The following is a 72,089-nucleotide window of genomic DNA, read 5'->3' as shown; positions in this document are numbered from 1 at the left end:
TCTTACTTGTACAAAAGTGAGCAAAATATTAAAAACTAAATAAATGAAATAATGGTAATTCCAATCAAAGACTATTAGGATATTTGGCTTCTTGGGGGATTTTTGAAAATCTCTATACATAATATTGATAATACTTTTTTTTTTTTTTATATGATGTTCATAATAACTGGCTCATTAAAAATTCTGTCAGAAAACCCGGTGAAACAAATCGTTAAGAAAAAAAGAGTGTAGTGTATATTAACTCTTTTTTTCTTTTGCGTTCCTAGAGATCTTTCAGTTGATGTATTTTAATTATATATATCGTCTTTTCAAATGTTTACGTTGTTAATAATTTTGTGAATAAGTCTTTAATTGAGTATTACAATGTATTGTCTTAATAGAAAACTCCATGTAATTTTGAATTGTGTAATAATCCCCATGTTTGTCAAATACGATATGTTAATGATCTTAGCTACAAATCTATGTTAGTGAATTTCAATGATCTCAACATGATTTAGAAATTATAGCATTAAAATATTGTCAGAAAAATTTATTAGGACAAAACCTGAGCTAACGAAAAAAAGATTCATCAATACATATATATCGCACGATCTATATACAAGTTGTCTCACTAAAAACCTTGTTAGAAAAATTTAGTGAGACAAAATCTAAACTCAAGAAAAAAGAGTGCAACACATATACATATCTTCCATTCATGCACATATCTATAATTATTTTTGCGATAATATCTCATAAGATTATTATCATGATATTGTAATAATTATTAAAATATCATCATATATTATTTATGTTTATATATTTATGATAACTCTTGTAATATATGTGTGGACTTCTAAATTAAGAATGAGACATGAGCTTACAGGTTCTTAGTACATCATGTATCCAACTTATTTGATAATTCATGTGTGTGTATAACATCATTCACAACCCAAATTTTGAAAATTTAAGTAGATATGAATATGATACATTGATGATAAAAATATAAATTTTTATTTGCAATAATAATAATACTCAAGACATATCTTTATTTCTTTTTTGTTATATATGATCTTAATTTTAACATCAAATTATCATATTTATATATATATAAATATATATCCATAATTGATTATGCATGTTTAGTACTTCATCACTTCTTACTCGTCATAATATAATTCATGAACACACACTATACGGTACCTAATATTCTTAATCTCCAAGTTGAAACAAGAGTTTGTTTTTCAATATATGTAGTCATAGTATATATTTTTCTCATTATTTTCTCAAGTTGTCTTATTTTTGTTTATAAATAAATTAATATGCAATCGTATGATGATTTAATATTATATATATATATATATATACTAGAAGAAAGTTACGTGCCAAGCACGTATATTTAGTTTTATTCTATGTGCACGTATAATTATATTTTGAAATCGAGATCTAATACTTTTCAGGTTATAGTTTTATTGTAGATCAAACTTATATGCAAGACACATCTAATTTGTTTTATTTTAGGTGTTATATAAGTCTATTATAAATGATATAACATATTATATATATAGATATATGTAATTTAATTTATTTTTATAGTTTAATTGAATTTGTTTTAATATAAAGTAATTAAGTCAATATAAATTAATATTAACTATTTTATAGAGTTATTTTTATTTTTATTTCTTGTAATACATTATATCAAATATATTGTGATTATTCAACAAAAATCATCACTACGCTTAATAATAACTTCTCCATCTATCCGCATAAAATATCCGGTATAATCAATTTATATGACAACACCAAAATAAATGTGTCAAATTATCTATATATTGTTTACATCTGAATTAATCAATAGAATTTGATGCAAACAAAAAAAAAAAAAGAAGAAGAAAAATGGATCAACAATATACCTTATGTCATTCTCTTTAAACTCAAAACTCAAATTTCAATTTCAAACTAAATCCAAACAAAATTCAAAACTCAATCAATATACATTCATTAGTAAAAAAAATAATTGATACCAGTAGACAAATTGTAGAAGTTTCTTTGACCTACTACATAAATTCTAGAAGTTAGTTTTATTTTTCTGTCCAATTTTCTCATCAACCAGAGAATAACTAAAAGACAATTTTCATAATAGTATTATAATAAAATAAAATAATATTTTGTTAGTAGTAAATAAAGAAATAAATTTGGGGTGGGCTACAAAAGTCTGATTATGGTATCTCATCTGGAACCTCTTATCATAAGTTTATACAAAGATATCAAAAGAGAGAAGAGAGAAGACCTTAAATAATTGTCTTTTGGTGAAAAAACATTGAGTTGAGTTTTTATTATTGCTAAGAGAGAGAGAGAGAGAGAGAGAGAGAGAGAGAGAGAGAGAGAGAGAGAGAGAGAGAGAGAGATCGTGTAAATTAATTAGATTAACTTTAGAGTTTATATTATATATAGTATAATTTGATTTTTGTTTAAATACACGATTTATATGATGATATTTTTGTATATTTTTTAAATTGATATTGGGTTAAAAAATTAGAAAATAATAATAGAGTATAGAGAGAAATTTTAGATAGATGTATGATTAAAAAAAAATTTAAAAGAAAAAATCACACAATAATATATATTTTTTTTAAAAAAAAAAATCACCCAATAATTTCTCATAAACCAAGAATTCAGTTATGTAGCCACATTTTATATAGAATAGATATATTCTTAATGGGCCGGTATTATTTATAAATGAGTATTATTAGAACATTTTAATTTTTTTATGGTTAATTTTGTTATCTAATTAAAAGAAATCATTTATTTTGACATTATATGGTTGTGGTTGTTCCATGGGACCAAGAAAGAAATAAAAACAAACATTGAGTTTTAGCTAGAGAGAGGGGGATAAAAGTAATGCTAAATATAAATATATTTTTTATATAATGTAAAAAGAGAGATTTTTTTTTTATTAAGTAGTAAAATTAAACACATAAACTAGGAATGTCAATCGGGTTGGGCCCGCCCCGATATCAATTTTGCCCGGCATGGCCCGACCCGACTACTTTCTTCATCTTAGCGGGTCAGGCCCGACCGTATATATTTTTAAATCAGTTTATTTGTTTATTTATTTTTAAAGAAAAATTGTTTAATTCATTACGTAAAAGAATTCCCAATAAAAATAGAAGACATGTATAAAAATTTATTAAATTTTCCATAAGTTGATTTTGCATTGTGGAGGATATTTTTTTAAGTAGCTTTTTTTTTAGATAAATGATTGGATTCATTTGATAGTAAAATTCATTAGGTAAAGGAATTTGTTATAAAAATAGAAGACATGTTTAACAATTTATTAAATTTTGCATTGTGGAGGATGTTGTTTTTAAGTATTTTTTGCTTAAAGATAAATAGTTTGATTCATTTGGTAATAAAATTTATTAGGTGAAAGAATTTCTAATAAAAATAGAAGACATATTTAACAATTTATTAAATTTTGCATAAGTTTGAGATTGGATTTTTGTTCCTAATAATATTTGGTACATCAATAATAGCTACTAACCATAAACTCAAACATAATAACTACACCAACCATAAACACTAAATGGACATTTTTTCATTCATTTCTATTTTGTTCTCATCCATGTCCTCACTCATATACTAAAAAAAAAAATAATGTATATTCTAATCATCAAGATGAACTACGTAAGGCTCCTGCAAAAAATTTAAAAACAAAGAAAAATATTAATAATAAAAACTAATAATTTATTTGATAAATTACAAAAACTTAATTAATTACTATTGTTGGATCAACATCATTATCTTCATCATTCACTGTTGTTGTAAAAAAAAACAAAACAAAAATTAATTCTAATAAAAAAAATAAAAATATATATAAATATATAATTGTTAAATGATATCTACTTTTTTTGTCAGTCATCAACCAATTTTGTATACATACTGATGCTTCTAGTGTATAAGGATGAAGCCTCGATCGATGTGGACTCACGTGTCTACCACCAGTGCTAAATGTAGATTCTGAAGCAACAGTGCTGACAGGCACAACAAATATATCCTTGGCAATCATACTCAACAAAGGGTATTTGAGGTCCGTCACCTTCCAATAATTGCATATATCAAATAACTCTTCAGTCATAGGTACCAAGTTTTCCTCTAAATATAAATCCAGTTCAGATTTCACATTCTCTACTCGATAGGAAGCTCTAACAAATCTATCAAAGTTAAAGGGCATCCAATCACCGTGTTGAAGAAAGATGTTGATATATTTTCACCTGTACCCTTCTTTCTCTCAAATGAGGAAAGTTAGACCCGTACTCCTCGAGTAGCTCGCAATAAAGCTCACGAACATTTGCCATTTCAGTTACATATTTCTCATCTCCATAGATTACATGGAAATAATATTCGAGAAACATAAATTTGTACCTCGGGCCTAAAACAACTGCCACACACATAAGCCCGTGAATCTTTCCCCAATATTTTTAGAACTTAGACATCATTTGAATTGTCATGTCCTTAATAAAAGGCACATCTGATGACATCCATGATTCAATATTTATCTTAATTTCACATATTTTTGGGAAAAAAATATTAGCGATAGGGTACTTTGTTCCAGAAAACAATTCTATCACTTCATGAAACAACTCTAATTTGTCACATAATTGTTGAGCATTCTGCCAATCAACTTCCGAAGGGGCACACCTCAAACGCAACTCACGTAGCCTTGCACGTTCAGATACTAACTTGTATGATAAAGTTGTGCTAAACATCAAAAAAGTTGAATTCCACCTTATTACACAATCAAGTGATATTTTTTGGTGTATGGTACTCCAAGTTGACGAGCAATGTCCTCAAATTTTTCATGTCTTTTTAGTGTGCCCGACCAATAAGCAACACTGTCTCGAATTTTGTCAACACTATCACCAATGACAGATAAGCCATCTTTGACAATTAGATTTAAAATATGTGTACAACAACACACATGTAGCAACTTTCCCTTCAAAATAAAACTGTCAGACTCAAATTGTCCATTCAAAAGCTCAATCATAGCATCATTTGAAGTACAATTATCGAGAGTCACTGTATTGATCTTGTCTTCTATTTTTCATTCATTAAGACAAGATCTTAGGGCCTCAAGTAGTGCCGGAGCATCGTGAGGACACAGAACATACTTAAAACTCAAAATATGAATGTGTAATTTCCAAGAATCATCAATAAAATGAGCTGTTAAAGCCATATATCCACTCTTCTGATGATTGCAGTCCACATGTCACTGGTTATGCCTATTGTAACACCCTAATGCTAAGGCACGCTACAGTGCTTTTTCAATTATTGTGCAATCTTTGCTAATCAAAGAAATTTCTTGAAAAACGTGTCAAATTAAAACTTTTGCATTAAATACTAAACTTTGTAATATAATAATATATTTACAAGTGCCGGGATCCCGTTTTAAACTTTGTAAAATTTACTTTTCAAACTATACATTCCAAAATACACAAATTTACAGGTCGCACAGCGACTTTCAAAATACAACTCCTAGATGTCCCGAGACCGAACACTCCAGGTCGCGCCGCTTGACATGTACAATCTGACCCGAGCTCAGGTTCACTCCTGTTCAGCCTTCGCCTTTCCTTTACCTACACATGGAAGCAGAAACTGTGAGTCAACAGACTCAGTAAGAAATGCATATAACATATCATATAATTTCCGACCTGTAAATAGGCGCCCATACACCTATTTACAGAGCTTAACAGATGAGTATGAACGTTCAACACTGGGGTACAACCACTATACCACATACACATCGTACCTAACTGTACGAGGGTTGGTAGGGTTTACCCCGAACACTGAGTAACACTGAGTGATGTACCACACACCTTAGCATTTTCCCGTGCCCGTGTTGGTATCACTGTATCGTACTCACAATGAAATTAATCACTATACCAATGCACTCTGTAACTTATTCATACAAGTGTTGGTAGTGCATAACATAATTTAAGCATGCATATACAAACACATATACACACATTCAGATAACCACATCATACATTATACACAGTTCTTACCTGTTTTCCGAATTCAAGTGTGCTGGCCGACCTGAACGGAATTCTCGTGCTAGATGGATGCCCTAATCACATATTGAAACCGGGTAAGTCACATGATTAAAACCCTAATCCCGGGAAACCCAAAACCAAAACCCTAGGTTCTGTTATACTCTTAATGGGTTATTCTAACTCTGGAAATGGGGAAACACCCAACCGAGGCATCGAAATGACAAAAATTGAGAAAATGATAGGCCCGGGGAACCCTGCCAAAACCGGCTAGCCGGTTTTTGTGGCACTGCCGGTTTGCACCAGTATTCCCCAAACTTTTCATTTGTTGCTCAATCTTCCACCAATTGCCATGAAACCTTCCAGACCACCTATTCAATGCATAAATAATAAAATCCAGGCAGTATTTCACAGAACAAACCAACAAATCACGACTTGCCATTAAAGCTCAAAGCTTTGAACTCTAAACTTAAAATTGCATAAAACCATCAACACCATTCAAAACCAGCTGTAAGGAGTTAAAATCAACTCAACAAGACCCTAAAATTCGAACCCTAGGCATATGAAAACCTAACAGTTCCTATTACTCCAAAACACCATTTCAACCTAACTTAAAAACTTGAAAACTAAGAAGGGTTTCTTTAGAACTTACCTTAGGATGATTTCCCCCCTTGGATTCCTTGCTGAAACTCAGAAAATTGAAAGAGAAGATTGATTCTTGCCCTTACTTTGTCCCAGCCGAAAGAAAGAGAGAGAGAATTCAAGAAAATGCCTTAATTTCTAATTTCCTCATTTTTTCTTAATTTCCTTAATGAAAAGAGTTTTTTCCCCAATTAACTCTTGCTGAAATAATATTTGGCTAAGTGTCAATCACCTAGGGCAGCCACCTATCCTCACCAAGGAAAAGACTAAAATGCCCTTTAAACTTAAAACTAGGGTATTTCCAAAGCTAGGGGTAAAATGGTCAAATTCCATAACCCCGCTCAATCCCGATAATTTATTTTCTCTAAAATATTTCCCACTATGAAATAAGGTTCTAAACTTACCCATGTGATCAATCTAGTCATCCATCGCATTTTCCGTTGTCGCCGAACAAAAATTACAAAAATAACATATTTCACATATAAGCTAAATAATACCCCTAGAGTTTAATAAAATCTCCGGAATTGAGAAATTATAACTCTAATATTTATTTCTAAATTTTGGGGTCCACAATTAAATTAATTCACAAATAATAATAAAATAATAAAAATTAGTGCTAATTGCCCTTACTAATCCAAATTACTAGAGCGGTCATTACAATTATCCCCCCGTTAATAGGATTTCGTCCTCGAAATCTAACCTGAATAGCTCTGGATGTTGATTCCTCATATCCGACTCCAATTCCCAGGTGGCTTCTTCCACCTTACTGTTCCTCCAGAGCACCTTAACTAGTGCAATAGTCTTGTTCCGAAGAACTTTCTCCTTTCTATCCAAAATCTGTACAGGTCGTTCTTCATAGGTTAAGTCTGACTGCAGTTCAAGGGCTTCATAACTCAAGACATGAGTCGGGTCTGACACGTATTTCCTTAACATGGAAATGTGAAATACGTCATGAACAGTCGATAATGCTGGTGGTAAGGCTAGCCGATACGCTACCTGCCCGACCTTCTCGAGTATCTGAAATGGCCCAATGAACCTAGGACTTAACTTACCCTTCTTCCCGAAGCGCCTAATACCCTTCATCGGTGAAACCCGCAGGAAAACATGTTCCCCTGCCTGAAATGTAACATCTCTGCGCTTCAGATCAACATAACTTTTCTGCCTGCTTTGAGCTGCAAGCATCCGAGCCTTGATCTTATCAATAGCCTCATTGGTCCTCTGCACTAATTCTGGACCCAAGTACTTCCTTTCTCCTGTCTCGTCCCAATGAATAGGAGAACGACATTTTCTACCATATAACATCTCATAGGGAGCCATCCCTATTGTATTTTGGTAGCTACTGTTGTAGGAGAATTCAATTAAAGGCAAGTACTTACTCCATGAACCCTCAAAGTCCATGACACAGGCTCGCAGTAAGTCTTCTAAAATCTGAATAGTTCTTTCTGACTGACCATCGGTCTGAGGGTGAAAGGCTGTGCTAAACTTTAACTTGGTACCCATAGCCTTCTGAAGACTCACCCAAAACTTCGATGTGAACTTTGGATCCCTATCTGACACAATAGATTTAGGAGCTCCATGGAGACGAACTATCTCCTTCACATACAATTCAACGTATTGATCCACTGAATATGTAACTTTCACTGGTAGAAAGTGAGCTGACTTTGTGAACCTGTCCACAATGACCCATACCGAATCATACATCCCCGTAGTTCTAGGCAAACCAGTTACGAAGTCCATTGCAATGTCCTCCCACTTCCATTCTGGAAGGACTAAAGGTTGCAGTAACCCTGCCGGCCTCTGATGTTCAGCTTTAATCTGCTGGCAGGTTAAACACTTGGACACATAGTCCACCACATCTCTTTTCATCCCATACCACCAGAAGTAGGGTTTCAAATCCTGATACATTTTGGTGGTTCCCGGATGCAACGAATAAGGCGTGGTGTGAGCTTCATCCAGTATTTCTTTCTTAAGCTCATCAACGCTAGGAACACAAACTCGAGCTTTATATAACAACATTCCACTGTTCGAGACTGAAAAGCCTCTAGGCCGACCAGCCACTACTTCGTCTCGAACCTTAACTAGCTCAGGATCTTCTAGCTGTGCCTTTCTGATTCTCTCTAACAGATCAGATTGAAGTGTTAAATTATGTAATTTCCCGACCACGAACTCAATTCCTGCACTAACCATTTCCGAGGCTAGTTGAGGAGCTATCATAACCGTAGTACAAACTTGCCCGGGACCTTTTCTGCTTAAAGCATCGGCCACAACATTGGCTTTCCCGGGGTGATACAGTATTTCACAATCGTAGTCTTTAACCAACTCCAACCACCTTCTCTGTCTCATATTCAGATCTTTCTGGGTGAAAAAGTATTTGAGACTCTTATGATCTGTATAAATTTCACACTTTTCACCGTAAAGATAATGTCGCCATATCTTTAAAGCAAAAACCACAGCAGCGAGCTCTAAATCATGAGTTGGATAACGCTGCTCATAATCTTTCAATTGACGAGAGGCATAGGCTATGACTCTGTCAGCTTGCATCAGAACACATCCCAGACCCTGTCTGGAGGCATCACAATAAACCACAAATTTCTCTTGATCTGATGGCAAAGCTAACACCGGAGCTGTTATCAAACGTTGCTTCAACTCCTGAAAACTTGTTTCACACTTATCTGACCACACAAATCTCTGATTTTTCTTGGTCAATTCGGTTAGGGGCATAGAAAGTTTAGAAAATCCTTCGACGAAACGTCGATAATACCCTGCTAACCCGAGAAAACTTCGAACTTCCGTCACAGACTTGGGCCTCGGCCAATTCTTCACTGATTCTACCTTGTTTGGATCGACCATAATTCCATTCTTTCCAACAATATGACCTAGAAAGGACACCTCAGATAACCAGAATTCGCACTTTTTGAACTTGGCATACAACTTGTGATCCCTAAGTCGCTGTAATACCATTCGAAGATGATGCTCGTGCTCCTCTTCTGACTGAGAGTATACAAGGATGTCATCGATAAACACTATAACGCAGTTATCGAGGAAATCCTTGAATACCCTATTCATAAGATCCATAAAGGCCGCAGGAGCATTAGTCTATCCGAATGACATTACCAGAAACTCATAGTGCCCATATCTGGTTCTAAAAGCAGTCTTCGGTATGTCCTCCTCCCGAATTCTGAGTTGATGATAACCAAACCGTAAATCAATCTTCGAAAACACTGTCTTTCCCTGAAGCTGATCGAACAAATCGTCGATTCTGGGCAACAGGTACTTGTTCTTAATCGTCAACTTATTAAGTTTCCGATAATCGATACACATTCTGAGGGAACCATCCTTCTTTTTCACAAAAAGAGCCGGAGCTCCCCAGGGCGATACACTGGGTCGAATAAACCCAATATCAAGCATCCCCTGAAGCTGCAACTTAAGCTCCTTGAGTTCTGCTGGAGCCATCCTATATGAAGCTTTAGAAACAGGCTCGACTCCAGGTGCCAGATCAATTACAAAGTCAATCTCTCGCTGTGGCAGCAATCCCGGCAACTTCTCGGGAAACACATCAAGAAAATCTTTTACCACCCTAACTACCTCAGGCCCAAATATTTCAGGTCTGCTGGAGTCAAATACCACCGCTAGAAATCCTACACAACCATTGCATAGTAAATCCCTAGCCTTTAATACCGAAATAACCGGGATCCGAGACCCCTGAACTGATCCAACATAAACAAATGGATCTTCACCTTCGGGCTGAAAAGTCACCATTTTCCGCCTACAATCTATACTGGCCGAATACTTGGATAGAAAATCTATTCCCAGTATAATATCAAACTCAGTTAATTTCAATTCTATGAGGTCAGTACTCAATTCCCTATCCTCGATCCTAATCGACATAGACCTAATGCGCCTATTAGAGATAACAAATTCCCCGCTAGGCATTAGGGTTCCAAACCCTTTTTCTAAAACATCACAAGGCCTACCCAAGAGATCAATTACTCTTGTAGCCACATATGAGCGTGTAGCTCCCGAGTCAAATAATACTGTAAACAATAAATTGTTGACGGGAAGCTGACCTGTCACAACAGAAGGACTGGCTGCAGCATCAGCTTGGGTGATGGCAAACACTCGAGCAGGAACCGGTTTCACCTCAGCTTTCGGCTCCTCTTTCTTTGCCTGGGGGCAATCTTTCTTGAAATGCCCCACCATGCCACACAGAAAGCATGTCTTCCGGTTGCATTCTCCCGGATGATGTTTCTTGCACCGTGGACACTCAGGGTAAGAGTAACCCTGGCGTCCTCCTCTGCCTTGGTTCCCACGGAACCGCTTACTTTGCCCCGAGCCACCAGAAGCTGGAACAACTTTTCTTTTCTGCTCGGTGGTGGACTCACCACCATCCCTACCATAAACAAGAGTAGGAACAGTGGGGGTTCCACCAACACTCGGAGTCACCCGGGGCTCCTGAAGAAATTTCACTGCACCCTCGGCTCTTAAAGCCTTTTCAACCATCTCTGCATATGTGGTTGCCTCAGTAGTAGTAATAACCAGATCATGCCGAATCTTTGCACTCAAACCCGCCAAATATTTTTCTTTCTTGCTAAAATCAGTTGGCACAATTCCCGCTGCCAACTTAGCCAACCGGTCAAACTTTGTCGTGTATTCAGTGACTGACATTCCCTCAGTTTGAACCAATTCGGTGAACTCTTTCCGCTTTGCACTGCGGACTTCTTCGTTATAATACTTGGAGTTGAACAACTCCTTGAATTCTTCCCAGGTCATCACTGTGACGTCCCGAGTGAGGGTTATCAACTCCCACCACACGAGAGCATCTTCCTGAAACTGGAAAGTGGCGTAGGTGACCCGGTCATTACCAACCACTCCCATAAAATTGAGGATGCGATCAATCACTGAAAGCCACTGCTCGACCTTCATCACATCAGGGCCTCCCAGAAACACTAGAGGTGCCTGTTTCCGGAATCTTTCATACAACGGCTCCATACGGTTGCCAACAACAGGTTGTTCTGCTGGCATCGCAGGAACTGCAACAGCCTGAACCACTTGAGGAGGCACGGCAGGAGGACGCTGCTGCCTCAATCTTTGGATCTCTTCATCTTGTTGGCAGATTCTATCTTGCATCTCCGCAAATCTTTGCTCCCAATCAGGAGGAGCTTGAGGTGGATTTACAGGGCGACCACCCTGACCTCTGCCACGGCCACGGCCGCGACCGCGAGGATTTTGGGGATTCCTTTGACCGCCTCCGGTCTCAACCATATCACCCTAACTTCTTGTATTTCGCGGGGCGTCCATTTAATAGGACTTAGCCTGCAAATCCATAAGCCAAGCAGGTTAGACAGCGATCAAAATTAACACCGCTCTTAAAGACTTAAAGGCAACACACTTTTTTTTTTTTTAAAGAAATATATTTAATTTAAATCTAATATGCTTCCTAACATGCTTTCACATTCACATTTATTTAAAGTACTAAACAAGTACAGGCTTATTGAACCGTGAACCGAGCTTTCTCTGATGAAGATTGTACATGTCATAGCAAGCTTCGGTAGACAAACCTGGCGGCTCTGATACCAAAATTGTAACGCCCTAATGCTAAGGCACGCTACAGTGCTTTTTCAATTATTGTGCAATCTTTGCTAATCAAAGAAATTTCTTGAAAAACGTGTCAAATTAAAACTTTTGCATTAAATACTAAACTTTGTAATATAATAATATATTTACAAGTGCCGGGATCCCGTTTTAAACTTTGTAAAATTTACTTTTCAAACTATACATTCCAAAATACACAAATTTACAGGTCGCACAGCGACTTTCAAAATACAACTCCTAGATGTCCCGAGACCGAACACTCCAGGTCGCGCCGCTTGACATGTACAATCTGACCCGAGCTCAGGTTCACTCCTGTTCAGCCTTCGCCTTTCCTTTACCTACACATGGAAGCAGAAACTGTGAGTCAACAGACTCAGTAAGAAATGCATATAACATATCATATAATTTCCGACCTGTAAATAGGCGCCCATACAACTATTTACAGAGCTTAACAGATGAGTATGAACGTTCAACACTGGGGTACAACCACTATACCACATACACATCGTACCTAACTGTACGAGGGTTGGTAGGGTTTACCCCGAACACTGAGTAACACTGAGTGATGTACCACACACCTTAGCATTTTCCCGTGCCCGTGTTGGTATCACTGTATCGTACTCACAATGAAATTAATCACTATACCAATGCACTCTGTAACTTATTCATACAAGTGTTGGTAGTGCATAACATAATTTAAGCATGCATATACAAACACATATACACACATTCAGATAACCACATCATACATTATACACAGTTCTTACCTTTTTTCCGAATTCAAGTGTGTTGGCCGACCTGAACGGAATTCTCGTGCTAGATGGATGCCCTTATCACATATTGAAACCGGGTAAGTCACATGATTAAAACCCTAATCCCGGGAAACCCAAAACAAAAACCCTAGGTTCTGTTATACTCTTAATGGGTTATTCTAACTCTGGAAATGGGGAAACACCTAACCGAGGCATCGAAATGACAAAAATTGAGAAAATTAAAGGCCCGGGGAACCCTGCCAAAACCGGCTAGCCGATTTTTGTGGCACTGCAAACCGGCTAGCCGGTTTGCACCAGTATTCCCCAAACTTTTCATTTGTTGCTCAATCTTCCACCAATTGCCATGAAACCTTCCAGAGCACCTATTCAATGCATAAACAATAAAATCCAGGCAGTATTTCACAGAACAAACCAACAAATCACAACTTGCCATTAAAGCTCAAAGCTTTGAACTCTAAACTTAAAATTGCATAAAACCATCAACACCAATCAAAACCAGCTGTAAGGAGTTAAAATCAACTCAACAAGACCCTAAAATTCGAACCCTAGGCATATGAAAACCTAACAGTTCCTATTACTCCAAAACACCACTTCAACCTAACTTAAAAACTTGAAAACTAAGAAGGGTTTCTTTAGAACTTACCTTAGGATGATTTCCCCCCTTGGATTCCTTGCTGAAACTCAGAAAATTGAAAGAGAAGATTGATTCTTGCCCTTACTTTGTCCCAGCCGAAAGAAAGAGAGAGAGAGAATTCAAGAAAATGCCTTAATTTCTAATTTCCTCCTTTTTTCTTAATTTCCTTAATGAAAAGAGTTTTTTCCCCAATTAACTCTTGCTGAAATAATATTTGGCTAGGTGTCAATCACCTAGGGCAGCCACCTATCCTCACCAAGGAAAAGACTAAAATGCCCTTTAAACTTAAAACTAGGGTATTTCCAAAGCTAGGGGTAAAATGGTCAAATTCCATAACCCCGCTCAATCCCGATAATTTATTTTCTCTAAAATATTTCCCACTATGAAATGAGGTTCTGAACTTACCCATGTGATCAATCTAGTCATCCATCGCATTTTCCGTTGTCGCCGAACAAAAATTACAAAAATAACATATTTCACATATAAGCTAAATAATACCCCTAGAGTTTAATAAAATCTCCGGAATTGAGAAATTATAACTCTAATATTTATTTCTAAATTTTGGGGTCCACAATTAAATTAATTCACAAATAATAATAAAATAATAAAAATTTGTGCTAATTGCCCTTACTAATCCAAATTACTAGAGCGGTCATTACACCTATTCTGCTCCTACTTTTTTTTTTCTAAATTTTGACTGTATTTTTCTTTCTCAGTTTTATACATTTTCATAATATCAGACCTAACCGTATTTCTTGACACCATTTGAAACATGGGACACAAAGTGCTTGAATATTCTATAAACCCGCTATGCTCAACCATAGACAAAGGATATTCATGCTTAACGATCAAGAATAAAGTGGGCTATTAGATTCTATTTGGATAGACAAATTTATGTATTACAGTGTACTCTTAACTCATGAGACACCATATTGAGATAGGGTTGATCACAATCTCACACCACACATTGATGGTGTGGGCGTGTGAGATGAGGAGAGAGAGAGAGAGAGAGAGAGAGAGAGAGAGAGAGAGAGAGAGAGAGAGAGAGAGTGTGTGTGTGTGTGTGTGGCGTGCAAGAGAGCGAGAATGAGGGAGTGAAATTCAATTCCTAATTTCTCTTAACTATTTAATGTATATCTCAGGTTAAGTTGTCTTATTTGTTTATTATAATTTATATCTTATATATCTAATTTGATTGAATTTAAAATTAAAATTCAAATATAAATATCTAATAACTGATTAATAAATATCAGTTACAACTTTTATTTTATTATTATCTTTTTAAATAAATATATTATCCAATAATACATTTAATTCAATAATTCAAAGATAATTATTAATTTAATTTGAATTAGTTTAACCAATGAAATAATCAAACAAAATTAACATGGACCTTTATATGTCACCCTACACGTGTGGGTTAGGCCTACACATGTAGGCCATATTTTAAGGTCCGAAATTGATTTCTCAATTTTGTCACAAATAAAATTTATTATTTATTCTGCCAATAAATAATAATTGATTAATTCTCATTAATTTCTTATTTCACAAGGATTAAAATAAATATTATTTTCTCTAATATTTAAAAATAATATTTATTTAGCTAATTAATATAGTTTTATCTTATAAAACTAAATAGTTAAACACTATTAATTACAATTCATAAGTGTCTATTTATTCAAAACAATAATTTCACAAATTTCTGTTAAAAAAAATAATAAATAATTTCACAAATTACTGTTTTGTCCTTAAGAATTTATTTCCCATAGAAATTAATTCTCACTCGAAACTTACTCATCAAATAAAACTTTCACATGTACAATGTTGTATAGAGGTGACTCGGAGACCATGGACCTATATTTGAAGTTCCAATAAATACTTGATTTTTCTATCATTTTGATGAAATGACTATTTCATTTTGAAATGGAAGGAATGAGCAATCCAATGCAAGAAAAATTTTAATAATTGTTTTGATCAATTTTTTATGCATTTTAAATTTGATTCTATTCTATTCTTATTCTTATTCTTATTCTCATTTTATTTTTGTGTTTTCATTTTTTTCAACCAAACCTATTTTAGAGAAAAGGAATTCAAACTTTACCTATAATTTATAATTTCTACCCAAATAAATAAATAAATAAAAATAATAATTAATCCTTACAAATAAATAAATAATATTTAGTATTAAATTTTTTAAAGGTTAAAACAACTGGGGTGCGTTATCAACGGTCCAAAATCATTGTTTGCTCCAGCCACCAGTCTCCATTAAATTTGTAACCTAATATTAAGGTCTGACAAATAAGAAAAAAAGAGATAATAAAAAAAATTACTATATTTTTGTAAAAATTTTACACTTTTACCTTTTAGGATTTTTTTAATTTAGGGTATTCTATAAAAAGAACATTAGCCCAATAAAAAAATGACATAAAAGTAACCGAATAGTAATATTTAAATAACATCAAAATAATAACAAAAAATAACATAAATAATAAAAAATGTCAATAAAAACTTAATAAGAGTACAACATAAAAATACATTAAAAGACCATATTAAAATTATAAAAATCGTAAAAATATTTAAAATTCCGTACAACCGTATTTTTGTAATTTTTATTGTTCTAGTGTATTTAATTGTGAAATAAACCAAAAAAAAAGTCTAAGCCTATTTCAATGGCAATTTTGATTTCCCTAAAAAAAATGGCAATTTTGAATACCCATCTAACATTGTAGAATAATTTTGGGATTAGTTGAAAACTACCCCTTTTTATTATAAATTAACTAAATACAACTCTAAAATAATTTTATTTAATAAATATCATCTTTTATAATTAAAGTACTAAATATAACCTTACATAACTTATTAATTATAATTCCTAATGCACATAATGAGAATATGATCTAAAAAATTGGGTATAAATTAAAAAGTAATAAAATAGAAATAAAAAATAAAAAGTAAATATATAGTGTAATTTCTTCACCAATTTAGTGTTTTAATTACTTTTACGCGGGCACAATTATTATTGTTATGAACTCCAAAAGCTAAATTAATCATTGTTAAATTATACACAATGTTTTGATTTTTGTTCATTTCAAGACCCATCACCCATGAAAGTAGTACCCTAGGTAGCAGGCTAGCAGCACAACAAATATTATACCGTGAAGTAATCTTTACCTCATAATAGGTTGGTTACATTTAATTTTTGAGTAATGCTATCTCTGTATTTTAAGGTGCTTAGTACCGCACTATAACACGATTATAGTGTTAATAATAGAGAAATTCAAGTAAATGATTTTATTTTTAACTTAATAGATAGTTAATGTTCATTTTTAAAATAATAAAGCAAATTCCTTTTTTACTTTTTAATACCTAAAATACTCTTCATTATATAAAATGTATTATATGTTTTATTCCTTTAATAGAAATTATGAAAAACAATAGATCAAAACCTCTTTACTGAATTTTTGTCAACTATTTTTTTTATCATATAAAAGGTATTATATGTTTTATTCTTTTAGATTTTGTTATTGTTGTTGCTGTCTAATATGTTATTTAAGCATATAATTAGTATTTTTTATTAATATATCGTATGATATACAATCAATATACCTTAAACCAATATACATATATCACAAACTTAAACAAATATACTATTAAATGAATTGTTTTCCACAATATACAGTAGCATACAAAAACTTATACCACAATCATAAGCAGATATACCATAATCAAAAATTAATATACCACCAGCATAGTGAAAAAAAAATTATACAAAAAACTTAATTTAATATTCTACAAGTTTTTTTCTCTTGTTCTTTCCTTCATGAAATACCAATGAACATAAAATCAATATACCTCAGTCAAATATAACTATACCTCATACTTAAATTAATATTTAATAGTTTTTTTTTCCTTTCTATCCATCACGATATACATATCACATACAAACGATATACCTTAGATCAATATAAATATACCATAAACTTAAACTAATATACTATTAAATAATTTTTATACAATAGCTTATAAAAACTATATTCTGCAATCATAACCATAAATACTATAGTGAAAAATTAATATACCACCAGTATAGTGGAATATATATATATATATATACCAAAAACTTAATTTGATATTCCACATGTTTTTTTTCTTTTTCTTTCCTTCATGATATACTAACGAATATAAAGATAATATTTCTTAGTGAAATATAACTATACCTTAAACTTAAACTAATATTCCACATTTTTTAATTTTCGTCTTTTGTTCATTATATACCATAACACATTAAAATGATATAATACAATCTTAAACTAATATACTACCTTTCAGTTATTTCAAAAAAAAAATGTATATATATACTACCTTTCAGTTTTTTTAATATATTATTGCACATAAAAACGATATACTATTGTGCAAAATAACTATATCAAACACTTAATTATTCAAGGTTATAATTGTAATTTCATTATCAAACTTTTAACAGAATGGACATTTTGTTAATTTTTTTTAAAAAGGGACATTTATTAACTTAATTGTTAGATTTAGGACCATTTTGCATCTTGACCCTTAATAATATGTAACTTTGTATTTAAGGTGCCCCTTACCATTTCTATTAAGTCTTAACTTTTGCATTTGTATTATATATGCATAAATATATTTATGGGGTGCTTCTAGCACAAAAAGGAACCTAAAAAAGGTACATCTATGTATCTCGTACTATTTTGGCATTTAAGAAAATTTTTTAGTCCAAATTTTTTTACACGTGTTCATTATAGTTATTTGTAACATTCTACAAAATTTTGAAAAATTTATAATAATTTACAATATACAAAACAGTGTTAAAACAACATTAATTTTCACACGGGATAAGTTAAAAACTACAATTTTTTATTACACATTAACTAAACATAACTGCAAAATAATTTTAATTGATAAATACCTTCTTTTTTAATCAAAGTATCAAATATAATACCTCATGTAACTTATTAAAATGAGAGTCTTTGACACACGTAATAAGGATATGACTTATAAATTTAGGTATAAATTATGGATTATTTCACAAATACACATAAACAACAAAAAAATTACAAAAATACCGTTTCACAGAATTTTAAACATTTTTACGATTTTTTTTAATTTTATTTACAAAAAATATAGTATTTTTATGTTGTACTCTTGTTAATTTGTTGTTGATTTTTTGTTATTTGTATGTTATTTTTTGTTGTTGTTTTGATGTTATTTAGATGTTATTTTCAGTGTTACTTTTATGTAATTTTTTTGTTGTTTTCATGTTGTTTCTATGAAAAACCGTAAAAATGTAAAAAAAACAAAATTCTTTAAACGTAAAAGTGTAATTATTTTACAAAAAATGACGCCTTTTGTAATCATCCATATAAATTAAAGAGTAATAAAATATAAAAATTAAAATAGGAAATAAAAAGTAGGTATACAATGTAATTTTTTTATTTCATATACATATAAAATAAAAGAATCACACGTGTAGTATATTACTTGAACCATATTTTCAGCATATTAAATTATTTTAAATTTTTAAAATTTTACAAAATGTCTTAAATAACTATATTTATATTATTTTCGTCATATACCATCATCCCCTTTATTTACTTCTCTGAAAAGAAAAGGTTACATTATAAGTTATCGCACTAATAATCATCTTATTATAGTTGTGTTTGGTAACAACTTTTTAATTATTTTTTTTTTATTAAAATATAACAATTTTATAAAAAAAAAAATAGGTTCTATAAAATTATTTTTACTTTTTAATTTTTAAAATCAAAATCTAATTATGAAAAGAAAAAAAAAATTGCTTTCAAAATTTACTTAAACAAATTTTTTTCTTAATTATAATCTATTTGTATTTTCTTTCATTAATATTTTGAATCCCAACTCTAACCTTGATCCGGACTTGGCCTCTGAACCCAGACTCCTCTCAAACTAGAACCTCAGACATGGACCTGAACTTCATGCTTGGACCTAGACCTAGACCTCAACCTAGACATGGACTCCGGACTTAGAGCCAGACCACGACCTTAGCCCCAAACCCGTACTTAGACCAAACCTAAACCCTAGATTTGGACTCAGACACAGACTTAGAACCAGACCCCGAGCCTGAGCTTAGACCCTGGTCCAATACCCTGGACTTAGACCCTGAACTCGAACATAGACCCTAGACCCAGACCCAGACCCACACTTGGACTACGGACCCAAACCCCAAACCCTAAACTCAGGCCCGGACTCGGACCCTAGCCTCTGCCCCGACCTAGCCCGACCATCCCCAAATTCAGACCTAGACTTGGACCCTGAGCCCGGTCCCTGCCTCAAACTCGGACCATAGACTCAAACTCCTACCCCAATCCTGAACTTAGACCCTGGCTCTGGCCTAACCACGACCACGATATTTTTATTTTAAAAAAATAAAAATAGCTATAATTATTTTTATTTTTGTTTTTAAAATTTAATTTTTTTTTTGTTTTTGAAAAAATTAAAACTACAAAGCCAAGCCAAGGAGCGTACTATTCGTGCAGAAAGTTGTGATGTGGCGCTGCTAGTGCTAGTGATAAAAACACGAAGAAGAGTGAAATATATAAATATAAATCTATTGAGATTGGGTACCAACCAAAAGGCATATTCATTAAAATGTGACCATAAACTAAATGTAGTTTAAGAGCTCAATAACAGCTGGATCTTACTAAGTTTCAACTATATTGTTCTTTTCTTCTTTAAAAAAATAAGCCACGTGTAAGCTTCAACCATTCTTAAAACAAATATATCTTTTTAATCAGGTCAACTTCAAAAGAATAATTCTAATCACCCCTCTTCATAATCATATCACTACACATACATATACATAATACTACTTGTACTGCTAGGTATATACGAAGTCCGTGTTCTTAAGAAGGAGACTATTTTATAGACAGACAGATCAAGAGTTTTATTGACCCAAATATGCCTTTTCTTTCTCTTTTAAACTTTTAGCCTGGAAATAGATTTTACATTTTTCTTTCTTGTTAGTATCTAGGGGTGAGAAGGATCCAAACTAATTTAATTCAATCTAAATATAAAAAATTAGATACATTACAATTACAATTGAATATAATTAGATTGGATGTAAATAATTGAATTTTATTTAGATTGGTTAATTTATTGAGTGACACTTTACTGATCAAATCAAATTACATACATATAATATATATTAAAAAACATATTATATTTATTCTTATATAATCAAACAATATTTGAATTTTATTCTCTTATTGTTTATTAATTTTACATGAATTTTATTACACACGATAAAAGAAATGCTTAAAAAAAACTCTAAGAATTTACATATAGTTTAATTTTTCTAATTTTTTTATTTAAATTATTTTTAGTTAATATTAAAAATCAAATGTTGAGTTAAAATTTAACTGGTCCAATTTAACTACTAATCGAACTATATCATATTAGATTTTGAAGCTTAAGAAGAAAGATATTGGAGTGAATGGGATTCTCAGCTCTATTAATATATCTATAGAAAATGCTTAGTTCTCACTGTTATTATTATTGTAGAGATATTTTTTTTTGTTTTCAACACCCAAATAAATTATAAATAATAATATAATTTAGTTATTTAGAAAATAATTTATTTAGATATTAATTAAGATGTTAGATAATTGATTACAAAGTTCTAAAATACAATAATAGAAAAAAAATCTATTAGATAAACTTTTAATACAAAGTATGGCCATGGTTATTTAACGAAAATTATTGGTTTAATAATTTTATTTTATTTTTTTTTTATTTTAAAGTCAAAAGTTAAACTAATATCATTAAATATATACATATAAATTTATATATTAAAGAAATATAATAAAATTTAAATAGATTATTTTTTTTATTATTAATTTTAAAAATATATATAAAAAATATAATATAAGTCTAAATATAAATTTAAATTTGAGTTAAATTTTTTATATTTAAAAAATAATGATAGAATTGAACTATAGCTATTTATTTATTTATTTATTATTATTATTATTTAAAAGTATAATAGAATTTAAAGTTAAGTTTTATAGAATAGAATTTAAATTTAAATATGATGTAAGTTTAAATTTAAATTAAATTAAAGACATTTAAAAAATATAATAAAATTGAATTAAATTTTTATTTTATAATTATATAAACTAATAATTTATGTCTTCATATATGTTTATATATATAAATATATATTTATAAAAATAAAAAAACTCTCCCGCCTCTCTCCCTCTCTCTCTCTCTCTCTCTCTCTCTCTCTCTCTCTCTCTCTCTCTCTCTCTCTCTCTCTCTCTCTCTCTCTCTCGGTGATCCACCAGAGCTATGGCAAAAATGACGAAACTAGCCAGGAAAGTTAAAGATGAGGGCAAGAAGACAGGGCCTTCATCCTCGGATAGGGTCATCAAGACCAGATCTATGGATGCAATACTTGGAGTTTAGGAATTAGAAGTACCAGAGGCAACAGATTCAATGGAACAGTACCAAGAACATTTCTCTTCACCTGCTGCGATTGATGCGTTTCAACGAAGTGAGTTTTAGCAGGATTTTTCGGCTTGGCTGTATGTAGGAAATAAGGTCTCTCAGGATGTAAGTATTGGGAAGTAGGGGTGTACGTCGGTCGGTTTAGTCGGGTTATAGCATATTTTTATCAACCCAATATAAATATCGGGTTGCAAATATTTAACCATAACCCGCCCAATCAAAAATTAGAGAAAGTTCAACCCGCCCAATGATTTCGTCGGTTTGGTCGGGTTAACCCGTCCAAACCGTTCTTCACTTTTTTTTTATAATTATTATTGTTAGTTTCTACTATTCAAATAATTAGATTTTTTAAAAAATAAAAATATATTATTTATATTTCAAGTTAAAAAATACTATAGTTTAAATTAATTTTAAAAACCTTAATATAAGATAAATATAATTGAGTAAACATAAAATAATTGAATAAAAAAAGTAATAAAATATGGTAGAGATTTTAAACTTTAACTTCAATATCCAAATACAATAAAAACTATTAACTATAAAGTCTAAGTTTAAGTTAAACACTAAAATGTTTAAACTTTAAATACAAAATAGTTTAACTAATAAATGTAATTTATGTGATATAATATATAACTTTTATAAAAAAAATATATATAAATCGGTTTAATTCGGTTTATTCGGGTTAATTGGGCGGTTTAGAATAATTTGTAAACCACCCAATATATTCATTGGGCGGTTTGGATTTTTATTGTATTATTTCGGGTTGTATTTTTTATCGGTTTATTCGGTTTGGTTTGAGCGGTTTATTCGGGTTGGGCGGTTTGTAAATTTTATTGAACACCCCTATTGGGAAGAATCCTTCTCCTCCAATACTTAGATCTAACATTGTTCGAAATCTTGAAAGTGCGTTTAAGGGCTCAAATTTGAAAAGTGAGGAGAAACTGTAGAGTTCGAAGAGTAAAGTGAAGATCGAGTTTGCTAATATTGAGGATGAAGTCAATTACTGGCAGCCATCTCTTGTTTGCTATGTAATTGGTGCAAATCCTCCTGTTAACATTCTCGATGGATACGTGAGACGCATATGGAAAGAATCTGTGGTGAAAGTTAGGTTGTTGGCTAAAGGGATTTTCATCATACGATTTCAAAACATGGAACAAAGGGACAAGGTGATGCAGCAAGGATATGTATTCTTTGATAGGAAGCCTATGGTGATGAAGCCATAGAATCCCATTGACGACTTTACTAAGGAAGAAGTTACTAATGTCCCTACATAGATTCAGCTGAAAGGACTGGATATCAAGTATTGGGGGAAACATCTCTCTTTAAGATTGTCAGCCAAATTGGAGACCCGTTGCAAGTGGACAATATCACAAAAAATAGAGAACGGCTACAATATCCCAGGATTCTTATACATGTTAGCCTATCACAGGAATTCTCTAGCTCGACTTCTTTTACTGATGAATTTAATCAAGATATTGACTTGGAGGTTAAGTATGAATGGATTCCCCTTGTATGCTATCATTGTGCTGGTATTGGTCATGAGACAAATAACTGCAGAAAGAAAGAGACAATGGAGGAGAAGGGGAAGCAGATTTGGGTTCCAAAATAAAAACAAAGTAAGGAAGAAGAGGAAATTGATGGAGATGGGTTTCAGAAGGTGACTAAGGGGAAAAAAGTTGTGGTAGATGAGGAGGTGGTTCCAACTGAAGTACGGAACATGTTTGATTCACTTGCAGAGCAAAATTATACTGGAGGGGGATGAGATCCCTCTACTTCCAATGGATAGGCTGCTTTGTTGGAATGTTAGGAGGATTAACAGTCAACATAAACACCAAGAAATCAAGCAATTGATTCAATCTAAGCAACTTGGCTTGGTTAGTCTCCTTGAAACGAAAGTACAGAATAAAAATATGGGGAAAGTGTATTCTAGTCTTTTTTCGGGTTGGTGTTTTTCGAATAACAATTCCTAGTTGGATAATGGGAGAATAATAATGGCTTGGCAACCAAATGTTTACACAGTCAACATTAGGTTTTGTTCAAGCCAAATGATGCACTGCATTGTGCAGTTCAAACAACATCCGGGACAATTTCAACTTACTCTGATAAATAGATTCAATGATGAGAATAAAAGAGAGCAGATGTGGATAGATTTGGAGGAATTGGGCAAGAACATTAAAGAGGCATGGCTAGTAATGGGAGACTTTAATGAAATTCTTAATGCTAGTGAAAGGGTTGGCAAAAGAGCAGGGAATAATCCATCACAATGGTTTAGGGACTGCACTGATCATTGTGGTTTGAGTGATATGAAATTTTTAGGTAATTTTTTTACCTGGAATAACAAGCAGAAACCAGATGACAGGGTATTCTCTAAAATCGACAGGGCTTTAGTGAACTCGTATTGGGTGGAGTCCTTTGCGGATTCAGAAACCGTGTTTCTGCTTGAAGGTGTTTTTGATCACAGCCCTATCCTTGTTTCAATCTACTTGGATTGGTGCTTTGGGAAAAAACCCTTTAGATATTTCAACATGTGGAAATTGGCACGGGGATATGATGATCAAGTTACTAAGAGTTGGAATCAGGTGACCATGGGATCTAAAATGTTTAGAATTGTCACTAAACTAAGAAGGTTGAAGCAGGTATTCAAGGGCATTAAGAAAGAGGGATTTTTTGACATCCACAAAGCTGAGAAAATATCGAAGGAGGCCTTAGAGGAGGCTCAAAAGCAGCTGAGTACAGATCCTCTCAATGAGGAAAAAATGAAAGCTAAGCAAGAAGCATGCAGGAATTATACAGAAGTACCCAAAGCCTATACCCTCTTCCTTTCATAGAAAGCAAAGATGTCTTGGTTAAGGTATGGGGATGAAACTTCAGCATTGTTTCATGCATCGATAAAAGCTAGAAGAGCCCATAATAGAATTTTTTCTATTGAAGATGAGAATGGGAACTGGTGTGATAACTCAGATACTTAAAGGAGATTAATGCCACCACCATCACTCTTATCCCCAAACTGACTTGCCCAAAGAGTGTTGCTGACTTCAGACCAATCTCTTGTTGTAATGTATTATACAAAATTGCCACCAAGGTGATTTGTAATAGATTGAGGACTATCTTACCTGATCTTATTGCAGATAATCAAGGTGGCTTTGTACATGGGAGATTCAATGCACATAATGTGTTAGTTTGCCAGGATTTGGTAAGATTATATGGAAGAAAGAATTGCAAGCCAAGTTGTATGATCAAAATCGACCTCAGGAAGGCATACGATACAGTTGAATGGGACTTTATTGAGGAAATGATGGTAGCTTTTGGGTTCCCAAGTCAATTCATTTCCCTTATAATGAATTGCAAAAGAACCCCAAAGTTTTTTTTGCTCCTCAATGGGTCCATGTGTGGTTTCTTCAATGCCAAAAGAGGATTAAGACAAGGGGATCCCATGTCCCCATTGCTCTTCGTATTAGGCATGGAATACTTGTCCAGAATACTAAAGAAGGTTAGAGAATGGCCAGGTTTCAAGTTTCATGACAGATGCTCAAGTCTGTAGTTAAACCACCTCTGTTTTGCTGATGACCTCTTAATTTTCAGTAATGGGGACTTTGTTTCCATTATGTTGATGCTTAAGGGACTGAAGCTGTTTTCTGCAACCTCTGGTCTCCTTCCCAATGAGCAAAAAACTGTTATTTATTGCTCAGGTATGGCAGATGGAGATGTTAACAGAATACTTGATGCATCTAACTTTAAGAGAAGCACTCTCCCCTTCGAGTACTTGGGAATCCCTATATGTTCAAAGAAGATTAACAAGGCTGAATGCCAGGAGCTTCTTGAGAAAATAGTGAGCAGAATTCGGTCTTGGAGTTCAAGGAATATTTCTTATATGGGAAGAGTAACTTTAATCAATGCTATCTTGATCTATATTCACACATATTGGGCTCAAATAATGATTTTGCCTAAGAAGTTCCTCAAAGATATAGAAGCCATATGTAGATCCTTTTTATGGAAAGGAATACAAGGAGGAGCAGGCCCTGGTTTAATAGCATGGGAGGCTGTTTGTAATTTAAAGAATTCGGGGGGATTAGGCTTCAGGAACATTCAGCAATGGAACATTGCAGCCCTTGGCAGGTTCGTCTGGGATATTGCAAGCAAAAAGGACTGGTTATTTGTGAAATGGATACACAGTATACTTTAAGGATCAACAATGGTGGGAGTATGTTCCTAACGATTGTAGCTGGTATTGGAAGAAAATTATAGGAGTGAAAAGCCGTTTGAAGGAGAAAATTGACTCTGCTGGTTTTTTACTGCAGAAGTATACAATTCAGCTTGGATATGATATGCTTTTCACTAACAATGAGAAAGTTCCTTGGCATAGAGATGTATGGGATAGACTTATCATTCCAAAACACAAATTCATACTTTGGTTAGTTATGTGGGGCAGATTAAACACCAAAGAAAAGCTTGCCAAGTATGATATGAACATAGATGAAACTTGTCTCTTATGTGGGAAGGAGAAAGAATCGATTAAGCATCTCTTCTTTACTTGTGACTACAGTAGGAAGTGCTTACAAGAAGTAAAAACATGGCTGGTATGGAGAGCAAAAGCGGATTCAATTCACAGCCTCTTGCAAAACATCAAGAACAACAAAACTATTTCAGCAACTCGAAGAAGCATGCTGAAAGTAGTGCTAGCTTGACTGGTTTATCACATTTGGGAGGCTAGGAATGATGTCTTGTGGAATCAAAAGGTGAGACATATCAAAGCAATGGTGAAACGGATACAATGGGAGAGCAAGCTCAGGATTATAGAAATAATGCCTAGGAAAACTAAAGATGTAGATAGAGAATGGATTGTGAATATCTAATTCTTTACTGGAAAGTGTAATTGTTGTAGTGTAATTGCTTACACAGGTGGGAAAAGGATGATTTTCAGATGTAATCAAAGTAAGTTGTAAATGTTGTTGAGCAATACAAGAACCTTATTCATCAAAAAAAAATATATATTTATAGATGTGGGTAATGTTTTAATGGAACTATTATACCCAATTTTTGAGAAGTTAAAAAAGTCAACCTTGCGACTTTGACCAAGACTTACAAGGGTCAAAAAAATTAAGATATCCTACTTGAGGGCCCCATGACACCTCTGGGAAGCTCATGAAAATATTAACCAACCATTTTGTGATGAGACCAACACACATCCAAGTGTGCCCAACATAGAGTTTATGGTCCCGCACAAGGGTTTTCATCCTAGAACCTCAATCCGACAAGAAAACCATTAAGGACTTGACTTATTTAGGCATAAAATGACTATAAAGTCAAGATTACATAAGAAAGCCTCTCCATAATGCCTGGCTGACCTATGCCATCTTTTGGCATAAAAAGATGGCACAAGTCTCTACTCTCAAAACACTAAAGAAGACTTGTACAAATGTGGTCCCTCAACACTAAAGATTATAACACAAGTAAAAGAAACTATTTTTCATCAAAGATTCATCGTAGCCGATCTGTGCCATCTTTGTGCACAAACAAGTGGCACAGGTCGACCACACCAAATGGGAAGGAGATTTTTTGGCCAAAGTACTTTTTCATCATTAACACATCAAAACTAAGTGAGGAAGGCCACCAAGTGGTAGAGAAACAACCTAGCCGACATGTGCTATCTTTGTGCACAAGAAGATGGCACAAGACGACCACATCAATTGGGGAGGAATTTCTTTGGCCAAAGTATATTTTTAACATCAAGGTACCAAATACAAGTGAGAAAAATAATCAAGGGGTGTAGAACACCTATGGCAGACCTGTGCCATCTTTGTGTCCCAAAAGATGGCATAGGTCTCTCCCACCAATTGGCCAAGAACTAATGTGGCCATAGTATTTTTCTAGCATCCATATGACTAAACTAAGCAAGAAACACCATTAAGGGCTTCCCATAAACCTTAGCCGGCCTATACCATCTTTTGGCACCAAAAGATGGCGCAGGTCTCCCGTTAGGGTTTCAAATGTCGAAATGAGATTTTGAGGTCCCGAGACCTACAAAATATGTTTTACCAATAAAAAACAAGTCAAAACACACCCCTAGGTGTCTAAGAACATGTACGGTCGACCTAGGCCATAATGAGGTGGCACAGATCATGATGACATGGCATAGATCGAATTTGGAGCTGAAAATATATACTATCCTTCGGTAAAACAGACATAACTCTCTCAATTTTTATCCAAAGAACTTGAGCTAACTTGCATTTGAAAGATCTTTTGATGGCAGATCTAAGTGTGTCGCATGGTCATAGCTCAATTCGAAAGTTATTGGGCTCAAAATTGGGTTACAAGATAGGCTGACATACTTTACTCGGGAATTAATTAGTTTTATTAAGTGTGGGCCACAAGGGGATTTTAAGAGACCTGTGCCACAGCATTTGTGACTCTCTACATGCCTTAGCCGAGATGTGCCATCCCTTGGTCTTCTCTCTCTAATTTTTCCATTCCTATAGGACAATGCAACATAAGCAATTTCAAAAAATAAGGGAAATAACAACTTCAACAATAATCCCAACAATTGTGGGATAATTTCCTATAATAATGAGATATTTTAGATCTCTATTTATTCATATTTTTTATTCGTTATTTTAGAAAGGGATACAGGATTTGAGAGTGAGACAGGCCAACATATGGGGGGATCACTAATAAACCCTAGGTCTATATGAAGATAGCGATAGGCTAGGGTTTGGGGAGACTGAAAATCCTTGATCGCTTCCTTGACGGCTTCTAAGTCCTCTGATTGACTTGGAAGCATTATCATATAGTTGTACACCCATTGGTGTTATGTATTTTAAATATTTATACTTACAAGTGCACGGATCGTATATGAAATATAGTGTTCATGTAAGTACGAGGTCGAACTCAAAGGAGTTGATTTATGTCTAAGAGATACTTTTTAAGCTCAAAATTTATTAAACTCTAATCTAGCTCCAAATATTTGATAAGATTTATTTCATAAAAGAAAAAAAAATAATTAAGGTTTTAAAATAAATAAAGTAAAAGGGATTTGTTGAATAAATAGAAAGTATTATAATTATTAAGACTTTAGAATCCACAATATATATTAACGCCGATTTTCGTTAACTATATTTGAGCCTAAACAGTGATGGATTTGCACAGAAAATAAAAGCAGAAAAAGAAAGATATGAACACAAAGGTTTTTACGTGGTTTTGCAGTTAAAATTCTGCATAGTCTACAAGTCAGTCTTATTAGATTTCTGATACAACTCTCAGGTTGTTTTTTCTCTGATAATTTTTCGTCCCTTTTTCAGTGTAACTTGCCTCTATTTATAATTACATAGTGACGCAGTTAATTACATAGTTGACTGATATCTTACAATAATTATACCCTGAAATCGTGGGGTTTGAGTACATACCTGATGCGTGTCGTAAGCCACAACATATTTACTATTTTTTTATTCCAATACTTTCAATTATTTTAGTATAATCGTAAGTAAGGGTCGATCCCACGAGGACTATGCTTATTTAATTATTCACACATTAGTAACAAGAATTAAGAAAAGGGGCGTTTTGAAGATTAGAATAAAAATTGCAATAATAAAAATTAAAGAAAAGAACAAATTTAAAGTGAGACTACGGTATGAGAGACTAGTTAAAGGTTATTCGCCACCCTCACTAATCATTCCTAATTCCTATTAAAGAATGTAATTTTTAGTTTCCAATCAAACTATTAATCCCGTAGATAATGCTGAAGCAGTTAATTATCCCAATCTCCCTATTGTATGTAATCAAGGCAAAACACGCAATAATTAACTCTTTTACCTAAAGCAGTAAATCCATGAAGCATGCAATTTATTTAACTTAGATAAAGCTTTGAGATTTATGGAGATAGACTAATCTAGGCAACAAATTAATGAAGCATATAATTCATTTAACCTAGGTTCTATTCTTCATCACAAATAAAAATTATAATTTGTCACAACACTTAGAATCTTAGACTATTAGGTGAATAGTAATCCTAAGATGATGGTAGATTAAAATAAAACCTAATTTAGTGGCCATCTAAACAAGATTAAAACAATAATCATGACATTGAACATAGAAGAATAGAAGCAATTTGATATGTAATAGAAACTAAAAATTAACATTTAATAATGAAATGAAGAATTCGTGTCTCGGGTTTCAAAATAACCCTTAACTAAGGTGGCGTTTGGTAACACTTTTTTAATCAGTTTTTTGTTTTTAAAATTGAAAAAGTAAAAAAATATTTTCAAAAGTATGTTCTATAAAACTGTTTTCACTTTTCAATTTTTTAATTAGAAATCGAAATTTTAAAAACAAAAAAAAAAAAATCACTTTCAATATTTTTTTTAAACAATTTTTTTTCTTAATCAATATTTTGGACTCCGACCAGACCCGGACCCAAATCCACTCTTCACGGCCCTAGCGCTGAACCCGACTTCTGACCCGAACCCGAATTCGACCCCGGACCTAGACCCGACTTAAATAAAATCAAAAAATAAAAATGAAAATAAACTTTACAGAACACACTTTTGTTTTTTATTTTTAAAATTAAAAAATAAAAGTGGTTACAGAACACATTTTTGTTTTTCAAAAATAAAAATTTTAAAAACAATAATTTTACTTTTATTTTGTGATTAAAAAATTAAAAAACAAAAGTGTTATCAAACGGCACCTAAAAGAAAACTACTCAGAACTAGACATTATAATAATAATCATAATAAATAGTAAGAGTTTAAGGAGAAGAAAAGAACTATGATGAAGAACACTTCGAAGTCGATCTCCGTCTCTTCCTTGCTCTGTCTCTCTAATTTGTAGCTTTAGAGTTATTTTCTTGGTAGCCTAAGAAGTCATATTTATAGTGCTTCAAGATAGATGAATCCTATTAGAATTAGGATTCTATTTATAGTGCTTCAAGATAGATGAATCCTACTAGAATTAGGATTCTATTTATAGTATTAGAAAATATCTCACTAAAAGAAAAGATAACTCATCTTTTGAAAAAAAGATAAAAAAAAAATGCAACTCTACTTGAAAAGCTATCTTTATTTTCGCTATCCTTTTTTCAAAAATTTCCTGCTGCAATGACTGATATTATTTTAGCCATAACTCTCTCTATACTACATGGAATGGGACGATTCAAGATGCTATGGAAAGATAAGAACGAGATCTAAAACGTTTATGTTGAGCTCCAAGTCCAGTTATGTCTCTAAGATCGTCAGAATTTGCAATTAAGTTCCGCCTTGTACAATCAAGCCCACCGGTTTCTACTATTTTCCACCAAAATATGCTAAAATTCCTCCAAAAGACTCTAAATGCATGAATAGTCTTTAAAATAGCATAAAAAAATTAAAATCACACTAATTAATAATTTAAAGAATCAATTTAAGAATATTAATACATAAATTAGCTATATTTATAAGACAAATATGGACTCATCAATACCATGTAAAATAAATGTGGTTAATATTTGAAAATCACACAGCTGTAACGTTCTGGGATGTCTCGCTGGGAACACGGTAACAATAGCCTTGGTAGCAACCTAGAACCTTTTCCCATGTCTTTCCGAGGTTGATGATGTAAGCCTCGTCATTCCTGCGCTTGAAGACATAATGCTCCATCTAAAAATTACAGTTCTTGGCGACAAGGTTGACTTCAGCAATCAACATCATTTGTATGTCAGCTTCTATCTGAGAGAGCTGACTCGACGGAGCTGTTATCCCGATCGAAAGGTGTCTGAAGCTGATTAATGAAGGTACCATGAGCGTGCCTTCCTATAGCAAGATGGGTGCCTTGCTATTAGATGTTTGGATTTATCTGACTTTTATACTTAGTCTGTATAAGGTGTAATATACACTAAGTGTCTTACCAGTCACTATGTATCGTCTCCTAATGCGTAGTGAGGTTTATGCCTCGCCTTGTACATCTAAATTTGTATGGTGTTAATGTGAATCAATAGTTTGTATATCTTTATCTCGCGTAAGATCTTAATTTTGTAAATATACTCTGTCAATTCCGCATTAATGAGTTATTCCATTTTCAAATATAATTACCGTTACATTCATAGATTCATATTCTTCCCAATTTGATACGTGTCCTCCTTTGAAATGATAGCCGAATTTTGGGTATAACAATTTCCCCTTAAAAAGTTCTTATAAAAAGTGCTTTTTAAATGAACACAGAAGGTATATTCGTCATAATCCCTTTTTGAAATTTTGTATGCCTTTGATTTTGGCAGTTGTCATATCTTTATTTGCAGAATTTTTTAGTATCCAACCTTCCAACTTCACGCAGTGAGTACCTCATTCTTTCTTACTAACTTTTCTCTTCAGGCGTCTTTTCTCGTTTACGCTACACATCACCGGTCGTCTCAAAGGGTCGAGACGCTAGAGACTGAATTTCGCTAAATTAAGGAACATAGGATGTTGTAGCCAAGAAGTAGAGCGATGCTGAAGCTGAGGTTTCTTGCACTAAGGATGAAGTAGAAAAGCAACACCAAGCTGACCAACAAAAATTAAAGCACTCGAGAATTATGTTAAATTTCTTCAAGCTAATCTTGTTAAAAAACAAGTTGATTATGATCAAAAGCTCAAGGAATTGGGGACTGAAACCAAAGAGAGGATCAACAATATCGGTTAAAGGGCCATCTATCAGATTTGGTCAGCCAACCCCGAGTTGAACTTGAGTTTTTTTTCGAGTGATAAGGCTGAAACTGTGCATGCTTATTGCGAGAAGACTCGGGAGGAAGAATTTAGCGAGGAAGAAGAGGTTGACGCAGAACAAGAAAATCCCACAAAGTCCCCTATGATAATGTAGACTTTGTCTTGTATTTATATTTATTTATTTTTTGTTTAGGAAAATGGCCTAATGGTTTGCCCCTTGCAGAATTTTTGTAAAGACAAGTTTGTGAAGTTGGTTGGCCAACTAAGCTTTTAATTATCTTTAAATGCCTCGTATTTTTCCATTTAAGTAGTTAGTAATCTACTATGTGCGCGAGCAGTTTATTATGTGCCAGGCTTTTGATTTGCAAGCAGTTATCAACTTTGTCTCGCAATAATAGTTATAATCTGTTTCAAGCAATCTTGAATATACTTTCAATGATCTTATCACTTTGTACATTCTTGATTTCTTATATGAATAGTTAAATCATCTATTCATATACTAGGTTTAAGTACTTTTATCAAGACACCTTGATGTCTCATTTAATACTTTTCTATATTGTGCGAGCCGTTAATATTCAGTTTCGAACGCGAGTTATGAGTTATTCTCATTTATAGCTTTTGATTTTCTTTTCTCGTTAGACAGGTTTTAAATCAAAAGTTACGATGGTTTGATCCCTTTCTCCTCAGAAAGGTTTGATCAAAAAACTTTAAAAAAAATTCAAAAAATTTTAAAGTTTTGTGGGTTTGCACTATATCATGTATTTCTTGATAAATTTCGATTAATTATACACCTATGCCCCTTAAGTAATTTTAAAGAGTAACACTTTGAAATTACGTAAGAAAAAGAAATGATAACTTTATTCATAACTGAAGTTCAAAATATTACATCAGCAATGCAATTTACAATCATTAGTTCACTGGTAGTAGGGTCGCAAATGTTCCACGTTCCAGTAGTTCTTTATTAGCAAGCCATTCGGCCGAGCTAATTTGTAAACCCCGGTTCCTACTATCACTTCAATCACATAAGGACCCTCCCAGTTCGGATTAAATACTCCCGCTGACGCATCTCGCGTATTCGCAAATACTCGTCTTAGCACCAAGTCTCCAACGTTGAATAGCCTCTTCTTGACTCTTTTGTTGAAGTATCTTGTTACTCGGTGTTGGTACGCTGCATTAGTGACTTGCGACTCAGTTTGTTTTTTGTCAAGCATATCCAAGGACAGTTTTAGGAGTTCTTAGTTTTCTTCTTGATCATAAAACTCTCGTATATGAGTCGATATGTTCACTTCCACAGGTAACATTGCTTCCGAGCCAAATGCCAGTGAGAATAGGGTGTGTCCTTTTGCTGTTTTTTCAGTAGTTCTATGGGCCCAAAGTACTTGAGGTAGCTCATCAACCCATCTACCTTTGGCAGCATCTAGCTTCTTCTTGATAGTATCCTTCAACGTTTTGTTAACTGCTTCCACTTGTCCATTCGCATGAGGCCTAGACACAGACGAGAAGCTTTTCATTATTTTATTCCTCTTAGTGAACAAGACACCATCGAACTGAGTTGCGTTATCAGATACTATCTTCATTAGAATTCCAAACCTACAGACGATGTTTTTTACAATAAAGTCGACGACTTTTTTCCAGGTTATGGAGACAAAAGGTTCAACTTCGGTCCATTTAGTGAAGAAATTGACTGCTACTACTGCGTACTTGGCTCCTCCTCGCCCTGTGGGAAGTTCCCCAATTAGATCAATCCCCCATATAGCAAATGGGTAAGGCGAGGTCATCATCCTCAGTTCTGTTGGTGGTACAAGAGGTATATGTGAAAATCTCTGACACTTATCACATTTCTTGACAAACTCATGGGTGTCCTTATTGATTGTTGGCCAGTAATATCCTTGTCTAATGATCTTTTTTTATAGACTCTGCCAACCTGCGTGATCCCTGCAAAAGCCTTCATGAATTTCTCTGATGATCTCGTTCGCTTCTGTACGAAGGACACATCGAAGTAGGGGCATGGAATAACCTCTTCTGTATAGTTTGCCTTCAATTATCATGTAGCGAGGCACTGCATATAGGAGTTTTCGTGCCTTGTTTTTGTTAGTTGGAAGTTGTCCGTTGAGTAGATAGTTGATTATACGAGTCATCCATGTAGGTGAGCTATCTATCATCTCAACATCTTTTTTTTCACATATACTGGGCTCATTTAGTACTTCCACTGGAATCAAGTTTAATTCATCCAAGTCGTTCTGCGAGGCCAGTTTTGCTAACGCATTAGCGTTTGAGTTTTGTTCTCTTGGGATTTTCTCGATTTTAAAGTAATCAAACATTTCCAAGTTCTTCCGAACCTTCTCTAGGTACTTATCCATTTTTAAGCCCTTAGCTTGGTATTCCCTGAGAACCTGATTTACAATCAATTGCGAATCACTATGACATATGAGATTCTTGGCCTTCAACGCCTCGACTATCCTCAAGCCAGCGACCAAGGCTTCATATTCAGCCTCGTTGTTTGACGCGTCAAATTGAAATCTCAAAGCACAATGAAACGTAAAGCCTTCTGAAAAAATTAATATTACCCCTGCACCCGAGCCCTGCTCATTAAATGCACCCTACACGAATAACTTCCAAGTGTCTGCATTTTGGTGAATAAGCGGATTTTTCTCTAGAGTTATTCTTTCTATTAAAAAGTCTGCAAAAGCTTGGCCCTTGATGGATGTTTGAGGGTGATAAGTTATGTCAAATTACCCCAGTTCAATTGATCATTTTATCAATCTTCCAAAAACGTCTGGTTTTGATAAAACTTGTCTCAAGGGTTGATCAATTAACACTTTTATTGGGTGTGCCTGGAAGTAAGGTCGTAACTTGCGAGACGCGTGGATGAGGCATAAGTCAAGTTTTTCAGGAGGGGGATACCTCAATTCTACCCATAGTAACCTTTTACCGACATAGTAAGCAGGTTGCTGGTGCTTTTCCTAACTACAAGCAAAGGCCTTTTTACCGGGGCATTTCGTCAAATGCGCCGGTAAAAGTTGTTGACACAAAGCAAAACCTGAAATCCCACTTTCATTATTGCACCAACAAAACATATTAATGCCGGCGCAATAATGAACATCCGTCGGTAGAAGTAAGAAAATGAAGCGTCAAAAGGCGCGAGAAGTTTTCTACCTTTCATTTTATTTTTGCTGGCGCACCGGAAAAAGTCTCAAAAAAAAGGGAGGGAAACTTCATGCATGGATTTTTTGTGGTAGGTGGGGATACTTTTACTGGCCCACAATTGTGCTGCAAAAAATATTAAATTAAACGCGCATTTTGACCTAGGTCAAAATGTCTCTTTAAACACTTTTACCGGCGTAACTCGATGCGCCGGTAAAAGTATTAATATGTATCAGGGAGCGCGAATCCCCCTTTCTTCCCCATTTTCATTTTGTTCTCAAACAAACCTAGCCCCCTCTCTCGTTCTCTCTCTGATTCCCTCTCAACCTCTTTCAATCTTTCTTAATTTCTCTCAATCTCTCTTTATCCCTCTCAATATTTAAAAAACCGCAACTATGGTTTATCTTTCTCTCTCTCAACTATGGTTACCAACTAAACTCAAAATCAAAAGAAGGAAGGAAGGAGGAGCACTGGTGGCTGTTGCCTGCTGCGAGCCTGCGACTGGGAACGAAAAATTATTAGAAAAAAAGGGTTTAAGCTAAAAAAATTTCTGCTAGTGAACCCCCAAACTGGTATGTCTAAGTCTATCTAATGTAAAAAAACCATTAAATCCAATTTAATGGGCCTTGTTAAGCCCAAACCGTTAAAAACCGTTTATAACCGCGATCGGTTACGGTTGGTTTTTTGATGTTAACGGTCGGTTACGGTTTTGTGAACAATTACACCGTAACCGCCTGGTCGGTTTGGCAGTAGGTAAAAACCAACCGTAACCGACCGAATTTCACCCCTATGTATGATTATGTATGTATATATGTATATATATGCATATGGTATGTGAGTGTATGTATATGTGTATATTTATGTATGTATGTATTTTTGTATGTAGATATGTATGTATATATGTGTGTATGTGTAGGTGAATATGTATGTATGTATATATGTATGTAGATATGTATGTATATATGTGTGTATGTGTAGGTGAGTATGTATGTATGTATATATGTATTATATAGATATGTATGTATATATGTGTATGTATGTATGTATATATGTATGTATGTATGTATGTATGTATGTATGTATGTAAATATGTATGTATATATGTGTGTAAGTGAGTGTATGTGTATGTGTGTGTATAAGTGTATGTGAGTGTATGTGTATGTGTGTTTATATGTGTAAGTGAGTGTAGGTGAATGGATATGTGTATGTGAGTGTATATACGTATATATGTGTGTATGTGTACATATGTATTTAGGTATTAAATTTTTAATTTGGTTTTACTTTTTTATGAAATTAGGTCCATGTTCGACCGCTCCGGATTACCGCTAGCTGTCCGCAATTATTATTTTTGTACTCGATTCAGGTATGTTTTTTTTGCTTTCTCTTACTAGCTAGTAGTTTTTGTTTTTAGTTAATATGCCTATGCATGTTAGTGAAGTAGGTTCTGTGATAAAATTGACTGTTGTTGGATGGGTGGATTATTTTTTTGTACATATATTGTCGTGAAATATTTGTTTGTGTTATTTATAGGTTTTGAAAATTTTGGGTTTACAATTTTTAAGCTGTTATGCTGCCTAAATTTTAGTAGAGATAATGTAAAATTAATTAATTGTTTAAATGAAATAAAATTGATTTACTATTAAGAATAAAATAAAAAAAATTAATTGTTGATAAAAGAAAATAAATAAGGTAAAACATAAAATTGAAACATGTAATTAAAAATTTAGTAAAGTAATACTTTTTTCTAAAAAAAAAATATTTTAAATTTAAATAATAAATGATTAGAAAAATATTTAATTATGACATGTAATATAAAATTTAAAATATAATAAAGTGATATTATAAATTTTAATAAGTTAGTAATTTTAATTTAAATAATAAATGATTAAAAAATAATAAAATTAAAAAAAATGTAATATATAATTTAAAATGTAATAAAGTGATATTATAAATTTTAAAAAGTTAGTAATTTTAATTTAAAGAATAAATGATTTAGAAATAATATAATTATAACATGTAATATATAATTTAAAATGTAATAAAGTGATATGATAAATTTTAAAAAGTAAGTAATTTTAATTTAAATAATAAATGATTAAAAAATAATAAAATTAAAAAATGTAATATATAATTTAAAATGTAATAAAGTGATATTATAAATTTTAAAAAGTTAGTAATTTTAATTCAAATAATAAATGATTAAGAAATAATATAATTATAACATGTAATATATAATTTAAAATGTAATAAAGTGATATTATAATAAGTATAAATGAGCATAAGATATTGTAAAGTATGATAAGATATTGTAAAATAGCATAAAATAAAATTTTTATTATCTTTTCTTGATCTCTTTGGTTATACACCAAAGATAGGATATAATAATTGTATTTGTATTTGTATTATCACATAGTGATAATTTTTTTTTTAATTTTACACGTGCACGAAATACCTTAGACCCGTTTGGAGAGGCTGAGTCAGTGAGGACTCTTAAATACGCTTCTCTAAATTATCCAGGTCTGTTTGTCCACATGGATAGTTTAGGCTTGTTTTAAATTTATAAGATCTATTGCTTATTTGATTATTTCATTTGTAAAAATATTTTGGTACATCATCTTCTTACACGTTCTTGTAAGTCGACAAACTTAATTACTATAAGTTTGCTAACTTATAAGAACTGTGGGGAGGTGCTGCCGAAATTTTTACAAAAATAAAATAATCTTAAGAGCGTAGATTGTACTATATGTATATTACAAATTTGAATGGGATATGTTCTTTACCCTTTTAGTAATGGAGTGAGAAGGTGGATTAGGACACTTGCACATTTTCTTGTTTATTTTTAAATTTTTTTTTTGTTAATTACTTAATAGTGGAAGATGGCTACCAACCGAAGTTGGATGAAGGCGCACCGGTGCTCTGTAGAGTTTCGAAGTGGCATTGACGAGTTTGTTGCGGTTGCAACGAACCACATGAATTTTCACGAATTAGCTCGATGCCGATGCATGCGGTGTTTGAATGTGAATTTCCACACACCTGCAACTATAAGGGTTCATTTATTTCTCAGCGGGATCCAACCTTCGTACAACCCCTAGTATTTCCATGGGGAGACTTTTTCTCAGCCCGCAGTTGAACTTCCTGAAAGCGACGAAGAGGAAATGACAGATATGTTGGCAGACATGTTAAGAGGGGATCCTGGGTTTGACGAATTTGCCAGCACTACTACTTCTTTCAATGAACCCCCTATCAATGACAACAACAAGTTTGATGAATTATTTAAGGAGATGGAGTCTGAGTTGTATCCAGGTTGAAAAAATTGGCCCTCAATGCACTGGTAAAACTTATGCACTGCAAGGTTTTGAATAAATGGAGTAACCACTCTTTCGATATGTTGCTGTCTATCGTGATTGAACTATTTCTGGAGGGGACAAAATTACCGAAGTCGCATTATGAGTCGAAGATGCGATTGCGCGATCAAGGTTTGGGTTACGACTCAATAGATGTATGCAAGTATAATTGTGCCATTTTGAGGAAGGAGAATGAGAAGAAAAGGTTTTGCCCTATATGTGGCGAATCACGATGGGTAAAAAAAAAAGGTAAGGGGAAAAAAGTTCCTCACAAAGTTATGCGTTACTTTCCACTCACACCGAGACTAAAACAATTATATTGCTAAAGACACACCGCGGAGGATATGCGGTGGCATTACTCATAAAGACCGAAAGAAGACGGTGTGCTTAGGCATCCTGCGGATGCTGAAGAATTGGAGCGGTTTGACCGCCTTCATTCGTCTTTTACTGTTGAACCTAGAAATGTCAGGCCGGGATTGGCTACGGACGGTTTTAATCCATTTGGCAATATGAGCAACTCTTACAGCCTGTGGCCAGTTATTTGTGTCCCATATAATTTTCCACCGTGAAAGTGTATGAGTTTTGAATCGTTGTTGTTGGCCTTATTGATTCCAAGTCCATCTTCTCTTGGGAAAGACATAGATGTATTCATGAGACCGTTAATTGATGAACTTAAACAGTTGTGGGAGACGAGTGTTGAAGCCCAAGATGCCTACAACGGAACTCTATTTTTCAATGCGTGCGGCAGTGTTGTGGACAATAAATGATTTTCCTACTTATGCTCTAATGATTTTTATGGCACACTTTAAAAAATTATGGTGTTCAGTTATTTAAAAGAATGCAGTGTTCTCTTATTTTTGTGTAAGTGGTTTGACACTAATGAGAGTAGAATGGATAGTGACGGTGTTATTACTAGCATTTGCGTCAACCGAGAGTGATACCAAAATGAACTGTTGATACTTGCATCTCAAGTAAAATTGATGTATTACATTCCTGATCTGAAGAACGGTAAAGACTGGCTGATTGTAAATGAGTACATCCCACGAAATGTTTGGGACTTCCCGAACACTGATGGGGAGACACCCTTTATACAGGAAAATAATTAAGCTGAAACCGAGCTCGCTGTTCAACTTCCACAGTTGGATGATGTTGACTATGTTCGCCATGATGTGGACCCAACTGAAGTTGCAAACATCCATCATGTGAATTCACAACCTCAACAATTAGATGATTTCATTGTCGATGATGACACCAAGGGTCTAAATACCGAAGAAGACAACTCTTTAGAATTAGAGAGTGACAGTGATGATAATGTTGTATAGGTAACTAATGATGAGGATAATGAATTGTAATTGTAACAGTATTTTAATAGGAATAAAAATTAAAATCGTTCTTGTTTAATATGTTTTCAATATGGTTGTTTATTTTAAATAAAAAATATGTGTTGTATATGTAGTATGTCTACACCAGGTGGCAGTAGTTCGAAAAAGAAAGGGGTCAGAGGTAAATACAAAGGCAAAAATATTGAAGAAGAGCTCTCCAAAACACCATCTACCAAGTTACACATTGAGTTGCATGCAGAGACGGGCACCCCAGTCGGCAAAAACGGAAAAAATTTCAACAATACGTGTAAATGGATGGTTCACATGTCTATCCCCATGAATAAATTCAACTGGGAAGATGTTAATAGAGCTGAAATCAATGCACTATGGGACAGACTTGAGGTATTTTGTAATAAATTTTTTAATTTTTAAATTACTATATTCTTATTAAATTGTAATTAATGTATTAATGTGTAACTTTTTGCAGACCAAGTTTGTCCTCCCAAGAGATAACCCTACATTTGTAGACTATGGTGAGTACGAGATGCCAAAGAGTTTACGTGACTGGAGGGCAGATTGTAAGAAAAAGTGGATACAAAACATTGAGGAGCTTGGACAGGAGAGGGCCGACATGTTACCTCCTGACGGAGTAACTCAGGAGGTGTGGAGTGACTGGATTGCTTATTCGAACACAGACAAACAAAAGGTATTTAATAAAATTTCTAATTTTAATAATGTTTCATCTTATATAGTCAATAATAAATAATTAATTGTTAGAAAAATTATTAATTTTAGGCGAGAGCAGCAAAAAATAAAGAAAGTCGGGGTAAGATGAAACTTCAAGGAGGCTGGGGATCAAAGCCTATTGTTTCACATGTTGTCGAGGGGGTAAGTTTATATATTACATTATCATTGATTTAATTTGTTTTTAGTAAAATAATAATAATAATATAATTTTTCTTAAAATTAGGCTAACCCCGACAGCGGAGAACTGCCAACTGCGGTGGAAACTTTTCAAAAGTTTCACCATAAACGCAACAATTGGCGCATCGAGTACGCGCAACAAGCTTACGTAAGTTTACATTTTAATTTATTTCTTTCAATTTATTTTGTATTAAAATTAACCATTTCATTTATTTGTTTGTTTTAGGAGAAAATGGTTGAAATAGTGGAAACTCAACCAGCACCCACTGTAGATCAGCTTGATGAGACTGTTGTCGATCCTACATAGTACCCCCGAGACTTACCTGTTATGACGCAAGTACTCGGGGAGCAATCTCGACATCTAAGAGGCTTTGGCCATCTCCCTAGACTGAAGGGAGTTAGGGCCAAAAGAGCATACGCCACACATTTTTCAGCCCCCACGATTGTTACAATGGAATAGTACGAGGCTTTACAGTAAAAAGTGGAGGAAGCAGAGTAGAAAACTCAATATACAAGGTAGCAATATGAAACACAACAACTCTACCTCAGACGATTCCAAGATTAGTTTGAGTATCTTTCTCGAGCTGTTCCGGGTTTCAACTTGCCTCCCATGGATCTTCCACCATTGCCCACTCCTGGTGCTGGATCGTCATCTCATGCTCCTGGTGCTGGACCGTCATCACATCCTCCCCAGACTCAGAGAAACAATGACGATGATATTACTCGCCTATAGAACTTTACTTTTTTTTATTATCTGATTCGAACATCTTTTAATGTTTTGTTTATATACTAATTTTAGTACAACATAATATAATTAATGTTTGTTTATCTTTTAATGTAAATTATGTTGGTTTTTTTCTTAATATAAAATTTAATATAATTAATTTTGGGTCTATAATATAATTAATTATAATTAATTAAATATAATTAATTAATTTTTTTAAAAAAAATAGTTTCAAAAGGTAGCAACAAAAAGGTTCGCGCCAATCCTGAATAGTTTTGCCGGTGCATCTATAGCGCCGGTAAAACTTTTCGTGCCAATTTGAGGATTGGCGCGATTCTTTTTACCGGTGTTATATTGCGCCGGCAAAAGATTATCAAAGCAGGTTCATAACGGATAAGGGTATCCTTTTACACCGGCGATTCACCTTTACCGGTGCATTTCACCTACTTGTTGGTAAAAAGTCCTTTACCGACCAAGATTCGCAGACATGTTTTGCCGGCACCTTTAGTGTACTTTTGCCGGCACAAAAATGCGTCGGCAAAAGTAGGTTTTCTTGTAGTGCCTCTTCTCGCACTATTGCTGCACTAATCGTGTCTTCTGAGATTGCCAGATAGAGGAGTAATGTTTTTCCAGTCACTGGTTTTGCCAAAACTGGAGGCGTCGCCAAATGCCTTTTAATATTTTGAAAGGCCTCCTCGGATTCTTTTGTCCACTCAAATTTCTTGTTGCCTCGCAATACATTAAAAAATAGCAAACACTTATTAGTCGACTTCGAAATGAATCTGTTAAGTGCAGCCATCCTTCCTGTTAGTGCTTGGACTTCCTTCGGCTTTATTGGTGATGGCATATCTATCAAAGCCTTGATTTTCTCAGAGTTTGCTTTAATGCCCCTCCCGTTGACTATGAATCCTAGAATTTTTTTTAAGGAAACTCCAAAGGAACATTTTTTCGGGTTAAGCTTCATATTGTACTTCTTTAGTATTTCGAAGCATTCTGCGAGGTCCTTGGTATGACTCCCACTTTTCACTGATTTTACCAACATATCACTGACGTAAACCTCCATGTTTCGACTGATTTGATTCACGAACATCTCATTTACCAATCGCTGATATGTTGCCCCAGCATTCTTCAACCCAAATGACATGACTTTGTAATAGTATAGTCCCATGTTGGTTACGAAGCTCATATGTTCCTGATCTAGAACATGCATTTTTATCTAGTTATAGCCAGAATATGCATCCATGAATGATATAAGCTCGTGCCCAGTAGTTGCATCCACCTGCTGGTCAATCCTAGGTAGTGGAAAACAATCTTTTGGGCACACCTTATTCATATCAGAGAAGTCAATACAAGTTTTCCAAGTTCCGTTAGGTTTTGGGACGAGAACAGGGTTGGTTATCCACGAGGGATAAAACACCTCGCGTATAAAGTCATTGAACAACAACTTATCCACTTCCTGTTTGAGTGCCCCTTGTCTCTCAGAATCCAAGGGTCTCCTTTTCAGTCTCTTTACTAGGTAGTTTGGATCAACGTTTAAATGATGGCAGATAATATTTGGGTCAATCCCTATCATATCTCCATGGTTCCAGTAGAATTGATCCTAGTTCGCCCTTAAGAAACTTATTAGCTACTACTTCAACTGCTCATCCAGGTTCTTCCCAATGTAAACACACTTTGTAGGATTTCTTGGGTCCAGAATAACTTCTTCCAATTCTTCAATTGGTTTCAATAAGTTTCTTTCATCTTGAATCTGAGGATCAAGATCTTCGTCCCTTTTTTGCTTTCTTCTACCAAGACTGCCATTAACTAGTGACCGACTTTTCTGTGTTGCAGCTCTATGCGATAGCAATCGCTAGCCAGCATCTGATCGCCTTACACCCACACCCTCCGGTGTTTGAAACTTCAGGCATAAGTGCTTAATCGAACTAACTACCCATAGTCTCATCAATGCTGGACGACCCAGTAATATATTGTAAGCTGATGGAAGATCGACAACCAGAAAGTCTTGCATAATTGTGGCGGATAGAGGTGCCTCACCCAAGGTCAATTCGAGCTCGATTATACCTTGACTGGAGATAATGTCGCCAATGAATTCTCATAGATTAGCCATGCAAGGCCTCAATTTCACCTTTTCGAGCCCCATCTTCTTCAGTGTTTCCCTATAAAGGATGTTCACTGAACTCTCGTTATCTATCAGCACCCTCTTTATCCTTTTATTGGTGAGTTGGATAGTAATCACCAATGGATCGACGTGAGGGTATCTCACGTTCTTCTCATCTTCCTTCGAAAATATAATTGGAGGTTCTTCAGTTTTTACCTTCTTGGAAGGTTCTGGGGCAAATACTAACTGCTCATTTTTTATTTCCTTCACGTACCTCTTTTGGGCATTGTTGCTCTCTCCTGTAATATGCGGCCCCTCAGAGATAACTAGGATATCCTCTCCTTCAGTAGGAGGAGGTTGTAATCCCTGGTTGCTTGGGTTTTTGGGTGAATTGGGCTGGTTATGTTTATTTCCCTGTCTCTTCACATATTGCTTGTAGTGGCCTTACGCGATGAGACTTTCTATCTCATCTTTCAACTGACATCACTTGTCTGTTGTGTGCCCAATGTCTTTATGGTACTTGCAGTACCTGGTCGGATCTCTTTTATGCCTCGCGTGCCTCATGGGCTCAGGTTTACTGAAGGCAACCTTGTGCTCATGCGTGAGGTAAATATTTTCCTGAGTTTCATTAAGCTCGATATAAATAGTATAAACTGGCATGTAATTATCGTGCTTCTTTTGTTTCTTCTTGTCTTTGGACAACCCCTTAGAGTCGTCTTTCCTCTTTGAGCCAGAGGCCTCTGAGTTATCAGCTTTCGTCGAGATGGTACTTGTTGAAACAGTGCTGGGTTTGCCTCCCGAGCCAGTTTTTAACAAGTTCATCTCTTTTTGAGCTTCTTCTTTTAGAATAAAGACCTAAGCCCTCTCGTTGAACTCGGTGATGTTCTTCACTAGACGACCCTGTAAGTCGTCCCACAATTCACCCCCAGTGGTGGAGAGATCAGTAGTGATCCCTGCCTGAAGGGCAGTAAGTTGTGTACTATCATCCAAATTTCTTACTCTTGCAGCAGCCGTGCTAAAACAACTTAAGTACGCCTTAAGCGTCTCACCAGGCTGTTGCTTTATGTTGGTGAGTGAGGACGCTTCGGGTCACCTATCCCTTGCGGCTTGGAACTGCTTTTTGAAGTCCTTGGACAGCTGTTCCCAAGAAGTAATGGAATGATGAGTAAATTTATTGAACCAGCTGCTGCTCCAACTAGTGAGGTGGGAAACAAAATACAACGTAAATTGTTTGTAACGTTACTAGCTCACATTATAGTCTTGAAGTTATTCAAATGCGAGACCGGATCGGTGGTCCTATCATACGACGAGACATGAGGGTTTTTAAATCCCTGGGGAAAAGGAGTATTCATGATATCTGGATGGTATGGCTCGAGTTCCTCATCTTAGTCATATCCAGATTGTTTTCCAAGCTCCCCTACTTGATACCTTTTGAACTTATCCTCCAACTCATCTATTCGCAATTGGATTGGATCCTCTTACTTTGGACCGAGTTGTTGGCGAAGATTAGGTTTTTTCTAGTTCAAGTGCTCTCGCAGATCCGGTTGGTTATAGTTACTAGCGGACCTCGTTCTACTCATGGACTGTGTCCTACTTACGGACCTCGTCCTGCTCATGGACCTCGTCCTTGAGTGACTTACAGTCTTACTTGTACCTATGCTTTCTCGATCATTGTTGCGACAGGTACTTTCTCCTCCTCATGTTGATCGATTGTGGGTCCTTGGGCATGGTTCGTCGTGTTTCCCCTACTAAGATTTGTACGAGCCCATTCCTTGTGGGTCTGGAAAGAACGCTGGTGGTTTCTCGCTGGTGACCTACGTCCCCCAGGTTGTGTCCTAAGATTTTTCTCGTTTTCACGTGGAATTTCCTATTCCTTGGTTTTGAGTCGCCTCCTATTCTCATTTCTATGTGATGGTTCTGGCTGATCATTTGGGTTTTTAGGGGAAACCTCAGTTTCCCCGGGTTGCTCATTTTCAGGGGGTCCCTCAGTTTCCCCAGGTCATTCTTCCTAAGCGTTTTGAGTCACAACAAACATAATTCAAGCAATATACCCAGAAACTAAAAACACCATTAAAGAGCAAAGTTTGAGGTCTTATGCTCAAACCTTGATCAAACCTCTCTACCAGCCTCTAACTCAACTTAATCAAACATAAAGAACCTTAAAACTACCTCTGAAAATAGAAACACAACAATAAAACCTAGAACAACCTATCCTCAAAAATTGCATGAAACCTAAACTTCAAACCATGAAAATTTAAAGAGAAAACAAAGGGAATTTGATTACCTAGAAGTGGAAAAACTAAAATCTTGCTAGAAAACTCAGAATTGAGCTGAAAAATCCCCTACTTGTTGTTGGTTTCTTGATGGAGAGAGAGAGAGAGAGAGAGAGAGAGAGAGAGAGAGAGAGAGAGAGAGAGAGAGAGAGAGAGAGAGAGAGAGAGAGAGAGAGAGAGAGAGAGAGAGAGAGAGAGAGAGAGAGAGAGAGAGAGAAGGTTGAATGTTAACTTTTCTACTTTTGGTTAAATGTATTAATCTAAGGTATTATCTAACTTATTTTAATAAATATCTTCATATTATAAAACATAATATAACTCCACTAAGGACAAAGAATTTATATGGCAAAAGACTATTTTGCCTCTTACTTAACCAAAAAGCATCCATGCCACCTAGGGGATTTTGGTCAAATCTAATACTTCGAATATTCCCGATATTCTTCTTACTTTGAATATTCTTGACACTCCCAATGTCTATCTAATTTGTCCCGCTATTTCTAAAATACTAAACCATAAGAAAATGTGACTATATCGGCCAAACGTCGCGTTCCACTATTACCGGACATAAAATATGAAAAACATGAAATTTTATATACAACATAAATAACACATCTAGAATTCAAATATATCACCATAAATTTATAAATCATAATTCAAAGTAATTCCAAATTAAACCCTAATTATCAACTAATTCTCATATTAAAATTAAGTGATCTTTACATATCTAATTTTATGAGAAGAAAAAAAAACTATGAGAGTTACACTTATAAGAATTGTCTGGTCATAGCAAGAATAAATGAATCAAAAGGGGATCCAAACTTGTAAAATGAGTCATAAATTGGAAGAGTAATTTTCGACTCAAAAAAAGTGAATCAATGTGGATTCAAATATTGTAAGAAGATTACAAGATTGGAGAAACAATTTTGACTCTTAATAAAATCAAAGTGGTGAACAAAATTGATGAGAATTTGTTAATTTTAGTGTAATATTTGGGTTAATCTCATTGAGGAGACAACTATATATAAAATAGTAGGTAAAAATAATCATATTATTTTATAAGTGGTGATGTCAGTTTGATATTTTAGTTTTGTTGAGAAAACTAAGAATGTCAAATGACATTTTTCTAATAATGATCTCTAAGAGGCATTTTAGAAAAATGATTAAACTAAAGTTATTTAAATAAGGGGTTTTTATAATACTAATTTTTGGGGAAAAGTTTAAAATTTTACTGTCACACAGAATGTTTTACAAAAATACTAACCTTTTATAAAATAACCATAAAATAACAAAATAGAATAATTAAAATAACATTGGAATAACTAAAAAATAACCGTGGAACAACAGTAAAAACTGAACACAGTGCACAGTATAAAAAACACACAGTATTTTTGAATAAAATTCCACCCCATAATAAAAATATAAAAAAGTTAAAAAATTCAATATGTGGTGTAAAAACCTCTTTAAATAATGTGGAGATTATTTAGATAACTAATATTGGTGAAAAGTGATTCTTATAAAAATTTCACTTTATGCTAGAAATGTGGGGTGAGCCACAAATTTAATCAAAATGTGTTGAGACATTATTGATTAATTTAATTCAAATTTAAAATCAAGTTTGGCTATGTGAATATGTGAAAATTTTGACATACTTGGTGTCAAATTTTGGTGAATTTTTTTTTAAGAGAAATTATAGAAACAAAGTGCTCTTCTATATTTTAAAATCAAGATATTGTCTTGATAAATGAAATGTGAAATTGTGGGGGTGACACTCCAATATGAGAATTTGAGACATGCTTGGTGTCTTAAAATGAAGTGTAATTTAGACATGTTTGGTGTCTAAATTAGTGTTTAATTTTAATATTTTTGGTATTAAAATTATTGAGAATTTGAGTTGTGTGAAATTAATCTTTTATAATTGAATTTTCAAAACTTAAGTACTTAAGGATAAAAGTGATCACAAAGTGAACAATATATTTTAGCATGCATGATTCACATGGAATCAATAGTGAGAGATTATAAAAAATCGCTTAATCTCGGTACAAGATTAAAGCATGAGTTTTTGAGGGATGAGACCTAAACCCCCTTAGTATTTTTCTCATTGATGGTAACCTATCTTAACATTAGTAAAAATCTAATCTTAAGTTTAATAGGTAATAACAAGTCAATAGAGTGAATGTGGTACTCAATTGTCTCATCTATAGATAAGTACATGTGGTAAAAATTGAGGGCTAAAACTGAAAGATTTTTTAATGGAGCTTAAGCTTAAGAAAACTCACTTAAGCTTAAGAAGTGTCTAAAGAGTTGTGCGACACAAACTCTACCTATATGGGTGAGAGGTGGTACTCCCTCTTATGAGAATTGGGAGTTATTCTCTAGAGAATTCATGAATTGGAATTTTACATATGGTCATTAACAGTGCAAGAGCGAGACATGCAGTCTCAGTGAGCATTAGCAAGGGTGTGTGTTATCACTAGTTTGTATTAAAGGAATAATGGTTCAATGCTACAACAACCATTATTTCATCAAACTTTGTGGTGACTATAGTAAGGTAAAATTCAAGTTGAAAGATATTTTACCTAATGCACCTAAGCAAGACTTCTATAATAGTATGTATTTAGTCAATCAATGTGGAGCATTGTTATATTTTCATATAATATTTTTGATTGATTAAATAAATATTACAAAATTTACAAGTTTATTACTAATGAGATAATGTTTAATCTAGTGGAGGATTGTTATATTATTTATAAATAATATAATATATAGATTAAATATATGTAATAAATTAATAATATGTAACATATGACAATATATATTAGTTGTCATTATTTCATAACATATGGGGGAGTTACTTGATACTATGAGTAACTTTCATAATTATCACCAATATTAAGTGTGCAAAATGGTATTACATATCTTAATTTGAAATTCTTAATGCTATAGGAGTTCTGGTGTGTGCATAATTTACTTTTGAGTCCATAACATCCATGGGGTTATGAGTTTGAATTTCAAATGGTGATATCTTAAACATTATATAAAGAGGTCTAAGGTACTCATATTGAGAAGAATTAAGTTTTTATCAAAAAAATATATTTCTAAAAAATCCAAAAAGGCTTGATAATTCCCAAAAGCTATTTCTATATGAGAGTTCCCTTAGTGCTAAGAGATAGGAAAAATAAGCTTTTGGACAAAGGTGTAATACCTTGTTCAAGTTATGGTGATCCTCACTAATTTACACTCAAGGTTGTGAGTGAGTGATCTTATTTTCTTCTTCATATTATATATATGTTATATAATATTATGTATCTATTCATCACTTATATTATTCATATATACATATATATAGTATATGTTGTTGTAACATTTACTTAATTTCTTTGTTGGACCTTGTATTATATTACAATAGAGTTATAATATCTTGATTTTCTTTCATTGTAATGAAATCTCTAACAGATTCGACCATTACCCACCTGATGAAGAAGAAGAAGGTCGAGAGATTAAAGGGTTGTTGGCGTCAGAGCTACTACTGACCTACCCATCGTCAATTGCAGCAGAGGTGATGGAGACAGTCGACTTCGAGGGTGGAAGTGGCACCACACTTTGAGGATTATTAGGGTTTGAAGCTTTAGGTTGTAAAGATGGAAGTGACACAGCAAATGGAAAAGAAATTAGGATTTTTTTTAATTATTATTCTTTTATTTATTTAGTAAAAAAGAAAAAATAAAAATAATTCGTAAATAATTTTATTTTATTTTTAAAATGAATTATTTTTTATTTTAATTTTTATTAAAATGTATTTATTGCGTGGACAAATAAAATTGTTCCATGTGTACACTTATCCACATGTGCAACACACTATGTAAATCTAACATGGCAGTTAACACTAAAAAATATATAAAAATGGTAATCTGTTAAAAGAACACGGGTTTGGAGGGTTTACCGTCAAAAAATGAGTTTGGGGGGTTAATTGCTAGCAATGTGACACTTTTGGAGGTTTTACCGCAATTTACTCTTTTTAAAAGATGATATAGCGTATAACAAAAAGTACATATACCATTCAGCAAAATATATATACTAACAATAATAATAAAAAAAATATATTACTAATATATATATATACTATATATTATACTAACTAAATAATATACCACAATTAAAATATACATATATTATGACAAAAAAAAAAAATTATATACCACCATTGTATATAATAAAATAAAAATTAATTGGATATTATTTAAAAATAAAATTATATACCTACATTAAAATGTTTGTATTATGCTAATAAAATTATATACCACTGTTATACATAGCAAAATAAAAAATAAATAATTTCATCAAAGAGTAATTATATATCATACAACAAAACAGAAATATACTGCACAACAAAATATATATACTAACAATTCACAATAACTTATATAAAATTTAAAAAATCTACATAATTAATAAAAAAAGATTTTAACAAAATTAATATAGATATACCATGATCTTTAAATTATTTGTTTCTAATTCTAAAAAAAATATACAAGAAAAAAAGTTATTAATTTTTTTTATGTAGCAAAACATAATATAAATAATAAATGGTATAAAAGAGTAATTTCTCTCAGTATATTTACTTGCATGATTTGGGGTCATATCTGCAATAATATCTCAAATTAATTCGACACTGTTAGGCCTAATCAATTAACAATTAATACAAGAAAGATTAAATGGCTATCTTTCGGGTCTTGTGTATAAGTTAGGAGGGTTTTGAAGTGAGTGCGATACATTAGACCCATAATTCCTCTAACTAGAAACTCCAATTATGAAGACTCAACTGAATTTGTCTAGGTTAACTATATTAATAGAACCTAATAATTGTTATGTACCATATATGCAGCAATTTTTTTGCACCAAACGAGCCATTCAGGACTATAAGAGCACGAGCCCTATAGAATTCTCTAATTTGATGTGCATTCCATTATATACATATATTCATTAATTAGATTAGCCATGAGAGAGTTCACTTCACTGTATAGTGGGTCCAATTGCAAATATCTTATTTCACAAACCGCGTATTCCATGGATAACGACATTTATTTATATCTAAATATTTATCTATAATATAAGTTTTTCCCTCCTTATCCAATTATTATAAGTTTATATTTTGCACCTCAATTTCCCATTATCGAATTCACCAAATTTAGCAATCACAAATCTTGCTCTATGTACATATGTGCACAAAAATCTTGTAATAAAGTTGTGATAGGTCTCTAGTACACGGGATTTTTTTTTTTTTGTTCTTTTTTAAATAACAAATAATTTCATGAATATAAGTTTGTATTTTGTTTTAATGGATGGTCCATAAGACTCAATAACCCAACACACATGCACACCTTCACCCAATTAAAACTAGAAAAAATAATGATAATGAAAAACTTTTTGGTTGTGAACCTACGTGGAAGCTTACTTCGAAGCATATGTGTTTCACCTCCATGAAGATAAAAAAATCTAATGTGCTAAAGATAAATACACATCTATAAATAAGAACATGTTACATATATCATGACATACTTAAGTATATGATCTAATATACTTCCTCTATAGTAACCATTATATTTGAGAACACAAACACACACATACTGACATATATATAGCTAGTAATTTCATGGGAGAGCCAAGCACTGAGAATAATAATAGCTTCATGGGGAACCATGGCGCGGCCAGTTCTATCTACAGAGGAGTTCGCAAGCGAAAATGGGGCAAGTGGGTGTCCGAAATTCGTGAACCAGGCAAGAAAACAAGAATTTGGCTCGGAAGCTTTGAGACTCCGGAGATGGCAGCAGCCGCCTATGATGTGGCGGCCCTGCATTTCAGGGGACGTGAGGCGAGGGTCAATTTCCCTCACCTCGTTGACTGCCTACCCCGACCGGTGAGCTCGAGTTCGGAGGACATTCGCATAGCGTCTCAGGAGGCGGCGTTGAGGCTGAGAAGTGGGACAGTGGGTCCTTCCACAGTGGAGGAGATTGGTGGCTCCGGCTCTGATGGTATGGGTATGGCGCCTGTCACGGTTCGGCTTTCGCCGAGCCAAATTCAGGCAATCAACGAGTCTCCGCTTGACTCGCCAAAGATGTGGATGCAAATGGTGGAGGAGTCAGCGGTGTTTGGATTCAACAATGGTGATCAGGATAATGATCAGTACTGGGATCATGGTGATTATGAGGATATGCATAACGATTCTCTTTGGGATCCTTAACTAATTAACCTATATATTATTGTTAGGTAGCAATAGTATTTTTTTTTTCATAAATTATATACAACAAAATATAATGACGTAACATTAATAAATAAAACATATTGAAAATTAATTAAGATTATTTTCAACGTCCTATATATTATATAATTACGAGGCCGGGAGTCAGTTTTATATATATAGAGATATATATATATATAATAAGTATTTGTTTTAGTGATTATATATTGGTTATAACATGATCAGCTTATAATAATTAGCTAGTATTGAAGATTTGGGTTGGATTTGTTACATTGTGCGAGTGATTTTGTTTTCAGCAGGTTTTACAATAAGCATATTACAATTTGAAGTTTTCATGATCAGATATTGGATAGTACTGTATACTTTGTTTTCGAGGGAGAAAGTCCATTTGTAATATTATATTCTCAATGGGAGCTGATTTTTTTGGGGTCCCACTTTTATAGAAAAAAAACAAAGGAAAAAGAAATGATGAAATTAGTTCTTGCTTATTGGTTGGCACCATCAAGCTAGATTTTTTTTTTTTAATTCTTTTTTTTTTTTTGATAGAGAAGCTATAATTGTGGTTTGGTAGCCAGGTGCCTATTATATGTGCTATTATGTATGTGTGAAGTGATATTGGTTTGTTGGGTAACACACCAGTGTTTCATGTTCCTATCATTGGCTTCTATTTATGGAAGGGTCTCGTGTGTGGTTATTAATTTATTTTATTATTACTATTGTTATAAATATTAATAATTATGTGGATGTCTAAATCTTTTATTTATTACCATGAATTGTAATCAACATTCATCTTTTCCTTAGTTTCTCTTTTTCTTAGTTTCTTAATATCCCACTCTTGTATTTGTATAAATAGGGGTTCACCCCATTGGAATAAACAACTCAGAAATTCTCATTCACTTTCTCTTTCTCTCTTCATCTTCTTCTTCTTTCTTCTCATCTACTTTATATTATTTTATATTATTTTATAACACGTTATCAGCATGAGTCTCTGCCCAAGCTTCAAGCATGAATCTCTGCCTAAGACCCAATGTAAGTATTTTGTTAAAGTTCTTGAATTGTTTCAAAGTCACGATACACTAAATATATATTTATATATATACTCATGTGACTGAAACAATTTCAAGAATCATTTAGTTTCTTTTTTCTTTTTATCTATATATCTATATATTATATATGTATGTATATGTTTTTATATATTTATTATTAATTTCATATATATATATTATGTTCTTATCATTCATAATATTTACAATATATGTGTGCCTATGATATGATAGAGAAAATCTATATAAATTATACATATATCCAAAAGATTATGTATTATCGATAAATTATTGCATATATCCTAAAGATTATGCATCATCGATAAAATATTGCATATATCCTGAAGATTATGCATCATCGATAAAATATTGCATATATCCTAAAGATTATGCATCATCGATAAAAAATTGTATATATCCTGAAGATTATGCATCCTCGATAAAAAATATTGCATATATCCTGATGATTATGCGTCCTCAATAAAATCTTGCATATATCCTGAAGATTATGCAAACGTAATATTCATTATATAGTTGATGGATATATATTGAAAGAGATGAATACATATTTATATATATGTTCTTATATTCTTTGAGGACAATGAAAAGTAATCTAATATCGATATAGATTTTGACAAACATTTCTTGAAGTAAATGTTTTATATTTGTCAAAAAAAAAAATGATTGTATTTATGTGAATACAACTAAAGAATCATTAAAAATGATTATTATTGATGCAATTTTATAGTGGGTTTTGAATATCCAAAAAGAATGTTAAGAAAATTGCATTGAAACATCAAAGTATAAGAATAACAATGAACATGACTAATGTTATTTAAATACATGAGGCATGTATTTATTGTTAATCATTCCTTGCAGAGAATGATACGAATTGAAGTCAATTACTTTTAAAGATTCCTCGTATTAGTCATGTTATTATACATTGTTATTACTTGCAATGTTGGAAATTATTGAATCTGACATATATTAAAGATTAAATTTTGCATACATCTTGGAGACTATGCAAAAATTACATTCATATATTCTTTGAAATATCGTAAAAGAAATTGTTGAATAATTTCTTATATTTTTATGGATGAACAAGTAATAAATTTTTAAGAAATTTATAATAATGTTCTACTTGTTCAACGTCATTCCCCGAAGTGAATGTAATGATTTTAAATAATCAATGACATTATTTACTACTCAAATATTTCCAAAAAAAAAGTGGAAACAACCAAAAGATGAGATACCACACACAATCAAAGTGCATGAAATTTATATATCATGTGTGGAATTGAATAATAGTGGTCGCGTACCTGTAGTACGGAAACACTTATAATCAAGATAAAAGTATACTTGATTATTTAATAGAATGTGAATTGTACAAACTTATTGTACATTTAGAATATTTAAATATCATTACCTAAAGAGAATGAATAGGCATGAAATTCTATTTCAAAGAATATAGATTTCACATATATTGGTAATGCCAGAAGCAAATTAATATATACATATTTTATTATTTCTTAAAATCAATAGTTTCAAACTATTGTTGGTACATGATATGTAAATATATAGTTACTATATAATTCAGTTTGCATATTCCCAAAAGTGAATATATAATTTACTAATATTTGTTAGTGATCCAATATAATCAAAGTGATAAAGAATCACAAAATGATTAGTTGAAAAGCTTCCTGAAGAAGTCTTACATACAATTGCTACTTTTAGTAGTAAAATTTCTTTTTATGTACCTAGATGTGTAACTTTTATCTAGTTTTGAAAGTGATAATAAATAACTTATTATATGTACTTGTTGTACATTTAAATATATAATATATCAAGTCATGATAATTAGACTGATGAATAGTCTATTAATAAATTAGACGACTTGTTAAAAAGATATCAGGAAAAATGAATGATATGTTATGGTTATATCTATTTGACCATTACAATAACATGATGAAGTTGTCATGTATCTTTTAAATTATACACATCATTGAATTGATGATAGTGATTCCTGAAGAGTGTATATGTTTTGGAGAATAATATAATTATATTATTCGTGTATATAAAAATGAAACTTGTAATGATTATGTTGTAATGAATTTACATTACATTTTGAAAGTTTCATTGAAATACAAATTATAGTAAACCTGAAGTTCATGAATTGAATTATTTTGACATGATCAATCATATGCAATAAATTGTCAAAAAATTTGACTAAATTTTGTTGAAGAACCAGAAGATTCTTCTCATTGTTAATTTATAAGGCTCAAAAGAAAAATGTGCATATATTTGCACATAGAAAATATTTAAATTATATTTCCTTAACAATCTTGAGCTATTGTTAGATTTTTATTGCATAGTTTCTTATCGATGTGATAAGATTATATAATCATGCATTTACAAAATGTGTAAATTTATGTATTTCTAATTATACACGTATGACTCATTCTTAGAAATGAATTAAATTCATAAGGATTGAACTTGAAACTGAAGTTTATTGAACCTGAAGTTCAATGTCATATAGTATATATGAGTTTAAACAAATATTGATTCATTGTGATATACTGAAATCCCTACAGGTATATTAATATTATTAGATATCACAATTTTTAAAAATTCTCTCGATCAGGGGGAGAGAAGCAGTTGGGATCGATGATAATTTTTGAAAAATGATCCTTGCACAAAGTATATAAGAACAATATAGTTCAAAATGATATATACCAACTGCAAATCAATATTATTCAAAGTTGAGATAGAATGAGTTGAAAACGCCTGAAGCGTAAATGAACAATGTAGAAATTATTAATAAATGTTCATTTGATTTGCCCTGAAGTTGTTAAATCTAGAGGTACTCATGGAGATACCTTAATGTTATAAAGTATTAAAATGATAACCGTGATGAAAATGGTACTCGAAAAGACTCCCAAGAGAAGTTAGACATAACACATTTGATCATAATTGAATCCCTGAAGTGATTCTATATAGGTACCTATAAATGATAAACAAATTTGAAAAATATGTAATTTAAAGAGATCTCTATAAGTTATGTCAATATGGGAGGAAATTATCATTTATTGAAATTTGTGTCGACAATAAATATTGAATGTTTGCATATGTAATAAACTAACATGAGATAGCAAGGATCATGGTATTAGATTTGTCGAGAATCATCGACATACATTTTGATTTTTGGCCAAAATATTATGACTGTTGACCGAGGTTTTCGGCAACTATTAAAATATAATTATAATGATGAGCTGTAAGAAAGTGAGATGAAGACTTTTTACGTGGTTGGGGCGTTAATGAGCCTTAGTCCACGAGCCACTGCTATTAATGGATGTATTTAATACAGATTCTACACTTGAGAGAATGTTTTTCTCTTAAATAGAGAGAATGTTCTTGGTGAGTTTGTTCTCTTCTTGCTCTTTTAGCAACCAAGATTCTCGACCCCATTAAATGAGCTTTGAGGGGGTATTTATAGTGTTTTGGTGGGGTAATCCCTAGAATTGTTCTTACACATGTGTCTGTAAGTATCCATAAAGTTGGGCATTTCCGATGAGTATACCATGGGTGATGCATGGTCAAATCCCTAGGTGCCGTAGGGTTTTTATGGAGAATGTCCTTTTTGCCTTATGATTGACGTGACTCTTCGCAGAGTAGCTGTCGTTAGACTTAAATGATCATTACTGTAGCACTGCTGTTTGGGGGCTGTGCCGTCAGACTTTATTGCGTGTTACAGTCCCAACACGCTTCCTCCCATGCAGCATTAAATGCGACTTGATTTCTCGGGAGGGTCCTGACACATCCCGGAGTGCCTTCATGCTATGCTAGCTTCCCGGAGTACCTTGTGCTCCGGGTGTATCCTCCGGGACCCATGCGAATAGCGCTTCCTGGTGGCATAAAAAGACTTAGCAAATCTTCCCAAGTTATCTGATCCACGTGTCCCCTCTCGACTGGTCCACGTATATTGGGCGAATTTAGGAGCAACATTTACCCCCCAAGCCTTGTTTACTTAGTAAAAATAAACCAAGGCTTGTTCAAGTGTCTCCGGTTGACCCCTCGTTTTCCTAGCTCGAGCCTTGAGCGCGTGGGGGCAAATTAAATGATGTCATTTAATGCAGCAATATGCTTTTTGCAGGAATGTTTCCAGCCGCCTCCTCGGTCTTCTGATACGACTTGGGGGCGCGTGGAGGTGTGTCTAATAATGGCATTAAATGCAGCGATTCGCTTTTGCAGAGGTCGATTCGTTTCACGCCCCATGATTGATGCGGCCCATTGATGGTGTCAGACGGATACTCAAACGTTTCCACCGCCTTAATGGTAGATCGATCTGATCCGTTGATTTTTCAGGAATTCGAATCGTGCGTCTCCCCCACCGTGCGATTGGTAGGTGATGACGCCTGTTCCTCATGCGTTTTTGCCTATAAAAGCCACCACCTTTCCTTCATTTCGGTTACTTTCCATTCCTTGCCATTTCTGCTTGAATTTCCTAGAGAGAAAATTTCTCAAAGTAGCACAAACTGCTTTAATACTTAAACACTTCTTTCAAATTTCTTCCGTTTGACTTCGCCGTTGCTTCTCAACTCTCACTCAACCATACTTCGCATTCCCAGTTCAACAATCGACTGTAAGTTTCTTGCATCTTTAGATAATAACATGCTTACATTTACTTCGTTTGTTTTCTGGGTGTGTGAGTGTTTAAGTTCTTCGAGTTCTGCTTTATGTTTACTGCGTTAGTTGTAGAGTCGCCATTGCCATGCCTTTGTTATAGGCACACAGCTTTGTTTGAAGAAGGCCATGTGTTCTTCGTTTAACAATTGCTTAGGGCATAGGAAGGCTTTTCTCTTTTCTTTTCCTTTTTGCAAAACCACTTTCTGCGTTTTTACTGCACCCGACACTTGTTCGTGTGATTCTCTCCGAGTTTCCTGTGTGACACGTGTCCGAGGGGGCCTCTTTCCACGGTTTAGGGGACCCCCACTCCCTTTTCCCCGATTTAGTGGTTTGGTATGGGGCCTAATCGTTGGGTTTTTTCTTTTTGTTTTTCTCGAACATAAAATGTCCGTTCGGCTCGAAATCTTCGAAGAAGAAAGGGAAAAACATAGCCACCCCGGAGGAGGTTTCTTCCGGGACCCGTTGCCCGGGAGGGGTACAAGTCCCGCGCAACCGGTTGGGAAGCGGCCGAGCTTCGATCGACCTCGACTTGCCACTCACCCGCCCTCGAGAACATTATTAATGTGGCCGGGATCAAACCCTCTACCTCAGGGACCTTCCACCGGCCTCCTCGTGACTCGGAGACGCCTAATCACAACTATGACGGCTTCGGGGCTTGGAGTCAGACCCATTTGATGGCCGGTGCCATGCTCCCGCTTCAAGATTACTTTGTGAATTTTCTTGTATTTGTCGGCCTTGCGCCATACCAACTTATTCCTCAAGCTTACCGCCTGCTCTCAGGCTTATTTATTTTTTACACCGCCCGTGGCTAGGGGTCTCCCAGCCCGGCGGAGATTTTATATTTTTATGAACTTGTATCCGTCCCCAAGAAAGGGGACAAACTTAAGGATGGTTTTTATGGGTTCCGGATCCACCCTGCCAACGAGGGGATGGTTCCATATAATAGGCAGACTCATGTTAAGGAGTACCGCCACCGGTTTTTTCTTCTCGTCCGGTTCGTAGCCGTGGACCACCCGGAGCTTCTCACGAGTGGGTGCGGATCCCACCTTACCACGGACGCTCCCCACTCGAGCTTTCCTTCGAAGGGCCCAAGCCTTCGCCTCCTACGACCATGCCGATCTTGATGTCTGGGCCCGGTCACCACGGAGAATTGTAGGAAGGCTAAACTTATCCTTTCTCATCAATCCGTGGATGACTCCAACCTCTCCAAGGTCATCCGCCCTAATGTGAGGGCGCGGTTGCGGAGAAGGCCTTCCGGATGAGCTCATTACGGCGAGAGAAGAAGTACCAAGATTATCTCTACCGGAAGGCCCAGGAGAAGGCGTACTCTAAGGCCCGAGCCGCCTGCGGGAGAGGGCTTCGCGTGGGGAGTCCGGTGGTGCGAAGGAGCCAAGCCATTGGCGGGAAGTCCGAGGCAAAATTTTTTGACAAGATACTTCAAGAAGAGATTGGGGGTCCTTCGCCACGGAGGCTCCTTCGTCTTGAAGGTTCTTTCCGAGAACCAGACTTCCGACCTCGCCCTTTCGCCCCCGAACCAAACTCGGGTGCTCCCGTGCTAGCACTTCGGTGCGGCGTAAGTCTCCCTTGATAATTCGCTATGTCCCTTCCGTTGATGAATATACCGGTCATAGGCCCATAGGGTTCGACGAGCGTCTCCGTAGGTTTAAGATGCCGTCGACCCGGTGGGGATCATTTGAAGGAATTTTATTTTATGAACTTAGGAGATTACCCGGGTCCCCGGATGGGCTCCGCCCTCCGGAACCTATTCCCCTTAGGTCCGTCGGCTTACATAGCGTCCACTGGTTTCGGCCCTCGAACGGTTATCTTGGAGATGATGCCGCGCATTAAAGTTCGGATTTTGCTAGGGCCGAGATTAGGAAGTTCGGGTAGGAGTAGCTTATTTGTTGCGTCTTTTATAAGTGGTTTCTCACGAACTTCTAACACTTGCTTATTTTATTGGAACGAATTGCCTCCATGGATGCCATCCCGGAACGGCTCGTCGGGGTTCATACTCCCGTGGCTCCTCCGCTTTCACCCCCTCTCCCCCGCTCCTTCCTTGAAGGTTTCTTCGGCGTTCCCCCGAAACCATTGACTTAGTGGATGACGAGGAGGTGCTTCCGGAGAAGGCCAAGGAAAGGGTGGGACTTCTGGAGGAAGCCGCCGAGGGTATTGGAGCAGCCTCAAGCCCATCCAAGGTGGTAGCGAGAGAGGACGAGGAGGAGCCCGAAGTGGCTCTGGTTCGCAAGCGTAAGGGCAAGATGATTGCCCACGACGAGCCGAAGAGGCCTCGGAGGGCCGACACTCCTACTCATGGCCTAGACGGCGGGGTTTCCCCGATGGAGGAAAATCCTGCTCCTCCCCACATTGATCTTACCCCGATTCCGGGGGATGAGGTGAGGGCAGAGCTTCGCATAGCCAAACACAACTATGCTATGGACGAGTACTCCGGGTATGCCGAGGTGGAGGCTCTTAGGAGGATTCGCGAGCCGAGGTTGAGGCGAGCATCAACCATCCGGACTATCATGATCCGTGGAACCTCAATCGGACCCTTTAACGGGACCGGTTCCGTCCCCTCCTAGGGCCCACTTTTGCTCCCTTTGCCGCGGAGATGACCGTGAGTTCGCTTCTCGCCCACACGCTGCGCGCCCAAGCGGTTTGCCACTTGTGCCTCCTTGAACTCTATCTTCCAGGTCCAGGACCTCAGCCATTCCCTCACAGTGGTAAGTACTTTGCAATTTTTTGCGTTTCCTTTTTGTTGTTTGTATTTTGTGTTCTTCCTTTGAGAAATTTTTCCTTATACCTCGTTATGGTTCGCCTTGCCGCCGAGGGCCGGTCGCCTCTCCAAGAACATCATAAATCATGGCTTCGCTCGTCCGACTTTGGGGACATGAACGACGTCGAAGGTCCTCCAAGACCTCACAACGGAGAGGCAGATCTACCGAGGAGGCCGCCGAGCGCCAGGGAGGCAATGGCCAAGGCCAAGGAAGAGGAGGCCAAGGCCAAGGAAGAGGAGGCCACCCGAGGGAGGCTCAAAGTGAGGCCATGATCCGGGCCGAGGCCCGGCGGAGAGACAGGATGGAGGCCCATCACCGGGGAGGAACTAAGGGCTCAAACCGAGGCTGTCGAGAAGGCCAGGCGAGATCTCCGGGAGGCCAGGGAGGCTTTGGATGAAATGGCCGCCAAGGTGAGGTCTCTAGATGAGACTCACCAGTCGGATATCGAATCCAAGGCCGCTCTAGCTGCGGAGTTGAAGGAGCTTAGGGACTACAAAGATCACCTACTGTGAAGACCAAGAGGGCCGAGCTCCTTTCTCCTCGTCCTCTCGCGCCGGCGTGCCCGAAGCGCTTTGATGATGGTGTCTACATGGCTCGGGCCACCAATGATCGCAGTATCAAGCTTACTTTTTATCCCAAACCCGAGGACATGATTGCCAAATTTCGGGAAAAGAAGAAGAGGCTTGATGCCGAGCTTGAGGCACGGATTGACCTCGTCTTCCACCGCGGCCGACCGAGCCGCCATATTATTGACCCGCATTTTACCCGTTCTTCTTATAACTCTTTTTTTTGTTTGTATACATACTTGCCGCTGCCTTAGAACAATTTACATATAGGCGTACTTTTTATTTGAAGGGGAGACAGCTTATATCTTAAGGCTGTCCTCGGGCCATTTACATGTGTATGACCCACCCTTCGGGCCAGGATATTTTTTTTTTTTTTTTTTATATATATGCGATCTTTTTTGTCACACTTATATGTTTTAACTTTGTCCTTTGGCTCGTGTTTTTATACTTATGCTCTTTATTTTTGCGCATATTTTTTGACCTCGTCCTTTGGGTCGTGGATATTTTACTTAGGTAGATTGACCCGCCCTTTGGGTCGGATATTTTACTTAGATTGACCCGCCCTTTGGGTCGGATATTTTACTTAGATTGACCCGCCCTTTGGGTCGGGATATTTTACTTAGATTGACCCGCCCTTTGGGTCGGGATATTTTACTTAGTTTGACCCGCCCTTGGGTCGCATATTTTACTTAGTTTGACCTCGCCCTTTGGGTCCGGGATATTTTACTTAGTTTGTTTTTGTTTGTCCGTGCGTATACCCTAGTACTTGCAGTGGCATAGAAACTTTGTTTTTAAGACACTCGCCTTTATTTAATATGTAGGAGGCATACATTTGGACGTACAAACCCTTTGAACAAAATCTAAGTTTAATTCGCTATTGGTAATATTTTCTCGAGGTGATCGGCATTCCGTGCTCTTGGGACGGTAGTTCCGTCCATTCTTTTCAGTTGTAAGTGCCAGAACCGATTTCGTCCTCGATTTCATATGGTCCTTCCCAATTTGGTCCAAGTACCCCCACTCCGGGTTCTTGGGTGGCTGGGAAAACCCTTCTTAGGACCATATCCCCAATAGCGAATTTTCTATTTTTAACCTTGGAGTTAAAATACTTGGTCACCTTCTTTTGATAAGCAGCCATCCGTATTTGGGACTCGTCCCGAGTTCTTCGACTTGATCCGAGCTTCTTGGAGCAGGGCCCGATTGGTGGCCGATCATAAGTCGTCCTCCCGTGGGATGGGAATAATGTTTCCACCGGGACCATTGCTTCACAACCGTACGCCATTGAGAACGGCGAGTGACCGGTTGTGGTTCCTGGGGGTCGTCGGTAGGCCCACAATACCCTTGGCAATTCTTCGGAGCCGTTATTTTTACGGAGCAAGACCTCTTTTTCAAGGTGACCTTTAGGATTTTATTGATCGCTTCCGCCTGGCCGTTTGTTTGAGGCCGGGCTACCGCGGAGAAGCTTTTTACCACTCCGTGTTGGTTGCAAAAGTCAGTAAATTCCTCGCAATCAAATTGCTTTCCATTGTCTGAGACTATCTTGTGAGGCAAGCCGTATCGACACACTATGTTTTTGATAACAAAGTCCAACGCCTTCTTAGCGCTATTGTCTTCATAGGCTCGGCCCGTCCACTTGGTGAAGTAGTCCACCGCTACTATTGCATACTTTACCCCTCCTTTTCCCGTAGGTAGAGACCCGATGAGATCTATTCCCGTACCGCGAAGGGCCAGGCTGGTCATCAACGTGATCTCATTTGGAGGAGCTCTCGGTATGTTCGCGTACCTTTGGCACGAGTCACACTTTTGGACATAGTCTATACAATCTTTTTTCATTGTTGGCCAGAAGTATCCCTCGCCTCAATATTTTCCTTGAGAGGCCGGGTCCTCCCGTATGGTCTCCACGAACCCCTTCATGGACCTCCCGCATGATTTGTCTAGCTTCGTGGTCTCGATACACACCTTAAATAAGGCATGCTGAGTCCTCTCCGGTAGAGAATTTGATCCATCATTACATAACGATGAGCCTGATGCGAATCTTTCGAGATGCCCTTTCTTGGGGCAACTCACCCGAGGTTATGTACTTTATGATGGGGACCATCCACCGGGTTCTTGCCCAACCGTTTGTGTGGTCTCTTTTATTTTGATGCTTGGCTCTCGCAAGCGTTCCACCGGTACTACCCCCGCCTCTTCGATTTCGCCTGCTCGAGGCTAACTTAGCGTACATGCTCCGCGTGAGCGTTCTTTCTCGTGGGATTCTTTCTATTTTATAGTCCGTGAACTCGTGGAGCGGTTCTCGGACTATTGTTACGTATGCGGCCATCCTTTCGCCGCGAGTTTGGTATTCTCCGAAACTTGGTTTACGACCACCGAGAATCGCCGTAGACTTCCACCCTCTTGGCTCCTACAGCCTTTAGCCAATTTTAGCCCCGCTATCGTGTCTCATATTCGGCTTCATTATTCGAAGCCGTGAAGTTGAATCGGAGTGCCGCTTGGAGCCGCAATCCATGAGGTGATATCATAGCCACTCCGCTCCCGAACCGTTCTCATTAGAAGCTCCATCCACAAATACTCTCCAAGTGGGGATGGGTGGCTCGTGCAGTATTGGCACGGTTGCCTCGCTTCATTACATTCGGTGATGAAGTCCGCCAAGGCTTGGCCTTTTATGGAAATCCGGGGCACGTAATGTAAGTCGAACCGACGGCTCCATTGCCCACTTGAGGAGTCTTCCGGATGCTTCGAGCTTCGGAGAACTTGCCGTGAGTGGATGATTGGTCAAAATTCGATCGGATGGGCTTGGAAGTATGGTCTCAACTTCCTTGATGCCATCGTATGCGTAATACTAATTTTTCAATAACCGGTACCTTGTCTCGGCCCCTACCATGCGTTTACTAACATAATACACGGTGCTGAATTTTTCTTCCTCCCGGACCAAGAAAGATCGACCGCATGCTCGGAGACGGCCAAGTAAAGGAACAAGTCTTCTCCAAGGACGGGTTTTGATAGGATAGGAGGTTTGGCCATGTGGTCTTTTAACCTTTTGAATGCCTCCTCGCATTCATCCGTCCATTCGAACTTTTGGCATTTCTTCGCATGTTGAAGAAGTGGTATGCACTTGTCCGTGGACCGTGAGATAAATCGCCGTGCGGCCTACCTTTCCGGTCCAAACTCTGCACGTCCTTATGTTTTTTAGGGGATGGCATGTCCAGGAGAGCTTGGATTTTCTCCGGGTTTGCCTCGATCCCCCTTTGGCTGACTATGAAGCCCAGGAATTTCCCCGACTTGACCCCGAAGGTGCATTTTTTCGGATTGAGCTTCATGCCGTATCTCCGGACGACTTTGAAACATTCCTCTAAGTCGTTTGCATGGCTGCTGCATGCTTTGGATTTGACGAGCATGTCGTCTACATATACCTCCATGTTTCGTCCTGTGAGGCTTTTAAACATCCGATTAACCATTCTTTGATAGGTTGCTCCGCGTTTTTCAGTCCGAAAGGCATGACTAGGTAATAGTATACCCCCTTATCGGTCCTGAAGCTAGTGCACTCCTGGTCTGCCGTATGCATTTTTATTTGGTTGTACCCCGCATAGGCATCCATGAAAGACAACAGCTTAAATCCAGACGTGGCGTCTACCATCTGGTCGATCCTGGGCAGCGGAAAGCAGTCCTTTGGGCAGGCTTTGTTTAGATCCGTGAAATCTATACAAACCCGCCAAGTCCCGTTTGGCTTGGGCACAGTGCGGGATTGGCCACCATTCCGGATAGTATACGTCGCGGATCATGCCCTTGGACAAAAGTTTGTCCACATCTTTCTCTCAAGCCTCGGCTTTCACCGAGTCGAGCGGGCGTCTCTTTTGTCACCGGTGGGGCACGTCCGGGTTGACGTTGAGTACATGGGTGATGACATGAGGGCTGATGCCGGTCATGTCCTCTTGGCGCCATGCAAAAATGTCGATGGCGCCCTTCAGTGTTTTTATTATTTTATCTTTTTCCTCCGGATCCAGGCTTCTCCCTATCCGGAGTACTTTGGTGGAGTCGTCGTCGCACACTGGTATTTCCTCGACGTCCTCCATTGGCTCTACGACCCTTTCGGATCCTATGCGAGGATCCAACTCGTCTTCTTCAGCCTTCTCTATTTCAGGGGGCCCCCGGACCATAAGTACTGGCAAGTGGGTGGCAACATTGTAACATTGCCTGGCCTCTCCTTGATTTCCCCTCACCGTTCCGACTCCGGCTTCCTGGGTAGGGAATTTTAGGCATAGGTGTCGGATTGAAGTTATTGCACCAAAGTCGACGAGGGGCCGGCCTAAGATTGCGTTGTAAGCCGTTGGACGCCTACCACCACGAAGGTGCAATACTTGAATGTGCTTTGGGGGTATCCGGCACAGGGGTAACCGGAGCCTGACTTTTCCCATCGGGATTAGCGTCGTCCCGTTAAACCCCGTGAGCCGCGATCCACTAGGAGAGAGGTCCCGGTCGGTCAACCCTATCGCAGTGAAGGCTTCTTTGAAGAGCAAGTTCACGGAACTCCCATTGTCAATCAGGACCCTAGCCACCACTTTATTTGCGATGGGGGTCTCTAGGACCAGCGGGTCGTGGTGAGGAAAACGCACCGCCTTGGCGTCTTCTTCCGTGAACGTTATGGGTTGGTCCATTAGCCGAGGCCTTTGAGCCGGGAGTTGAGTGACCTCCCATACCTCACTGTGTCTTGCGGCCTCGGCATATCTCTTTCGCTCCTTGCGAGTGTTTCCTCCGATATGGGGACCTCCGGAGATCATGGCTACCCGTCCATTAGGCCGGGGCGGTAGTCCGGGTATATGCTGGGCGTCACTCGCGGAGCGGTAGGCAATACTCCCGCCTTGTACCCCCCGGTGTACCCGAAGGCATACTCCCCGCCCTTTGCCCCGGATTAAGGTGGGGGCAACCTATTTTTGATCCACTCATAGAGGTGGCCCAAACGGATCGGATTTTCAATCTCGTCTTTGAGATTTTTACACTCATCGGTGCTATGACCAATGTCGTTGTGGTACTCGCACCTTTTACTCGATCTCTCCGGAGCCGTCTTTGTACAATGGTTGTGGTCTCCGTAGTGCGTATTCGCCTTGTGGCAAAATATACACGTTCCCGAGAGTCCGTGAGCTTCCGTGTATCGGGTGTATTGGGGTGTGTACCCCTTCTTTGGCGCTTCTCTCCCGTTCGGGTGCTACCTTTGGAAGACCTTTTGCTCCTCGACCCCCGGGTAGGCACGTAAGCTTGGGCCACGGTCGGGCAGCTCGTGAAGGAGTACGTCCACTCACCCCGGGACGGGTTGCCGTAATGGGAAGATGCCGGGGCAAAACTTGCCCCCCAGTCGTATCCGGGAGTAGCAGAGAACTGTATGCCACTTACCGGAGGGGTCGCGATCGGGACAGTACCCGAGGGCGATACTCCTGGCATGTATCCTGCTATCCCGGTGGGATAATAGCCTCCGTAAGCCACGATCTGGGCTTCTTCGAGGTTAATATATTTTTGGACTCGCTTCTGGAAGTCCCGGCGGCTAGCCGGCGCCTTCTTGCCGTAATTCGTTCCGAAGGGAGTCCCGGTGCGCGATTCTGCTCGGAGAAGCGCAAGCCGTTGTCCGTCGTCGACCTTCTTGGTCTTCGAGGCTTCCTCTCGAACCTCTTGATGTAATTCTTCAAGGTCTCGGTGGGCGCTTGCTTGATGTTGGTCAAGGCACTAACCTCCAAGTTGACCTTCTTGGCAGGCCGACAAATTGTCTCGGAAGTTGGTTTGGAGTTTGTTCCAACAACCCACCGATCCCGGTTCCAATTTCTTGAACCATTCCTCTCCGATCCGCTCGCAGTGAGTGAGGGGAAGCATAAGCATTTGGCGTCATTGCTGACCCGCATGACTGTCATGACTCGGTTGAATCGTGACAAGTGATCACTGGGGTCGGAGTTCCCACTATATGCCGCCATTTCGGGCATCTTGAAATTTTTAGGGAGCTCCGCCTCCAGGATATGTTTGGCACAAGGCTCCCGATCCTCACTGTCCGAGTCGGAGTCATCTCCCTTCTGCCTCCGGGAGACTCGGGCAATATCTTTTCGAAGTATGGCAAGTTCCCGCCATAATCCTCGTTTACGCACCCGAGGAGACTACGGCTCGTATCTTTTTTGGTCAAGGTGATCCCGGAGGTCACCTTGATTCCCATTGATTTGATTTCTCGGATCAATGGGTGGACATCTCTGTCCTCCTCTTCCTCTACCCCCCGGTTCCCCGGTGCACGCAAACGCTTTTCGGTCCCCTCGATCCCGAGGGCCAAGACTCCCTTTTGGGGCTTGCCCCTCTGCGGACCTTTCCCTTTAGGGAAATCCGAGCGGACCTTTCGCGGATCCTGCGCCTTTTTCTTTCGACCAGGGGCAGAAGTAGGGTTTTTTGTTTGGTTTTCCTCAGCAGGGTGCCTTATAGGGCTAGGTTCCCTAGGCCTTTGCTGCTGGGAATTAGGCGAAGACGTTGCTGGCTCTCCGTTGAGTCCAGCGACCATCGCCTTGGGATGCACGTGAATGCCAGCTGCCTCCATGGCTTTCTGCATGGCTAGCATCACTTCCTGCATTTTTTGATTTTGCACTTTCTGAGCTTCGATCTCAGCTTCATGATCGATAGCTTTTTGTCTGAGGAGCACCAGCTCTTGGTAGCTTCCATCATCATAGGCATACTCGTCGAGGTGTTCCTCGTGGTTTTCCTCGGGAACTATTTCTTCTTCTTCTCGGACTCCTCTCGTCGCCCTCGAGGCTACATCTTCCTCATTGGGATCTTCGAGCGTCTTCAGAGGGCGAGGGTGACGTGTAGCTCTTGTCTCCACCATTATCGTGAAGTTAAATGCTTGTTGTGAAGCAGCCTTCCCCGCCCTCAATGAAAGCACCAAAATGTTGACCGAGGTTTTCGGCAACTATTAAAATATAATTATAATGATGAGCTGTAAGAAAGTGAGATGAAGACTTTTTACGTGGTTGGGGCGTTAATGAGCCTTAGTCCACGAGCCACTGCTATTAATGGATGTATTTAATACAGATTCTACACTTGAGAGAATGTTTTTCTCTTAAATACAGAGAATGTTCTTGGTGAGTTTGTTCTCTTCTTGCTCTTTTAGCAACCAAGATTCTCGACCCCATTAAATGAGCTTTGAGGGGGTATTTATAGTGTTTTGGTGGGGTAATCCCTAGAATTGTTCTTACACATGTGTCTGTAAGTATCCATAAAGTTGGGCATTTCCGATGAGTATACCATGGGTGATGCATGGTCAAATCCCTAGGTGCCGTAGGGTTTTTATGGAGAATGTCCTTTTTGCCTTATGATTGACGTGACTCTTCGCAGAGTAGCCGTCGTTAGACTTAAATGATCATTACTGTAGCGCTGCTGTTCGGGGGCTGTGCCGTCAGACTTTATTGCGTGTTACAGTCCCAACACGCTTCCTCCCATGCAGCATTAAATGCGACTTGATTTCTCGGGAGGGTCCTGACACATCCCGGAGTGCCTTCATGCTATGCTAGCTTCCTGGACTACCTTGTGCTCCGGGTGTATCCTCCGGGACCCATGCGAATAGCGCTTCCTGGTGGCATAAAAAGATTTAGCAAATCTTCCCAAGTTATCTGATCCACGTGTCCCCTCTCGACTGGTCCACGTATATTGGGCGAATTTAGGAGCAACAATGACGAAATCCAGGCAAATTTACTCACATAAAGTGAAGTAAGACCTGTAGGGTGTGCAAATAAATATTTCTAATGAGAAATTTGCATATATGTATTTGTACATAATGAATTGTTGTACAAAGTTTGCATAGACATGAGATTGATTGAAGTAAGGCTTAAATATTGAGAAAATATAATCATGATTTGATTATAGCCTGGAATATATTTTATGAGGATTTATAAGCGTCACATAAATGTTGCAACAAAAGGTTATTTATTTGGAGCTCCTAATATAGTGAGAATTTGAAATAAGCCTTATCTAAAAATTCTAGAAGAATTTAATACATGTCTTAAGTGATATAAATTCAAAGTTGCGCGCACTATATGACAAAGATCTTTGTATGAAATAAAGACATGTAAGTAAATTATTATTTGAAAAATGCCTATGGTTGTCTATGCAATATAAATACGTAAATTATACGTTGTGATAGACTCTTGAAGAGTTTTTGATTAATTGAAGAACAAACTTTTATTTCTTTTGTATTTCGAGAAATATTAATGTATAAAGTTTGTTCATTAGTATTGAAGTCCTGAAGTACTTCATATGTATCAAGAATTATAGATATATGATCATTTGATATGGAAATTAAGATCATAAAACAAGATGGAATAAATATATGGTCTTGGAGTACCATCATTGTCACAAATGAAAATTTATAGTACCATTAATGTGTTATGTTCATATCTACTTGAAATTTTAAATTTTCGTATGAACAAAGTTGTGTACACACATGAATGATACAATTAGTTGGATAAAGACTAATGTTCCATGAACCCCTCATCTATAATTTAGAAGTTCATACATACTCTGGAAGAGTTATAGAAAATATATGATCAAAGATTATATATGGTGATATTTTAAAAGTGATAACAATAATCTTATGAGATATATTATCACCAAAAGAATTATGGATCATATGTGCATGAGGGGGAGACATATTCATGTTGCACTCTTTTTCCCTTAGTTCAGGTTTTGTCCCAATGGGTTTTCCTGGCAAAATTTTTAACGAGGCAACTTGCAAATAATTATGAATATGAAATATATATTGTACTCTTTTCCCTAGCTCAGATTTTGTCCCACTGGGTTTTTTTGGCAAGGTTTTTAACGAGGCAACTATAAATCATGTTAACATACTTGCATTTTATGAAGCAAGTAGAGAATGTGTGTGAGTGAGACCATTGACATAGCATATTCGGGAAACATATGGATCGCACTCAATAAAGAAGTATCAACCCAAGCAATTCTCTATGGATAATACTGCTTGCATCGTTCAACTAAAAGGAGGTACATTGAAGGAGATAGAGTTAGAACACATTTCACGAAATTCTTCTTTATACGCTTCAAGAAAATGCATATTGGTGTTCAACATATTCAATCAAGTGTCAATGTTACAAACTTATTCACAAAGTTATTACCAACATCAACATTTGAGAAGATGGCAGACAAGATCGAAATTCGTCGATTAGAAGATCTCCTCAAATGCCTAAATGAGGGGGAGTTAGTTTACACTATACTCTTTTTCTTTTGATCAAGTTTTCAGCAAGATTTTTAATAAGGCAATTATTATGGACATCCAAGGGGGAGTGTTATAAATATTAATAATTATGTGGATGTCCAAATCTTTTATTTATTACCATGAATTGTAATCAACATTCATCTTTTCCTTAGTTTTCCTTTTTCTTAGTTTCTTAATATCTCACTCTTGTATTTGTATAAATAGGGGTTCACCCCATTGGAATAAACAACTCAGAAATTCTCATTCACTTTCTCTTTCTCTCTTCATCTTCTTCTTCTTTCTTCTCATCTACTTTATATTATTTTATAACAACTATTATATTAAAATTGTTTATTGTATTAAGTAGCTTGGGTGTGATGTTGTGATATTACAAATATAAGGCATTTTGCTCCATAGGATGATATTGATTTTTTAAAGCACTAGCTATTTTGCTACATCGATGTTTATCTTCAAACAATTTTTTTTTTAACCATGAAGAAAAATATTTAATCACAAACACAATAGAACAAACCACTTTGCTAAAGCCTAAAGCAGACCAAACGCAACCAACTCTTACATTCTATTCACCAGGTCTATTACCTCTATTTTCCGATCTTGTTGAGAGCTGTAGTACGTAGTACAAAACAATACTCTATATTTAATGGTGCTTTTGATCATAGCATCAATTAGTTTGATACGTTGTATTAGATCGTATTATATTGTATTAAATTAAATTATATATCATATTTTTATATAATGTTATATTAAATTTTAATTTATACTAAAATATTATATATTTAGGAGTTCATAAAAGTTAATACCATATTTAGTTTTACATAAAAATATTGCATGAAATATAATTTTGTTAGA

General features: G+C 36.0%; 1 protein-coding gene across 1 annotated transcript; it reads left to right on the top strand.

The window, feature by feature from the left end:
* Positions 1-52,087: 52,087 nt before the first annotated feature.
* LOC115702518 (ethylene-responsive transcription factor ERF022-like) lies at positions 52,088-58,080 on the top strand. The gene has a single exon (XM_061106585.1). It carries the CDS (start codon positions 52,331-52,333, stop codon positions 52,916-52,918), a length of 588 nt encoding a protein of 195 aa, XP_060962568.1. The 5' UTR covers positions 52,088-52,330; the 3' UTR covers positions 52,919-58,080.
* Positions 58,081-72,089: the final 14,009 nt, after the last annotated feature.

The sequence above is a fragment of the Cannabis sativa genome, chromosome X, assembly GCF_029168945.1.
Source record: "Cannabis sativa cultivar Pink pepper isolate KNU-18-1 chromosome X, ASM2916894v1, whole genome shotgun sequence".
Lineage (NCBI taxonomy): Eukaryota > Viridiplantae > Streptophyta > Magnoliopsida > Rosales > Cannabaceae > Cannabis > Cannabis sativa.
This window is presented reverse-complemented; position numbering and strand designations above follow the sequence as displayed.

Excerpts from the sequence above, each read along its gene's own strand:
- LOC115702518 (XM_061106585.1), top strand. The coding sequence starts at position 52,331 with ATGGGAGAGCCAAGCACTGAGAATAATAATAGCTTCATGGGGAACCAT.